The sequence below is a fragment of the Microchirus variegatus genome (assembly GCF_963457635.1).
Source record: "Microchirus variegatus genome assembly, chromosome: 3".
Taxonomy (NCBI): domain Eukaryota; kingdom Metazoa; phylum Chordata; class Actinopteri; order Pleuronectiformes; family Soleidae; genus Microchirus; species Microchirus variegatus.
In genome coordinates, this window is record NC_139804.1 from 32,885,710 (window position 1) to 32,957,798 (window position 72,089).

The following is a 72,089-nucleotide window of genomic DNA, read 5'->3' on the forward strand; positions in this document are numbered from 1 at the left end:
AATACTTTAGAGGAAGCTGAGCTTAGAGAAATCGCCACTGGTCAAAAACAAAAGACAAGAGCTCTCACTTCTCCTAACCGGGGTATGACTCATCTGGAGCATTCAGCAGCACTTTTGCTTCTCTATGTTTCTAAACCACTTCTCTGTGCCTCAGTTAAAATGTGTTATCTGAAACACAGACATGATCATAGAAAGAGATGTAACCAGAGCTTTAATGTGTAACATTTCATGAAGCCTGCATACTCCCTTTACCAGCTACAGCACAGGTGTGTGTGTGTGGACACTCACCTATCATGAGCGATCCGCCCAGTGCAGTATATCCAGGAGAGCCAACGAGGCCTGCAACTTTGTTGTACACCCAGCCCATAATGTTCATGTTCACTGTGCTGCCCTTGAGACGAATAAAGAGCAATACGTTTGCATTGGACATTTACGGTACACAGTGTACAGCGGCAGGATCATTCGCCATGATATTGTGTTGTCCTTACCAGTCGAGCCATGCTCAGCTGAAGCCCAAACACCAGATTCAGCTCCTTTCCTTTGAACCAGTTGACTGCGTATGTGTTCTGTGCCACAGCCAATGACTCTCCACCAATGCTACACAGAAAAGATGAAGCGCAATATGAGCCTCCGATTTTTATGAGCCTCCGTCAGTTTGCAGTTAAATATCTGTGACATTGAGGTTCAGATTAACAACATTTGTTTTTTTACCCAAATATAAAACGTCCAGCTTCCATCAACCAGAAATGATTTGTCAGAGCTCCGGTGGCAAATACTATCTGTGAAGTAGAGAAAATGACAAACACATTAAATCCCATTAATTTATGTCACGGTTTCAGGTTTTAACAAGTTCAGTTTTAGGCACTTTAAAACTACATTTAAAGCACTTTTGAAGCAGCCATCGTTTCTTTTTCCAAGCCAAAATCTATATCTAATCTGCACAACAACAGGGAACCAACATGCTGTAAAGTAGTATAATTAAATACATGAAGAGACATAAAAACAGAAAAGACATAAACCATGTGTATAGACAGTGACATCTGATCCACAACAGGGCTCCAGAGTCCAGACTAACATACTTATGTGAATGATTGCAAACAAGAATAAAGTCTAGGTCAATGTTTGTCACTATTTGCCGTGTAGGGTTTTTTAACCTGGACTGAAACGCGTCAGGAATCGCATGGTAAAATGTTAATTTCCCAATAACTTAAACTCAAACTAACATAATTTTTCTCACAAACAAATACAATACAAATAATTTTTATTTCATGTTCCCCTCATCATAAAATATATTTCTCATGAAGATATATGAGAGTAAACCCACCTGTCCCGCACAGACAAAGACAGAAAAGATGATGGTTCCAACTCTGTTTCAAAAAAATAAAATAACAATGACCAAGACTCAATTTCACTTTCACTTGTGATGATTATGAAACACAATGACATGTTATTTCTTTCTCTACCTGATGCCAAAAACCCTGTCCAGCAAGAAGCCTCCAAAGAAGCACAGCACCACGTTGGGCCAGGAGTACCAGGCGTAGAGCCGCATGAAGCTCTCAGTGTTCAAGTTCAGATCCTAGTTCAAGTCCAGTAGGAAACAACGCGTCAAGACTTAAAATGTACGATTTAAGATGCGATCTTCAGGAGTCAATTGACAGAGTCGCTGCAGTTGAAGAGGGTGAAATACCTGAAGGACTTGAGTTTGAAGAGAAGCGGGGTTGTCGTAACAGAAGTAGCTTCCTAAAACAAATGAACTACTATTAGCATGAGCAACAATAGCAACAATCCCTTTCCTTCCCTTACTTCCTCCCTAACAGTTATAAGTTATTAATTAGGGATGTCCAGTATTATCAGCATGATAACATTATCTCCAGATATTGGCTTTAAATTGTGTTATCAGATATTGGCAAACGTCAAGACCTGTCAATATCACTAACGACAACAACATTAGGCTAAATAAGCTGCTATCCCCTTGACTTCCATGCTAGCGCCCTTTACAACTATTGTTTTTTTTATGTTTACATATTTTACTCAGTGAATAAAAGTATATCTACATCTGCTGCAACATTAGTAAGCAAACTAGTACGTTAATTTCACTATAGAAGAGACAAAATGAGGTCATTTAGTCACAAAAACCCACATTTATCCACCTATAGTTGTGATTTGTGTATCAAAAGGCTGGTTTAGCTATCAAAGCTAATAAGAAGTGATAAACAATGGCAGTGTAACTCCGTGTAAGTCTCAGTATGTGGTTTCCTCAACATTTAGGGAACGTTAAGCTTCTGCTGCTTAACCCTGAGGGAACGTTCTCGAAACTTCAGCTTTTGTTTTGGTTGTTTCTAAATAAATAACCCCAGGAGAACCACGGGCTAACGTTCTTTAAACGTCTTGTTAATGTGAGTGAAGTCTGTGTGGCGTTGCCAGAAGAGAAGTGGAGACTTTAAAGCTTCTCACCGAATCCCAGGAAGCACATGAAGACGAGGACAACCACTCTGTGCAGGAGGCGGCGGGGGTCGCAGATGGCCGGCATCGGTCCCGGTCCTCCTGCCCCTGTCTGCGGCTCTCCGTCACCGCCAAGCCGCTCGTCCTCGTCTCCTAACAGACTCCGCCGCTCCTCGACGTCCGCCATGTTTGTTTGTTTTGGGATGTGAGGAGGGAAAAGTTGACGGCAACAGGGAAGACACGCGCATCAGATCACGTGACTACACTCGCCGCGTCACGTGGCGCCGGTCATGCTGCATTCACGCGACGTGTGCAGAGTGGGAAAGTTCGGCCTTTTCCGGAGCTGCTCGTGAGACGTTTTTGGTCACAATCGAACACTCCTTCCGACTCTGGAGTAGCATGTTTTTAAGTTGCTGCACATTAATTTAGTAACATTTTGCATCAACTGAATATTTTTTCTTAAATTATACGTTGTGTTATTTCCTTCTTGTCCATATAATAACACAAAGCATCAGTTTTCTGGTACAAAACACATTAAAAAAAAAAATCTGAGATTTGAACTGACTTGAATACTAATATTGCTCACATAAGAAATAAAATAAAATAAACAACAACATAGTAGAAATAGTCGACTATAAAAAATGTAATAACATACTAACATACATTACATAATATAATAAACTAAATATATAAAAAGAAAAAATATTAAGAACAACTAAATGATTAAAAAGGATGTAATTGACATAATTAATGAAATAATATACACATATCAGTATTCATACTGATAGTATTCAGACACCCTCACACATCCATCCATCCATATATTATTCATTCACCCACAGGCATGATGCCCACATGTACACAGTATACAGTACTTACAGACACACATATAATAAATCACTGGCGTCTTGAACTCACCACCGCAGCCCAATCTAAATGACCAGCCCCACCCCTTTGGGAACTTGCTCCTAGTATTTGAATCTGTTTATTCATTCTGTTTATTACTTGTTAGTCTCTGGAAAATGGGATAACCCATAAATAAAGGTTAAACAAAAGTGATGACAATTGTGCCCCAAAAGTCAAAGGTCAACTTCACTTTGACATAATGTTCTGCAAATGCACTTATCAGTCTGTATGTGGAATGAATAAATTTATATTTACTTGAATGAATTTCTTAAATATAAAATAGGCCGTATGGATGTAATGGCATACATTTAACCACAATGTGCTTACTCTAAAGCCAGCCTGCACTAATAGATGATTTGTCATGTAGCTTATAAATGTAAAGCTGTAACAAGATGGGATGTCATGGCTTAAAATACAGTCATAAAGCCACGTTTTGGCGTCAGTGACATGTTACTCTGACAGATAAACTGTACTTCTGTGTTTCACCGGGTTCTCTTGCCACATCTATAACTGTCATATACGTATGATATACCTATAACTGTATTCATACGCTCCCGTATTTTTCTGTCCCCAGCGTGTGTCTATGTACATCGTGCGAGGCAACACTATCTGCGGGGGGTTTGGTTTAATTCCCATGAATGTCATTTAGAATTTCTCATAATTCACTACTGCAGGGTCATCTGTCAGAGGATTTAATCTGAGGGTGACGAATGGTTCATCCCCTGGCTGCAGTCACTGCTCCGACTGCACTGCAGCTCATTAATTTCCCGCCCAAATATCAGCCTCTGTTGTAGCCGACAGTGGGTGGGATGGAGAGAGAGATCATATTTCATTATTACATTAATCAGACCCACATGCAGACATGATTATAAATCAGGTTGGAGGTGACATTAATCCAGTGCAACCAGTTGGTAAATGCCCTGAAAACCCATCTTTCCAGTGTTGGGGTGAAAAAAAATTTCAATTTAATTCACTTCTATATATTTTGTCTCGTCTTGTTTAATTCAAAACTCCATCAGACACCACTGCGATATTGTGAGCTATATAAATGATTTGGAAAAGCTTGCAGCCTTGTTAGATTCGGTTTAAATTCAGCATTATCGAACACAGCGATCTCCAGCAGAGGACGTCTATAATTCCTGTCGGTCAGTTGCTCAACACTTCGCTTCAAATGTGCCTCGGATACTGATCTGCTCGTGGCAAATAGAAGTATAATCAATAAGAAGTGAGTTACACAGGGGGAAGCCACCGAGCTGCACTTAATCAAAAACACATTATTGTGTGTTTTTATGAAGTGCAATACTGTCATTCTCTCTTCCCTATTTAAAAGGTTTAATGTTAAAAATACACCTTGAACCCTGAAATAGCCCTTGAAACCTGGTTTTAACACCTTTCAGTTCCTTACAGACGTTGTATTTTATACTCGCTGGAATTCATTCTGTGAACCATTAACCATACAATCAAACACTGCTGCGGCTAAACAGGTGGTTTTCTTTTCCGTTCTCATTGCCTGTCGCTCTTGCAGGGCCGCTTTAGTACGACTTATTAGACTGTCATATAAACATTAAAGGTGCCCTATGTAAGAATGTGGCCAAAAAACGGTTACTACATTCAAATTCAAAATACAGAGGTCTTTTAGGTTTCGTTTTCTGACGTAACTGGCAACCCGTGGTTGCTCGGCAGCTGAGACTCTACTGACTGCAATGATTGGTAGACGGCAGTAGGTGGCGCCACATGTCAAAACATGATTTCAAAACATAAACATGATTTGCAGTCTGCAAAATGTTTTTCTTAATGCAAATATTTTGGCTGTACTGTTGTTGTTGGTGAGTTCAGTTTGTTATATGAACATTATTCCTGAGTCTCTGTGACATATTAGGAGGATTTTATGGCCAGTTGCTTTAGATGTATTACATAATGCACCTTTAACTTATGTCAAACTAAAAAAAATGTTATTCTTATTTATTTAGCAAGTGACAAAATGAATTACCTGTTTTATACCCACATTTGAGCCAGCTCAGTGGGCTTCTTCTCTTTTCTGTTCAGGGATGAAAATAAACTATAATTGGACATCTTAAAGGTGCATTATGTAATAAATCTAAAGCAACTGGCCATAAAATCCTCCTAATATGTCACAGAGACTCAGGAATAATGTTCATATAACAAACTAAACTCACCAACAACAACAGTACAGACAAAATATTTCCATTAAAAAAATATTTTGCAGACTGCAAATCATGTTTATGTTTTGAAATCATGTTTTGGATATGTGGCGCCACCTACCGCCGTCTACCAATCATTGCAGTCAGTAGAGTCTCAGCTGCCGAGCAACCACGGGTTGCCAGTTACGTCAGAAAACGAAACCTAAAAGACCTCTGTATTTTGAATTTGAATGTAGTAACCGTTTTTGGCCACATTCTTACATATGGCGCCTTTAATCAAGAAATCACAATGTAATAATGTAAAAAGTACATTTGAAAACTGATGGATAACAATAATAATCATATTTTAGCCTTAGAAATATCATTTTTGTGAAAGAGCGTCTACATACTGGTGTATCAACCATTACAGAAACATATAAAACATGTTTTTGATATTTACCAATGCTGTTGATTTAGGGCAGCTGTGGCTTAATACATGTGTTATGTGCTGGGTGGCCTGATATATACTTATGAGAACAGAAACAGTATTTGGCTCAAAAGACACAGCTGTAATTAAGATGTTCTCGTATAAATCCTGGAGACAATGCAAAAAGTATGATTTTTATTCTTGTTATTTACAGTATATTGCACAGAGAGTGGCTGTAAGCAGTGTCAACAGCAGTCCTTTCTTCTTTTTCCTGCTTGTTTTTGTTATCACTCAGTCCCTGGTTACATTTTTTTTCCCCCCTCCGTGATAATATGTGCTGTCATGATATTTAGCCATTAGCCAAAAGGGAAAGTGCAGTTTGAGCGAGATTAGAGAAAAGGAAGTAGAAAAGGACATTAAGTACAGTTAAGCAAACACATCAGATGACTTAGCAAACAACAGGACAGCTTTCATAAAACACAAACAACCCCGAGTGTCATCATCATCATCGTCCATTTAACAGATGACCATCACCCTGCCTTAATTTTTACAACCTTTATCGACATAAAATGCTATTTACAAGTCAATGATCACAGTGTCCATTATCTTACAGTGGAATCCCAATGCCTGACAGTCTGTTAGTATCGGCAAACTGTGACTTTTCCATTTGCGTCGATGTCGCCGTGGGAGATTCTGTGCTCTGCTTGCGGCAGAACGTGGCTGTCAGTCTTCTCTGAAACACCTTGCACAGGAACACATAGATAAGTGGATCCAGGCACACGTTGGTGGCTGACAGCCACAAGGTGGTTTCCTTGGCGATGTAGAGTGCATTCTGTGCCTGGCAGTGACTCACCAAGCCGCGGGTTTGGGTCAAAGTGTAGGGAACGCGAGCGAAGTGGAACGGGGCGAAGCAGATGAAAAACACCCCCACCACCACAAAGACCTTTGACTTGGTCCTGCGAATCGTCGCCTGTGATCTGCTCTTTGAGGCTTTGTACGACTCGTACACCTTCTTGCTGATGAACGTGTAGCAAAACACCATCACAGCCAGCGTGCCCCAGAAAATCACCTGGAAAATACACGTCAACACGACATTTTAGCAAAACAGGAACCTCTCACAGCAACACCGGTCATTTCTGGAGTTCAAATTGTGTCGTAATACGTGACGCTGTGAAGTGGCAAGAGGTCACATGCAGCGCAAACACATTTCATGAAAAATGTGTTAATGAGGCTCTTTCTGAGTTATGACTCACACACAGTTTTAGGCTGGTCGGACTGGAAACCACTACAAATCAGTACCTCTACACCATTGGTTCTCAAAGTGCAGCCCGGGGGCCAATGGCGGCCCGCAGAAACATTTCTGCCGGCCCGCAATGAATTACAGTTGATAGTTTTAATCCAGGAGGGACTAAGCTTGTTAAATGTTTATTGGACATTACTGGATACAGACCAATAAGTGTAAACAAAAATACTGGGTATTTACCTGGTTTCTATATGGTGAATTTTAGTGTATTATTGTGTTATAAGCTGGTAATAAGCAGGTAGCTACAGCCCCCAATTACTAGCTATTTACTCAGTAAATATATGGTAACAGAAATGTGTTACTTGGTATTAACCTGTAATTAGAAGGTAAGAACAATGGCCAAAATACTGGGTAATTACCCAGTAAATTATAAAGCGTTATTGTATTAAGGCTTTTATCACATTATATTAACGCTTATATTACTTAACGCTAAACTGTAGAACTGCAATCTGGTCATTAAAATTATTACAAATGGGATTTCTTTCTGTTTTTTTTCCTTTGGCGGCCCTCAGACCAATGTTGGGTTCCTAAATTGGCCCTCAGGTATCAAAACTTTGAGAACCCCTGCTCTACACTCTTAGAAATAAGGGTTCCAAAAGGGTCCTTCTACAAGGGCTGAGGTTCTACCTGGAACCATTTGATTCTGGGTAAAGGGTTACCAAGGGTTCTTGGTGACACTAATGGTTCCAGTAAGAACCATTTTGATCCAGAGAACCCTTTAAAACCCCTTTCCTTAATAAAGGATTTAAAAAGGGTTCTTGGTGGAACCCTCAAAAAGGTTTCTCCTATGAGGACAAGCCGAAGAAGCTTATATGGTTCTACTTAGCACTTTTATTTCTAAGAGTGTATAGCTCACTTGAAATTAAACATGTTGAATTTTGTTAGATTAATTGTATGTAAAAAATAAAACAGATACAGTGTAATTCCCTGTAAAACCACATGGTGTCTTTTGACAAAACAACCCTGATACAAAGTGTTGATTTGTATCAGGCTGTTTCCACTTGTTTCCGGTCTTTAACTTTGCTGATAATATGGCGAGTCCTTCAAAATGAACAGACACACAGACATAAAAAAACCAGAAGATTATTTGCTGTACTAGCAGTTAATAGCTACCTGACAGAAGTAGTTCAATCCTTCATGCCACATCCGTCCGGCGTCGCTCTTCATGGACGTGCACTTCAGTCTGCCTCCAGACAGCCGCGGCGGCTGGTCACTTAAAATAACGTTGGGCAGTGCTAAAAAAAACATGACCACCCAGACAGCTGCACTCAGCGCCTGACCGACACAAACCCGCTGCAGGGCGCACTTTCCGAAGGGTTTGACGATCTTCAGGTATCGGTCCAGGCTGATCAGGCCCAGCAGCAGGATGCTCATGTACATCGTGAAGTAAAAGAGAACCGCAGAGTATCGGCAGTGGAAGGCACGTAGGTGCCAGGTACCCACGCCCGCGTCACTTAAGACTTTCAGAGGGATGGTCAGGGTCATCAGCAAGTCAGCTACCACCTGTTATTGAGGAATCATAACTTAGTTTTCTTCTCTGATTTTGACACAGCAACATTCATAAAGCCTTCATGCATAATGCCTTACCACGTTTTTTAAAAAGACCACAAATGTTGAGGTGCTGGGGATAGTGAAGAAGATCCACGCAGCCAGGGAGTTCAGCACCAAGGCGACTATGAAGAGGATGCTGTATAAACAGGGGAAAACCACAGCTGTGACGCTGGTGTCCCGGACACATTTGATGGACGTGTTGGACAAGGTGGTGTTCATCTTCTGATCTTCACTGGGCCTTTAGTGGAAAAACAAGATAAGGAGAGTGCTGTCAAAGTACAATCTTAGAAATAAGGGTTCCAAAAGGGTCCTTCTACGAGGGAGGAGGTTCTACCTGGAATCATTTGCTTCTGAAAAACCCTTTCCCGAAGAAAGGGTTTTTCAAGGGTTCTTGGTAACACTAATGGTTCCAGTAAGAACCATTTTGATCCACAGAACCCTTTAAAACCCCTTTCCGGAATAAAGGGTTTTAAAAGGGTTCTTGGTAACACTAAGGGTTCCAGGTGGAACCTTTATAAAAGGTTCCACCTGGAACCAAAAAGGACAAGCCGAAAAACCTTAAATGGGTCTTCTTATAGCACTTTTATTTCTAAGAGTGTATGTAAAGTATAATAAATACTTGTGTATCTTTCTGTTCATGCCACATTCAGGAGCAAACACATATTACAGAGTTTTATAAAATACCATTTGAGTTTTCCAATATTTACATGAGTGGTTTCTTGTCAGTGGTTTCTTATCAGTTAACCCTTAGTGCTCACACGGCACTGAACTTCCTTGGGTGTCTGTTTATAGGTCACATATTGAGGCTTTTTTTTTGTCTTATTATGTGTCGTTGAGTTAAAGTTATGATTCTTTATATATCGCATCTTTGGTAGTGATATAAAGTAGCAATAATTGTGCAGAAGTCACAAAATAGACCCTTTTTCTTCCATTTTGTTCATAAAAATGAGTGAACTCTGAATTATGACAAATTCAATCCCATTTTAAACATTTATACAATACTTTTTGCTCAGGTGTGATTATATAATTGGTGAAAATTAAAAAAAAATCATCAGATTGTTCATAGGTTGTGCTGAAAAAAGGGATATAAAACACTCTATAATGCACATTCTTGTAGCCTCTGTATTGAAAAAAGCAGCCGAAATGCTCCGTGTTCTAAGGGTTAATAATGGAATAAAACAGTAAAAGTTTATGAGTCTGATTTTCAGTCTTTACACCCAAAAAAACCTGAACAGCCCAGAATAACAGTGAGACCAGGAGCAGGTGCTATGGCAACCAAAAACATACACTACCCCAAGTTAATTAGCTGTGTTAAAACTATTGTTGCACGAGCTCCTGTCTTTAGTGTGCAAACATTAGAGTGTTTATCATGGGAGAAACCAATAATTGAGTCTTACCTTCTAGTTGTGTCCTTAATGTCTGTGACTTTGACTCATGTGAAGAAGAAGAAGAAGAAGAAGAATGAATAAAGCAATGAAACACTTCGCTGTTTCCAAAAAAGGAAGAAGGGAAATAACCAATTCCCCTTTCTCTACCTTACTCACAGAAAGAAAATTAAACTGAAGAAATAGTTTGGATCTTCTGTCCTTCTCAGTATCCCCCCCCCCCCCCCTCTTCTTTATGTGTGTGTGTGTTTGATGCTCTTACAATGGGTGGTCCCTGGAGCTACTGTGTGGCTGTCTTGTCACAATCCCAAAGAGTTTTCCAGTCTTCCTCTGAGTGAAAGAGCCTTTCCTTCCTTGCTTCCTGTTCCAATTGTCTCGCAGAGAGGCTTGTTCTGCACCGTGCCAGTCCCTCTGCCTCCGCTCTGCCCTCGGTCAGCCTCGGTGGCCGCTGACAACAAACGCTTAGAGCACTAGAACTGTGGACTCGCTTCATGACCTACATCTATAGAAGCATCCTGCCACAGCTCCTCCCTCCGCTCTGCTGCAAATGCGTGTATCTAGCACACATTGCACGCAACGACCAGACAAAAAATAAACAAGTAAGTAAGTAAAGGCAGTTGTGGTTTGGAGTTGGTGAGAAGGACTGTGGGCAGCTGCACTGCTTCGCATGAAATAGGTTTTAATGGTTTCGTATTGCTCATTTTCCGAAACAACAAACGAGTCGAGGACACAAACACAAGGTTATTGTGTCTCGTTTGTACTGTTGTGATGTTGTTATGTATAGAAAAAGCAACATCCCTCACTCTAAATCGCCAATTCGCTCACTTGGAAATAGCTTGCACTCACTTTAGATTAGAGAACACATATTCACCATTTACTAGGTGCTTACTAACATGCATACAAGTCGCATACTAGTCCTTTATTAGTGAATATTAAGCACGTATTAACACCATATGTAGGACAAATCTTAATTTATGTCATTATAGAGCTAGAATAAGGTAGAATCCGGTCTCAATACGTGCTTGATGATTACTAATAAAGGACTACTATGCTACTTATATATGTTAGAAAGCACCTAGTTAATGGTGAATATGTGTTTAATTTATTATTTTATTTAACCTTTATTTAACCAGATAAAAGACCCATTGAGATCAAGATCTCTTTCACAAGCGTGACCTGGTCAAGAAAGGCAGCAGCACACGTCATAGTTTATTAAGAAACAGGGAGATAACAGTTAAAAACAAACATTGAAATATAGAAGTTCAACTACACTCTTAGAAATAAGGGTTCCAAAAGGTTCCTTCTACAAGGGCTGAGGTTCTACCTGGAACCATTTGCTTCCCTAAGAAAGGGTTTTTCAAGGGTTCTTGGTAACACTAATGGTTCCAGTCAGAACCGTTTTGATCCAGAGAACCCTTTAAAACCCATTTCCTGAATAAAGGGTTTTAAAGGGGTTCTTGGTGGAACCCTCCAAAAGGGTTCCAGGTAGAACCTTTTTTTAAAGGTTCTACCTGGAGCCAAAAAGTACCTTATATGGTTCGACTTAGCACTTTTATTTCTAAGAGTGTAGTTAGTTTAGTAAAGTGCTGTAACATGAAACTCAAAACTGTACTAAACTAAAAGTTTTGAGCGCAAACTGTTTACCAACAAATTTCTAAGTTGAGTCAACGAATTGGGATTTCCTCGTCTCTCATATTTACACTCTACATATTTCCTGTTTTATATCCTTTATATCCTATGCCTTCTTTTACCCCCCTTGTTTTTCTTCTTGTTGGTACCTTCTTGCTAAAATTAGCACTCTCTGAGAACAACACCATTTCCTGTGCAAAGTTGCTCGGATCTGGGCCAAGGATTATGACATCTGGGGAAGAAATTAGTTGAGAAATTACCTGGATGTGCATCACTGCTTCTGTTGGGATTAGATTTGAAATGACAGAGAGTTATTCCGGGACCCACGGAGACTAAATAATCACAATCCAACCCAACAAGTGGTTTAAAAACACACGTATAGCCGACCTGTAAAGCTGTAGCAGAACAAGCAGTTAATTTACATAGAGGTGTGGGACAAAATTTGATTCATAAAAAGCAACAGAAATATATAGAAAATGCATTTTTCTTCAATAAAGGTTGCTCTGCTCCGCACACTGGCTGTATATGGTCAGTGTGAGCTAAATAAAGGTGTCGTTTAAGCTTTATGGCAACTGTCAAGACACAAAGATGAAGAATGTTTGTGCTTTTCAAGGTTCATTCATTCATTCATTCATTCATTCATTCATTCATTCATTCATTCATTCATTCATTCATCTTCTACTGCTTTATCCTCCACTGGTGCCAATCCCAGCTGACATAGGTCGGAAGGCGGGGTCACAGCCTGGACCGGTCAGCAGTCCATCACAGGGACACATACAGAGATAAACATTCACTCTCACACTCAGGGCCGGGCCTAAGCCTCCATGGGGCCCTAAGCAAAATGTGTTACTGCCAATAATAATGATTATTGATCATTCACACACCTCCTATACTAAAGGTATTCTACATATTCAGGCATAAGCGAACTAAGCCGCGGCTAGAGGGCACTAGAGAGCCCCCAAGAGCAATTAGCTTAAGGAGGAATATAGAGTAACATAAAAAATAAAAAAAAGTTTGGATCGCTGTAGTTTATTTTGAATTTTTCTCCCCATTTTTACCTAAGCTTTTTTACAGTTTTTACATAGTTGTCAGATGTGATTATTTAACTTTATATTTAATTTATAAACCATTTTTATTACCTTGTTTCCGGGTGCCTCTGTTGATTTACATTATTATTTAAGTATTTGTTTGATATTTATTTGTTTATTTTATTTAATGCTGTGTTTTTTACATATAAAAATCAAATCTTTGTATTACAGGAGTCTATTTTTGTGCACATTTCTAGATTTTCAGACCTTAATATCTCAATATTTTATTTATAAACTGTTTGTTTTTATGTATTGATTGTCTGTGTCGCCAGTAGGGGGAGGTGCTGACTTAGCCAAATATTAATTGAACGATCACAACAAAACTACAACAAAAAGTTTTCAGCTTTTAGTTTTAAAATTGGATTTGTGTTTGTGACAGAGTAGAATACCTTGAGTATAGTAGGTGTGTGAATGATCAATAATCATTATTATTGTCAGTAACAAGTTTTGCTTATAGGGCCCCACGGAGGCCCTGGTCTGCCGTCTGACACGAAACAGCTCCAGTCATTGCTTTAGAAAGGGTAAGTGTGATATAGAGTTAAATGTTCAGTAATAACAGTCAACATTGCCCTTGATGGGTACGACAAAGGGTTCCCACTGCTGTTGTTGAGATACAATCATTTGAGACAAAAGCATTTTGTGTTTAATTTTAGGGCATACTTTAATTTTTCAATTTAGTTTTACAGCTTTAAATGTCTTCTTTTACTCCCCGAGCTTCTGGCAGCATAATAATATCATGTTTATCTCATCTATCCATATTTTTGTCTCCTGTTTTAAGGCTATTTAGAGTCAGACACAAGAGAAAAGTTCAGTGTGGGTTTGAAAATCCAGTTTAATTCAAATAAACAGCGAGAATATTAAGCAATAATAAAGTCAGCCTACAATAACATCTGAGCCCGGTTCACATCAGCACATTTGGTTCATGACCTTTGTCGGAAACTATTGCGAAGTCGCTTCTGCTTTATCCGCCGCCGCCGCTTTCAACGAGTCGCAGACCTTTTTCACCATGGACGTCAGTTTCTCGTTGAACTCTCGACACAGGAAGACGTAGAGGAGCGGGTCCATGCAGATGTTGGCGTTGGCGAGCCAGAGGCTGAGATCTTTGGCGAACTTGCCCCTGAAGTAAGCGCAGCTGCTCTGGTCGGAAGTGTTGACTTGATGGAAAGTGTACGGGATCCTGACGAGGTGGTACGGCCCGAACGCCGCGAAGAACACGACGACGACGAGAAAAACGCGCAGCGTGGTCCGTTTCTGTCCCCGCGCGTTGCTGCTGCCCGAGTTCTGAAACGACTGGACGACCGTCTTCGTGATGCAAATGTAGCAGACGGCGACGACCGCGCTGACCAGCCAAAAATACATGTTGAGGAAAATCACCGCCCCTTCGTGGAATTCGAGGCCAGCTTTTCCTTTCAATGACATACAAGTGATGGCTGTCATGTTGGCGGTTGACCTGTTGCTCAAAATGATATTGGGTAAAGCCGTGCCTCCAAACAGAAGCAGCCAAACCGAGCCTGACACCACTTTGCTCAGGGTGAGATGTCGGCCAAAGAGCTTGTTGTGGGGAGTCACGATCTTGACGAAGCGGTCCAGACTTATGAGGCCCAAAAAAGTGATGCACGTGTACAGCGTGCTGTAGGAGATCGCACTGAAAAAGCGACAGGAAAGAGCGTATACGTGAACCGGCGTCTGGGGCAATTTGCTCGCGACTCGCATCGGGCAGATCAAGGTGATGATGAGATCGGCGACGACGAGATTTTTCAGGTACACCACGAACGAGCTGGTGGACTCGAGGTGCAGAGACACCCAGGCCGTGACGCCGTTCAGCAGCAGAGAGAGCGGGAACATCAGGAAGTAGAGCGCCGGGATGATGTACGGGCTGTAAACGTCGTCACAGGAGGAATCGTCACGAGACGTCTGGTTCAACAGCATCACGGCACCTGAGGAGAATTAAAAAAAAAAATAATAATAATTTAAAACACAAAGAAGTGTTTTATGTCTTGTGACTACATTTATAATAGAATATTCTCCATACCTCTTGCAAAATCGTCTGTGTACATTACACAAATTAAAGCTAATAATGGAAGCTTATGAGCGCTGTTATCCTCGTCCCACTCTATTTTCTTCTAGTTAATGACAAGTTTACCGATTCAACTCATGAAACACATATTAGACTGTGAATATAGTGCAAAACAAGATCTCCCGTACGATTGCGTTTCTCAATAAACGACATCAAATCAAATCCATGGCACGTTTATATGATATTAATGCAGTTACTTACAGCGGATGACTTGAATCCCTCTGTCTTGTTGTTTGAGGCGGACGGCGGACCTGTGTGACAGTAGTATACTGACGAGGACGGCGTCTGAAGACAGACAGAACGTTTATTTTCCCTAACAAACAAATTCATGTTTCTGCCGTGATGAGAAGCGCAATTAACCACAGCGTATGCAAAAAATAGGGAAAACTTAATAATGGTTTTTCAGGCAGATGGAGAGGGAGGGGGGAAAAAAAAGGGCCATTTACTCCTGCTTCACCTGACCCTGAACTTTAATCACCATATCCCACATCAGATGTGACTGAATTTAGATTGTTTGAGCGAAAAACTGACGCAGTGGCAACATCTGACCACAAGGTGGACTCAGCTGTTTAAAGGTGAAGTAAAAAAAAAAAATAAGGCCCACATGCAGCTTATTGGCCCCTTTAAGATAAGAAAAGCTGCCAAAGTGTGTGTATTTTGTTTTTACTGATGAAGTTCATGATCAAATCAAATCATCCCCACTGTGGTGGAGCATTCAGTGCATTCAAAGGCAAAGAAATGTGTTTCTGGTTTAACTTGCAGGAAAACATTTGGACACACGGTTGTTTTGGAAATGTTTATTTATTTATTCCCATCTAACTATAAGGCAGTGGAATAAGATATATATATATATATATATATATAGAGAGAGAGATAGATAACTTTCTATTGTTTAACAATATAATATAACAGATAAATATGTGGTACTTTATTATTATTATTATTATTATTATCATTATTATTCATCATCATACAGAAATAGAAGAATACAGCTGATTACATCACATCACAGCATACAACATAATAAACAACAAAAGCAAGGCAAGTACAGTGTATGTTTATATATATATATATATATATATATACACTGTATATATTATACATATACATATAGTATGTATATATATATATATATATAAATGTATACATAATGAGGCTCAAAAGTTACTAGTGGGCTCCTCTCTCTTGGTTTTTGAAGTCATTCATGTGTCTTACCATAAAATAATAATAATGATAACAATATATATATACAGTATATATATATCATTTGAAACTATATTGTAACTATAGTCATTTAACTATGTTTTTAAATGACTAAGAACTGGCGTCCTCCTCTTTCTCACTTGAATATAAGCCGACACAGATCCCCGCACCTTCTATCATCTCGACCAGCTTGTTTCTGTACTCCTGACACAGGGAGATGTAGAGAAGAGGATCCAGGCAGACGTTGGTGGTCGACATCCACATGAACAAGTTACGCACCACCACCACCGACTCCTCGGGGGAGCTCTCGTCTGACTGAAAGTGTCTTATTAATATGAGGGGAATGCGGATCAAGTGGAGAGGCAGAAAACACAGGAAAAACTCGAGGAGGATCAGGAAGACCCGCAGTTTGGTTTTTCTCCTCCCTTGGCTGTTGCTGCTCCCAGAGTTTCTGAACGACTGCAGGACTTTCAGGGTGATGCAGATGTAGCAGAACACAATCACCACGGTGACTAACCAGAAAAGGACGCTCGTAAACAGAACCACAAACATCTGAAGCGAGTGACCACTTGTAGTAAGTATGGACGTACAGAGTTCATCCGTATCATTGCCTGGAGCCTGGCTGGCTAGAACGAAGGTCGGAATCGCTGTGCCGCCAAATAACACAACCCAGACCAAGGTGGACGACACGAGACTGAACGTCACACTTTGCGCTAGCAGCCTTCCGCGTGGTCGGACAACTTTAAAGTATCGATCCAGGCTGATGAGTCCCATCAAGGAGATGCTTATGTACAAACAGGAGAATAAAACTACGAAGGTGACGCGGCACGTGAAAAGCATAAACCGGGCCGAGGCTCCTGGAAGCTTGCTAGCTGCTATCAGCGGGAGACACAGAGTCACGAGCAGGTCAGCGGCCACCAGGTTTTTAAGGTAGACAATGAAGGTGGAGGTGGAGCGGAGGTGCAGGGACACCCACGCGGAGACACTGTTGAACAGCAACGCGATGAAGAACAGGAGGAAATAGAGGCAAGCGAAGGCCATGCTACTGGTCGACTCGCTGTAAGTGAGGCTCAGTTGGTGGTCGACCGCCATCATGAAATCTGGAAAGAAGCACATTTAAAAAAAAAAAATAATAATAATAGTATTTTTTTTTTTTTTTTTAAACACCACACACAAGCTGTAGGCTGAACCAGAATTTATTATCTTTTGTTTTTCCTAAAACTGCAGTGCATAACTTTTAAATGTCTGTTATATATGAACTAGTGCTTGGCACGTTAACGGCGTCAAAGTTAGCGATCCATGGCGATTGACCGGAAAAAGACGTGCGTGATGTCATGTTTATGTGACTCCAGATTGTTAAAATGAATCTCTAATGGAGCTAACAGTTTACCAGTTAGCTCCGTTAGCTGCGTTAGCTCCTTTTAGCGCCGGTTAGCGCGCCTACAGTCGAACTGGAGCGGTCTGTTTATTAAACGAAAAGAGCAGCGCTACAAATAACCAGCGTACCTGTGTACTGCGTATGTGTGCCCCTTTTTTTAAAGTTAAGTGTTACTTTACAAACTCATTCTGCCACTGTATGCACACAAACGCTCCCACACTCAGGTCTGATAGTATAGCCTGACAGAACCCCTAGGGCACACCATAGAAAAACTGCTCATTTTTTTCTGTGCATGGAAACAAAGTGAAGCTTTAACTTTTATTTTAAAATTAAACAAGCAGTCTTGATGACTTGCTGCAAGAGTAGCTCCGTCTTTTTAAGAGTTAGATTGAAGAACAAATCAAGGTTTTTTTCATCTCTGGATGTCTCACTTGGCCGTTTCACATACTCCAAAATTAAATGTAGATCATGAAAATAGGACTTTTCTTCTTAATATTCTTCTTTATAAGATTTTATGTGACACGTCATCTATGCTCCATTGTTTCTGTTCATTAAAAAAAAGATGCAGAGACAGAATAAGATTAACAAATAAATCGGTCAGTGTTACGTACTGAAGCTTTAACTCTGGAATTCAAACAAGCTGATTTGGTGAATTTGCTGAACTCCTCAAAGGTTTCAGGGCTTTAAAAGTAAACGGATGGATGATGAAGTCTGAAGTCCAGAGGGCAGAGGTGGTTTATGCCTAAAGGGAATTTGAGACAAAAAGATATTGCTGCTTAGAATTTCCCTGGCTGATTTGCATGTGTCATTCATTTAAATGACACATGGAATTTGGTTTTCACTGCTTATCTTATTTGAATGCACCCTGGTCGCTGAACTCGACACCTCCATTTGACATTGAATACTGGGAGTTATGCAACTGTTGGGTTCGTTTTTCGCCACAGCGAACAACAACAAAAACAACAACAATGGTCATATTGTACAACACTGTATAGAAATATCTGTAATCCATAATATGTCTACGATATAACGATAGATCTACATTTCTGCCTCAGTCATTTTGTTGTTATACATTTGTGGACAGTAAATGTAAAGGATGGAAAGTAGGATATCATTATTTTACGCCAAATAAAAAACAACAAACCTTTAAATAGACCCCGCTTGGTAGCAATTAGATAAACCACCCGTCTATTAGTCTGATTCATTTTAATTTAGATCTATTTTCAGAAAGTTGTGGAAAAAAAATAATACTCACAGAAGAATTGTTGTCTCCTTGTACTTCACCTTCACAGGAGGAATATGAGTCGACCTTTTCCACCAGATGGATTCAAATCTATGAGCAGTGAGGGGCAAAGAACTATTCAAATAACATTCACAATGGCCAGCACATTATTTTCCGTCCTTTCAAGGCTTACGGAGCAATTTATTACTTTGAATAACAAATCGAGTTTGTTTTATCTCTGGAGGTCACACTTTTGGAGGTCACCATTTTACATAGAAAACAAAACCATCATTTATGCTGAAAATACATTTCTTACAATGTGGATTCCCTCTGTTTTTTATAACTGCAGTAGGTTCCTTGACTACGTTCTAATATTTCAGTGCTTAACCTCATCTCAATGGAGTGGACTCAATGGAAAAAGTAATTTTTTCGCACACCAACCACCAGCTTCTGGAGAAGGCATTCACTGTGAACACAAGGCATGAGCTTAAATGCACAGGCACATGCATCACTAGTATGAAAGTGATATTTATTAGTAACACTTTATGTTATAACATGTATCATTTATGTATTCACATGTCAAAAAAAACAGACAAGACTACATCATTTTGTGCTGTGTATTTACAGTACGTCACACTAGCAGAGTAGAGTACTTACATTAGCAAAAATGTTTCCAGCACTATTTAAATCAATGGGAATCCATATTTCTATTCAATGTACTGGTCACCTTTTAATGGTGTCATCTGTGTCCTGGGGTAAACCACCTATGACCAGCCTTCTAATAATGTCTCCAAGATCATTTTGATGGTACATTAAAGGTGCATCATGTAATAAATCTAAAGCAACTGGCCATAAAATCTAGTCTCAGGAATAATGTTCATATAACAAACTGAACTCACCAACAACAACAGTACAGAAAAAATATTTGCATTTAAAAAAATATTTTGCAGACTGCAAATCATGTTTACGTTTTGAAAAATCATGTTTTGGCATATGGCGCCACCTACCGCCGCCTACCAATCATTGCAGTCAGTAGAGTCTCAGCTGCCGAGCAACCACGGGTTTGCCAGTTACGTCTGAGCTAAAATGGCGGAGAAAAACAAAACCTAACACACCTCTGTATTTTGAATTTGAGCGTAGTAACCGTTTTTGGCCACATTCTTACATATGGCGCCTTTAACTAACAAGTGTGAGCAGGTCTTTATTGGCCGTATGGAACTTGTGGTTGTACCGTTCTACTTTCTCATGTTAAGAAGGCGCAAATAAGTTTTTCTCTTACGCGGTTTTGCTTCTTGTTCTGTCACCGAAGCTCAAAACACAGAGGAAACAAATGAGAACACAAGACAACTACTCCCACGATACCTTGCTCTTTTTTTTTTAATCATATTTTTTACTCCTAACAGTAAAAAAAAAAAAAACTATTTAAAAGTAACAGCTTATGAAACTTAGTTTCAGCTTTTAAAAAACAAATGAAAAACAAAACAGAAAGGAAAGTTAAAATCAGTTTTTCTGTTTTACTAGGTAATAAAACACTTTCTGTTTGTTTCTGTTATGGTGAGTGTCAACAGCAGGAGTCAGGACATCGTACACTGCAAAAGTCTTAATTGTGTGCGGCGTCCCGGGGGTTTTATGTACACGCAGAGGAGTCTCTTAAAGGAGTGCTTCCTGTCTCCGCGTCTGATCCTCTCCCCGTTAAACAGCCACAGGTGGCAGCAGGGAGCCGCAGGGTCTTGAACAGCGTGGTCCTGAAGGACTTGCAGAGGAAGAAGTAAATGAGCGGGTCGAGGATGGCGTTTAGGGAGGACAGGAAGAGCGTGCTCTCCTTCAGCTGGAAGAAGAAGAGCTTGAGCCGACAGTTGAAGAGAACGCCGCGGGTCTGGCTCATCGTGTACGGCACGCGGGCGAAGTGAAACGGCACAAAGCACACGAAGAACACAGCCAGCACCAGGAAGACGTTTGCGTTCATTTTCTTCTTGGGACTCGTCGTCCCTCCTCCAGCACTGTGAGACTTAGTGCGGGAGTAAGACCTGTACAGCTCTTTGGTGATGAGAGTGTAGCACACGATCACCGTCACCAGGTTCCCCCAGAAAATCACTTGACACACGTGATTTACCACCTCGTGCCAAAACAGACCCCCCTGGGTCTTCAGGTCACTGCATTTGAAATATTTGGACGTGGGCGTTTTACAGGTCAGGATCACGTTGGGTAGACAGAGGACGAGCAGGAAGGTCCAGATGAACCCGGAGAGGAGCTTACGGCGGGTCAGGCGAGCCGCGTTGGTCCCTCTGAAAGGCCTGAGGGTTTTCCTGCAACGGTCGACGCTGATGAGTCCGAAGAAGAGGATGCTGATGTACATGGTGAGGTAGAAGAGCACGGAGGAAGCTCGACATACAAACACACGCAGACCAGTGGAAGCCATGTTGGAGTCTGACAGTACCTGGAAAAAAACAAATCAACCATGTCATGGTTTAGACCTTGTCATTGTTATTAGATCTTTAACAAATAAGAAAAAGAAGACAATATTTACTTACATGGATTGTCGTAAAATTACTATTGACATATTATCTCTTATGTCTGCTGTTACGACGGAGTATCAGGGCCAATCTGAAGACATTCTTTTAATTTCTCAAGAATAAAGTCCTAATGTTATGAGAATAAAGTTGTAATATTAAAAGAATAAAGTCTCTTCTTTTGAGAATAAAGACGCAATATTATGAAAATAAAATCGTAATATTTCGAGAATAAAGCAGTAATCTTTTAAATAAAATTGTAATCTTCAGAGAATAAAGTCGTAATATCATTGGGATAAAGTCGTAATCTTTCGAGAATAATACCGTAATCTTTCAAGAATAAAGTCGCAATATTTCGAGAATAAAATTGTAATCTTTTTGGAATAAAGTCGCAATTTTATAAGAATAAAGTTGTTATCTTTCGAGCATATTCACAATATTTCAAGAATAAAATCGTAATCTTTTGAGAATAAAGTTGTAATTGTTTGACAATAAAGTCATAACTTAACGAGAAAAAAGTAGTAATATTACGGGAATAAAGTCGCAATCTTTTGAGCATAAAGTAGCAATATTTCAAGAATAAAATCATAATCTTTTGAGAATAAAGTCGCAATTTTATGAGAATAAAGTCGTAATCTTTCGAGAATAAAGTCATAACATAACGAGAAAAAAGTTGTAATATTATGAGAATAAAGTTGTAATAGAATTTACAATTTGATTTGTGCTTTACAAATAAAGAAAGACTTAATATTTTTTGTCACATCAGCACCACATTTTCATCAGCATCAGTTCACTTTCAAGTGCAAACCAAAATGATGAATGCCTGAGGATTTATTTTGAATTCTTCAAGTCAGATTTGGCCAAGGTTTTTATACCAGATGCTTTTCCTGACGCTACCCGTCCATTTATCTGTGCTCAGGACCAGCACTAAGCACTGTTAATGTACTCATCAGCAAGAAAACATTACTATAAATCTACTAAAGTCCGATGCAACCAGTTAGAAACAACGATAATCAATATGTATTTCAGTAAAAATCAGTTTGATCAAACCTTGAAGGGGAAGGTGAAGGTCATGACGACATCTGCCACCACGATGTTCTTCAGGTAAATAATGAAGTGAGATCGCGACGGGATGCGAAAGAACACCCACGCGGCCACGGCGTTGAGCGACAGCCCGACCACGAACAGGACGGAGTAGAGCGCGGGAAAAAGCACGGTCTTTAAAACGTTGTCCCGGGAACAGGTGACGTTGACGTTGGCGTGACTGTGATTGGCAGGAAACTCGGGCAAAGACGCGTTGCTCTCCATGAGTGTTGTGTCTAAAAAAACAACAACATTTGTATGTTTTAGTTTATGTTAATATGTGTGAGAGTAAACAAAAGTTCTTTCAACAAGCATTAGCTGCTTGATACTGACATTAAATCTGTTTTTTATGCCTTTAGTTAATAAATCCCAGTTAAGTTTGATAACTGACCTGTTGAATACGCTGAATATGAAGAAACACTTTAAGGTCCCACTGGGTTTTTTTTTCCTATTATCTTCTTCTTTCTCCTGTATCCTGTGCTGTAACGAGCTCCGCTTTCTGCTCATTCGACTGCGTGTGAGTGTGCGGTTTTTATGGGCATCACAAAGACTTTCTCTTCGTCTTCTCCTTTCTGTTTCCTGTCATGTGGAAAGGCTGCAGACTCCATTTCTGAATCCTGCTGAAGACACACACGGCGATATCGGCTCATTGTTTTTTTTGTTTTTTTAATAATCGCTCCTCCTAATGGTCATCGATCTGGTGCAGCATAATAAGAAATGAGTTTTACACGTGCAATAAAAGCAGCCAATAGTGCGATAAAATATGCACATTTCACCAAATTAAACTTGTGAGCGGTCGTTATCGTCTCCGAAGCGATTGATGTCGGTGTGTGGTCTCACATATTGACAACTTTGGCAGCTGTACTTATTCTCAAATATTGACAACTTCTGATTTAAGCGTTTGGAAGCTATAAATAAGTGTGTTCATCGAGGAGGACACAAGCTCGTGCGCTTCCCCTTCTTTTCTTCTTTCACTACTGGCAACAAACTGTTGGGTAGTTTCCACTGCATTGTTTTCATACAGTGTAATAAAAAACACGGTGATGTGTGTTACAGTCAGGGTCATTCAGGGCTAAAAGGATTCAGTCGATACACACTGAATCATTCACTGTATTCTCTGGATCCGTCACGCCCCCAGAGTTATGATATATTATTATTAAACAGCAACAGAACACAGATGTATCCAGCGATAGCCTGCAGTCGGTCCACCGCTATCCTCCATTTCCTCCTCCATTCCGCAAAAGAGACGATTTTCTCCGACTCTGTGTGATTCCTTTCTTCCAAACAGACTCCGTTTCTTGCACAATCTTCCAGATTCCCTGAAGGACAAATCAAAAATGTAACTTTATGAATCTCATCCCCTGATCATCTGAGATTTCGCTTGAATAATAACCGCCACTTTATTCTCCTAATATTACGACTCTATTCTCAAAAGATTAAAAAAAAAAGAAAAAAAAGAAAAGAAATGTTTTCCTGCAGCCTGGAAGCTTTTTTATTTCCATGGTGAATAAATATGTGTTTCTGGCCGACGTGTCAATGACATAAAACCTTCCCGGCTCACAGGGACTCATTCAGATTTTGAACTCGGTGTCTTTCCGAGGTCTCTCTGGCTGCAGCGTCTCACGGCTAAATCACTTTATTATAAGTCGTTGTTGTGGAGATAAATGAAAATAAAGCATGAAGAAACTTTACAGCTTTAATAGTTGATATGTGCCGTCAGAATAACACTAGATGTGATTTCCTCGTGAGTGTGAATGGTTGTTTGTCTGTCTATGTGTCCCTGCGATGGACTGATGACCTGTCCAGGGTGACCCCACCTCAGTTGGGATTGGCACCAGGGCACCCCCCCCCCCCCCGTGACCCTCCTGTGGAGGATAAAGCAGCAGAAGATGGATGGATGTTTAAAATCCTTGCAAAGGGCACCGGCATTTCAATTTTACGAGTTTTGTCTCAATCAAAAACGAACGATTAAACGCATCATTTTAAGAGCCGCAGGACTGAAAGAAGGAAAAACAGATTTTTTTAGCCACTTAATAAGAAGTGGCTAAAAATCACTCTCCCTGCAGGTCTGCTGCTGCTGCTGCCTCACTTAAGAAGGTTGTGCCACTTAGGTTTACCTGAACAAATGATTCAGAACAACGAATATGACATTATATAGACTCGCTGATGAAGGCAGCGGTGCATTCATGTAAATAACAACACAGTGTTAAAATGATGAAACTCTAATAACTCATCTAAAAACTGACTCACTGTTAGAGATCAGGCTTCTCTGATCAACACTATTGCACTGGGTGTTGTTGTTCACTGTCAAACTACCTGTTTTTTTTTGTTTTTTTTAATGTCACCACTGGTTGTTGTTTCATTTCCCGGTGTAGGTTTCACACTTCTTTTTTTTAATTATTATTTCAGGAATTGAAGAGTAGATTCTGTTATTTGCAGTTATCTTCATACATGCACGCCGATCACACCATTCTTCCCCCTGCCCTCGTTTTTTTCTGGAGTGCCAACAGTTTGCATGGCAGTGCTGCAAGTTCCTGTGTCTGGGGCAAGACTGGCATGTCAGCAGCATTCATTTCCTAAATACATGCTCAGTACGTGTGTGTGTGTGCGTGTGTGCATGTGTAATCTCTTCGTGACCTTTTTCTAGCATAAACACTGACAGACAGAAAATTGTGGTTAGGTTAAGGTTAGGATTAGGTGTTACATTATTATGTTTATGTAAGGTAAGGGATAACGTTTGGTTTAGTCGGTCTAGAAGTTAACCCTTAGAACACAGAGCATTTTGGCTGCTTTTTTTTTTTCCATCACTGTGTTTAAAACGTCCAGTGTATACAGAGCCTATAAGAATGTGCAATATAGAGTGTCATTTTCACCAACTGTATAAACACACCTGAGCAAAAAGTACTTGAAATGTTAAAAATTGGATTGAATTTGTGAAATTTGTGACTTCTGTGACACGGATCAGAGGCTGGGACTGAAAGGCCCGACTCAACACACAGAGAAATAGTCAGTAAACTCACATTTAACGCATGAGGGCAAAGTAAAAACAGGATGAGAACAAAAACTAAACTAGAACTGAGAACTACTGGCTTGAACTGGCAAAGACAAACACCAAGCACACAAAGACTTAAATACACACAGAGACACAGGTGAAAACAATCAGGGCGGGGCTGCCCTGCCAATCAGCGCACAGGAGAACATGAGGGCAGGAAGTCAAGACACCTGAAAGGAGAGGAAAGGGGTAAGGTATTACAAAATAAAACAGGAAACACAAACACAAACACAAAAACACATATCCTTAACCAGTCTCCACATTCTGCACAATTATGACTTTTAAATCACTACTAAATGAATCAAATGACTCAACAACACATAAGAAGAGGAAAGAAAATAAGTGACCTATAAACACACACACTCCCAGGATGTCCATATAAGGAGTTGTGTATTATTTCCATGGCAATTTACCTGAGTGAGCACTAAGGGTTAATGCAGGGTCCTAAGAAAAATAGCCGTGATAGCAAATCTGTGTGTGTTTCTCTTAGTGTGTGTGTAAAAAAACATATTCTTCATATATTCTCTTATGGCAGTGAACTTTGCACATCTGGGTCTGATAAGGGCATAACATACACACACACATACACACACATTTCCCTGTGATGAATCAACAGTTACACACAGTTACATTCTACACTCTGTCTTTCTCATTACCTTTTCCATTGCGTCTACTCGGCTTCCTTCCGTTCTGCGTAAACCTTTTGCTGAACGTCTGTGGTTTATAGACTCGGGTCAGACGCGGTCAAACTGTTGTTTGCGTAATTCTCCCCACGTGAATCGCTTCTTACACAATCTGCGCGGCGTACGCGGCTACACACAGTGACCCTTCACTTCAGACAGGCGGCGGGAGAGGGATCGAGAAAAGGAAATGACAAGTGTGACGCCTTAGCGCTGCTTTAGTGCTGAAGCCTCATTTTTGTCCCTCTGATCCTCTTTAGCCTCAATCTCAAGCACAGACACATGTATACATGTGTCGCCTCCTGACATTTAATTCACTGTTATACCTCTACAAGGCCTCTGCTTTCCAGCTTCCATCAAGCGACAAGAAAACCACCCTGTGGTTATAGTGAAAGCTGGATCGTGGAAGGAGAAAAACAACTTTATTTCCTCTCCCTGTAGAGGAGCTGACATTTTCCTGAGGCCTGAGGTTTGGTTTGATCGGCAGTGACCAAACAGGGATTAGCTAAATGACCTCTTAGAATCATCAAATCAGGGATGACTCTCGCTGGAGTGACAAAAAAAAGAAGTCCAGACAGACATTTTAAGGCTTAGGTGTTAAAGGGTTAAATGACGCAGCTGCTGTTGCCCACATATCTTTGTATCTTTAACATAAGTATGATGTTAAATGATGCATTCACTCGTAGGTAATGCAGAGTCAGTGCAATAATAAACGTGGCAATGTACACAAAGCAAAAGTGTCCATTTTGCCTCATCTCGTCATCTTTACCAGTATTGTATTTTCTACTTGAGCAACACTGCCCCCCTAAGGTTACCAGTAGTAGTGCTAATTTGTTTTGTCTGTTTCATCTAAGAGAACTATGAATAAAAACAAATGGACAAATGGATTTTTCCATATTTAAAATTGACCATAGATGACCTATATCCTACTTAGCCCTCGAAGTGACATGAGAAAAAAAAAGTCGAATAAAAACAACTCAAAATCTCAGGGTTGAAAAACCTTTTTTTGAAAAAACTTTCAAAATAAAATATGTAAAAAAAAATTGTCCATTTGTTTTTCATAATTTTTTCAAAGTCAAGCTCTCGAGTTTCCAAAATATGACAACTTTTTTCGTAAAGTTTTTTCCAAAAAAAGTTTTTCAACCTCGAGATTTTGAGTTGTTTTTTTTCCGCCTTTTTTTTCATAATTTTTTTTGGAAAGTCGAGATCTCGAGTTTTCAAAAAATGACGGGAAAAAAAATTGCCAATTATTTTTTCTGAATTTTTTTTTGAAAGAAAAATGACAAAAAAAAACAGATCTCAAGGTTTTTTTTCATTTTTTTTTCTCATGTCACTTCGGGGGCTCTATATTATCCTACAAAAATACAATTTTCCTATAATTTTTTCCCCATCTGCCTCATGTTTTTGCACAAAACATACTTTAAAACACCTTATGCTAATATCATTATATATATATATATTGTGTATGTGTATGTGTATATCTTTAATTTTGAAGTATGAGGAACAGTGATGAAGAACAGAAGGTGTTTGGACGTTAATAATGGACACAGGGCTGAAACAACTGTGGTCTCAAGTAACCAGCCTGATCTATAAAGGCAGGATACGGTTGAACTGTGACCCTTGACCTTTAGAAACAGTCAGCGGTTGATGAACTTGTCGTCGTGCCGGGAGAAAGACAGAAAGAAACAACTTTCAGGGTGGTCTTTGTTGCTCGTGGTTTGTTTGTTTGTGGCTGCCTTTATCTTTATTGACGCTTATTTATGTGTATACATTTTCTTTGACAGGCTTTCATCCCATAGCTTCTTGTCGCATAGTTGAAATGTGTGAGGCGCTCTCTGTTTGGACAGTGTAAGGTTTCTGCTGCTGTTCATTGCAGGTTCCAGAGGGTCTGTCGCCCATATATATTTATCCAACCTGACAAATGTGCAGCGGCTCCTGTGAAGGCGAAGAAAGACATGTATAGCTAAAAACAGAAACCGTGACAGCTACGGTGTATTTACTTTTTATTTTATTGGCGATGAAATGATATTTGTTGTCATACAGCGTTCGGGTGTAAAGCAACACTACTCGTGTAAACATTTTGCTGGAGTGGTTTATTTGTCCTCGTGTACCTGCCACTTTTATGTCTTTGGCAGTTTTGTAAGAACTCTACATTAGTAACTGCTGACTTAGACACATTCTTTAATTTCCCATGAGCCCCACTATCAACCCTGACAGTAGTGGATCCAAGTGGCTCCCGGGCTTTTATTTTCTCCCGCTGATGTTTTTCCTAGCAACTTCTTTCGTTGGTGTGTTTTCGCCGTAAATCACGGCTCATCTCTTGGGTCTGGCATATGCATCAGCGAATGACGCAGTAACAATACCCGGCGCACACATGTGATCCTTTCACAAATCATCTGCACTCTCCTGGAAGAGTGTTTCATGATTTAGGTGAAGGTTTTGTGTTCTGTTGAAGAAAAGAAGAAAAGTTTGCACTTAACTTAGGCATCCATCCACTTCATACATACATGGCCCGGCACTGAAACGGTCCCTAAAACTGTACCTAAACAGATTTAAAGGTGACATATTATGCAAAATCAACCTTTTAATCAATTAAATGCTTATATTTGGGACTCTGTATTGAATAGCTGGAGTATTTGGAGTCCTTTAAGATGTAAATAGTGCATCAATGTACTGTAACAAAGAGTGAACCTCAATGGAGAAATGATAGAAACTACAAAACCTCATTTTGATTGCTGATAATTATTACTATAATAATAATAATAATACCTTTATTTGTATAGCACCTTTAAAAACAACAATACATACATAAGTGCTTTTACATACAATACATGCAAACGTATAAACAGTATAAAAAAAAAACAAATATTAAATTGATTTACGGTGCTTACGAAGAATAAAAATAAAATGATAAAAAGACAGCATCACATAAAGGCCAGTCTATAAAAACACGCTTTAAGAAGTGATTTAAAAGAAGACACTGATTCAGCGAGCTTTATCACCTCTGATGGCCTTTGTTTGGTGAGTTTTAAATCTTTTTAAAGAATTTAATCTCCGATTTTCACCCAGCATCACATGTTGGTATAAGGCAGAGGTGTTAAACTGGCGGCCTGTGGGCCATATGTGGCCCCCCCAATTGAATACATGCGGCCCGTCACTTAATAGTGAGTAGTAATGGCCTATACATATATAAAAAAACATGGCCTATACATATATGAAAACATGGCCTATACATATATTAGCTTTTCTGGTGTCATTATAGACAGTTTGCCGTGTTATTATTTGCTTAATTTGAGATTTATTCATTTATTTTGCATCATAAATATCTTTTTGTATCAAAACAAGAACTTTTACTTTGAAATTCTGTGAAATATCATCATGATGGAATATTGTTTAATCATTTTAAGCTCATATTGCCCAACCACTACTGAACAGTTGTTTTTTTTCCTCTTGACCAGCCCCCACGCTAGATGTTCATTGGCCCCCTGGTTATTTGAGTTTGACACCCCTGGTAAGGCGATGACCTAAGCCTAGTAATGGGGGTTAAAAAAAAGAAAAAGCTGCAATAAAACCAAAAGTGACATGTTATAAATACACCTGACACCCACTGTTGTTCCCATTCCCCCTTCAAATTCTCACCCCCTCAGTGTTTGTCCGATAAGCCCTTGACCCACGCCTGTGAAAACAGAACGCAGAGCGTCGGGCTCGCGAGCCGGGAAGACGAAAGGACAACGGGCTCCTTTGAGAGGCCGTCCACTCTGAGATGCCGCGCATATTTGCCAGAGTGTCTCTGTCTCCTCACCAGAGCTCTGTGTCCACACAGTGGTAGCAGCTAGGCCTCAGTCGTTAACCACACTAATGGGGACTAATGTGCAAAAAAAGGTCAAAAAGTTGCAAATAGTTTTAAACGGCAACATGTTGTTGTTTTTTCCCTGTAATAAAGCTGCACCAGCAGATTCCCTGACTGTCTGAGGGAACGCTGACAACATTTTTATGACCCAGGTAGCAAAGCGGTGAGCTCACAGCTATAATGAGCATCTGCTAGAAACGCAGCAGCAGCAGCAGCAGCAGCAGCAGCAGCAGCAGCAGCAGCAGCAGCAGCAGCAGCAGGTGGTCAGGATGATCTCATGGAAAATGACTCAGCTGGAGCATTTGGTGCAAAACTGTCACACTGTATACAAGTTCAACACCCCTGTATGCCTGTCTGTTTTAGTTTTAGTTTAGTGTGCTAGAGCCTTTTTGATTGGTTTATGTTTAAATCTTAAAGGTGCCATATGTAAGAAGGTGGCCAAAAACGGTTACTACATTCAAATTCAAAATACCGAGGTCTTTAAGGTTTTGTTTTCTGACGTAAACTGGCAACCCCGTGGTTGCTCGGCAGCTGAGACTCTACTGACTGCAATGATTGGTAGACGGCGGTAGGTGGCGCCACATGACGCCAAAACATGATTTCAAAACATAAACATGATTTGCAGTCTGCAAAATATATTTTTAATGCAAATATTTTGGCTGTACTGTTGTTGTTGTTGGTGAGTTCAGTTTGTTATATGAACATTATTCCTGAGTCTCTGTGACATATTAGGAGGATTTTATGCACCTTTAAGTACATATTATCAACATTAAAGAATATGAATATGGGTAATAATTTAAATCAACAGAGCTAGGTAAAACAGTGATGTTTTTTTTTCAATAGCTGAGCGACATGGGACATCACATTTGAAAGCAGTTGAACACGCTTGATTCTTAATATTTCCGCATTTTGTTTTTATTTCTTCAGATTAGATTGATGTCAAATTACCCTTAAAGTGCTACTGACTCACCTTAACCACTTCATCACTGAACTATAAAAGGGTCCTCACACCTAAACCTGTCAAACACAAGTGGTGGTGCAGCCTAATTAGCTGATCTGTATCTTGAGATGGAATCACTTAGAAGTACTTTGATGTGTTTTCGTCTTGATTTCTGTGTGAGTAAAGCACAGTGGGGTCCACCAGTCCACCTGGTTACTCTCAAGAGACCACATCTGTACCCACTCAAAGTGTAGGAAACCCCCTCTAAACTACTTTCACTGCTCTTGAGGACTGAAACATAAGGGATTTAGCCCCATTAAAATGTGTGTACCACAATAAATACGTGAACTGTGTGGACCTTGTCGGGCCCTTATTTAATTTATTAGTCCTGAGAGCTGTGGCTGATTTATGGCTCATGAAAAGCACTTTTGCCCTTGGTCGTATGACTTGCTTTGTTGTTACTTTTAAATGATTTAAAACAGTAGGCGCAAAGGCTTTACTTTAGCATACTTTGCCTTCCCCTTACTGTAATAGCCAACCTATGAGTTCCAAGTAAGAAGACGATCAAATACAGTTCTGAGAAGTGTGGGCTTGAGAATGGCTTGGAACCAGCATCACAGTTGGGCAGATCCCACCTGAAAGGAAGGTGCAAAGGTGGATCTGTCTTACTTGTTGGCCATGAGGTGGAGGTGTGGATTCTACGATGCCGGTGTGAGATTCCAGCATCGACCACAGGTACCGACAGAGAGATGATGGTCTACTGTACGAGCGGAAGAAAGAAAGAAAGAAAGCTAACAGAAGAGCAGTGTGTGGATCTGTTACTGGTCGAGTTTTCCATGTTCAGACGTTTTAGTTTTATAGTTAAACTATGGATTTCACACCACAGACTAAAACTATGTCTCACCATGGCCTGGTTTCCATCATCTATTCACAATGTGGACTTTATCCTTCCTGTCTAGTCAACATTTAAAAGGACTATTGAGGGCCGATTGAGAGTTACTTGTTTCAAATAAATGATTATTTTATTGGCAAGAGAGTTCATGTTATATATATATATAATATAATCCATTATGCTACAATGATAAATTATACTAGACTGATATGCAGAGCAACATTACCATTCAATTTGAAATGACGTAGCAACAAATGGACCTAGAGCATGAGGACACACACCAAGGTTATATAGTATATATATATCATATAATATTATGTCATATGAACCACTATGTTGTTAATATTCATTTTTATTTTTTTATTTTTTTTGTCCTATACTTGTCAGGCAATAGTTAGCTCAGTGGGGGACATTGCTATAAAATAATAGAATAGCAATAAAAAACAAAAATAGTCCTGGCTCATCAAAAACATTAATTCCATTTCGATGGATATCTTGAATCACTGACTTATTGAGTAGAGACTGGGATCTGCTCTTACATCGGTGTCTGGAGGAGAGATCAACTGCCCTGCTGACAGATGGAAATATGAGGTTGAACAAAACATCTATTGTTAAACGTTCCCCACAGTCTGAGTACAGTTTTTTAGACTACAGTGTGGTGTGGGAAAAGACTATTTTGGCAACCTCATATTGAGCAGGATGTTAGAAAACTGAATCCAAATAATTGCAAATAATCAACAATCAAGCTGCTTCTGGGACAAATAACTTGGGGTAAAGAGTGATTAGATTCTGTGCAGATTAGCTCTGGGGCCATGTTTTCACCTTCCTCGTCTAATGTAGAAACAGGATTTGTAATAGTGTAATAGTGCGTCTGCATATCTATATGTCTCGCTTTAACAGCTGAGACCAGAAACTGGGTTCAATGGGTCAAGTATATTTGACAGAGTGAACGTGACGTTGACACAGACACGGGAACACGCACCGCTCTTTTCAGTAGCTGCTCGTAAAGTCGTACCCTTCGGCGGTTTGCGTTTGACTTCCCAACTCTTTTCTTCCAAACGCTCCCACGAGAAATGGAGCAAAATGGGAAAATCACATGTTTGAAAATCCTCATAAATATCCAAGTCACTGGAAGGTAAATTCCCCCCCCCAAAACACAAACCAATGCACAACCAGAACTGAGCAAATAATCTCCTCAGCATCTACAGAGGCCACATAGGGTAAATGACGAACTCTCTTTCACACTGCAGAGCCAGATGTTAAGAGGTGCTTTTTTTAACCACTTTAGTTTGACTTTTTCACCTGGCTCACATATGAAAGCACTTTTATCCTAAATCACGGAGCCAGTTGCCTGTATTCCAAATTGATTTCCTGCTTGCCATTATATCAAGTGAACATTTGATTTACTAGAGCATACACATTTGAGGACCAATCACGGACCTTCTCTTTAAGTCTCCACTAAAAATGTAGCTGTTGTATCGGAAGCAGTAAGAAGCTGTCGTTTATACTTAAACATCAGTGTGTGACACTAGGATAGAATCTCTTCATCCTCGTCGTTGTTTAACGTAACAAAACTGCACCTTATCAATAACAGTAACATACAATCAAAGAATCTACTTTTACCTCAACTCCCTCTTTTTCTTGAATGTCACAGATCACATATTTTTATGAGCCATTAAATGTGATCATCATTATTCACAATTAGTACAAATTACTTAGAAATTGTTTCCAGTTGTTTGAGGCGACGGTATCGGTCTTACAAGTGCCATAGACGTCCTGGTCAGAAAGCAAACATCAACATATTGCACATCTCTGGTAGACATTACTGTCAAATTAAACATGCATGCTGCAAGCCAGGGTTCGATTCCTGGCTCCGCTAGTCTACAAGCCGATGTGTCCTTGGGCAAGACACTTAGACACTTAACCGCTCCTGACGGTTGTGCCACCAGCGTGTGTGAATGTAGGTATGAAAGATGAGTGATAGAAAAACGTATGAAAGTGTGAGTGAATGGGTGAATGGGAACTGTAGTGTAAAGCAGCTTTGAGTGGTCATCAAGACTGGAAAAGCGCTATATAAATACAACACCATTTACCATGTACCATTCTAACAACGTATTTCTCAATTTCCCTTTCTGCTCCAACCTCTCTGGGTTAAATTTGCAGGAGAGCAGCAAATCAGCACCTAATCACAAAGAACTGTTTTCACAGCTGGAAAGTGAATGTGAAAGTGGTGTGTGATGATTTGCGGTTGCAAAGAAAAGGCCCAACCTCCACGTATATGTCCTGGATGTGACCTTTACTTCATTATTACAACAGCGTTACAGTAACCTGTGATGATAGCCCGATTTTGTCACATATTTGTCAATTTAAGAATTTATACACACAATGTTGGTATTAGATCAAACAACATCAATCATTTAAAAGGCTTGCACCATGCTTACTTTTTACTTTTATTTCAATTTCTTCTCCCTTTAATAAAGTACATACCATAAACACACACATATATAAGCTATTTTTTATCATAATGTATAACATTATTTTAGGTTCTTGTGTACAACACAATAGACTGGTAATGTGTTAATCGAGTCTTCAAATGCTTCGAATAGAATAAGGAAATACAAAAATATAATGATGAAACTGAACGTCTTCGGCTCTGGTATGAAAACACTGTACTGTCAATGCAGAGCTATAATCCAGTGTAAAACAAGCTCTCTCCACTAAAGATTTCAACAAAGTCCCCTTGAAATACTTCACTATTTTTCCCTTGTCTTTTTATTTGCAGTTGAAGCATAAAGCATGACAAGACATGACATCAGCAACTTCTATCTAAAGGGTATTAAAATGTGTTGTTTTTTTTTTGTTGCACTGCTGCGACAAATTCCCCCTCCCCCCTGTCTATGCTGTAATAGTATCTGTATGTGCAGCTAGCCAAAGAAATCACTTTAAATTTGACTCCACGCACTGGCACTTTCCTCTCCCATGAGAACTTCCCCAGATGAGAACCACCAATGAATTTGCAGGCCCGCACTCCGAAAGATACAATAACAACGTTGTGCTCCCAGACAGGGGTTTCCATTAAAAATGTCTGTTTCCTCTGTCTTCTGTTTCTGTTAATGTTATTTAAAAAAAAAAAAAAAAATCACGTCTGTCATTTTAAAAGTAAAAAATATTCCACAAGCTGTGATCCTCATCGATCCACACGTGGGAAACCATGTACCGCACATTGCCAGTGCAAGTGTCCGTGTGTCTGTTAATGTTTACATTCAGAATAACCAACCGTCCTCTCTCAGGTCTCTTCACTTCCCCCCTCACAGAACACGTAAGTATGTGGTCTTTGAGTCTGTGCCTAAGTGGTTCTTAGCTAAGCACTTGTATGTACCAGAGTCTGCGACCGTGGGCCTCTGGATGGTGAGCGTGCCCTGAGGATGGAGCAGCTCACTGCCCAGAGGACGGCCCTTTTCTGCCGTCGACAGAACAGAACGATCGGGCAGCTCCCAGATTATCTCTGGTTTGGGGATTCCAGTGGCAACACAGTTGAGCCGGATAGGTGTCCCAGCTATTGCCCTCACACTAGGAGGTGGCGCTGTTGTAATCCGTGGAGGAAGAGCAATAATAAGAACGGGCACAGTGAGCACAGCCTCTCCAGCGTCATTCTGAGCTCTGCAAATGTAGTTTCCTCGGTCATGGGCAGTAGCGTCGTGAACAATTAAAGTACCATTCTCCAACACCTGATAGCGACCAAGGACTTGAGGAAGGGTAAGTGTGTGTCCACTGGGAATTGTCCAGTAGGTCCTGGGTTTGGGACTTCCATCAGATAGACAGTGAAGGAAAAGATGTTCTCCAGACATACTGCGCACAATGCCTCTAGGCCTGCTGAGGATGTAAGGCTTCTGTCCAATGTCTAAAATGATAAGCTTCTCTATGTAACCTATGAAGTTCTTGGCACCACAGCGGTACTTCCCAGCATCCTCTTTGATAGGGTTATAGATGATCAAAGTCCCATCATTGCCAAAATGGTGGCGTGAGCCACGGTCAGGTTCACCGGTGAACCGTGTTCCATTAGGCAAAGTCCAGAAGATCTCCGGCATTGGGTTACCAACAGCAGAGCAGTTCAGGACTACAGTTTTCCCACTGCGAGACACAACCCGTTCATTATAGGGGTTCTTGAAGAGTGGCCTTCGTAGCATACTGGTCACCTCCAGCTGCACCACCATGACGGCTTCCCCTCCGTCATTTCTCGCTATGCACATGAACTCTCCGATATCGGTTGGCCGCACGTTGCGAATCTCTAATGTCCCATTATGGTGGACATTGATCCTGCTGCCAAAGTATGGTGCTGTCAAGAAAATGTTATCAGGCATAAGCCAAGTGATACTCGGTGTGGGGTCACCTTCAGCGTTACAATCTATTAGTTTCCTGGAATATTTAGGTGCCACGTCTTTGATGACAGTTCTGTTTCGATGATAGCCGTTGATCACTGGTGGATTCCCATCTATGTCAAGCGTGTAGACTTTTCTATCTTCACCAGCAGGGTTGCGAGCCATACAAACATAGTCCCCAGCATCGATAGCTTTCACATCCCTGATGTTCAGCGATCCGTTGACATGCATTAGATAACGTTCATTTGATGCAGCAATCACATCATTTGTGGGTAGCAACCACAGGATTTTGGGTTTGGGTTCCCCGTGTGCTTCACAGTCAAAGCGGACGTGGCTGCTGGGCGTCACCCTGGCTGAAGTCTGGCTGGGGGGTCGTATCCTGGGTGCAGTGGCCACCACAGTGATATGCACATGCATCTCATCCTTGCCCACTTGGTTCTCAGCATAACAAGTATAGTCGCCTTCCTCTGACATACCAACCTGTAGAAACATGACAATTATGTGTATGATGTAAAAAAGTTTGTGGCATTTATAGCTAATAAAATAGCATACCTGGTTTAGGTAAAGAGTTCCGTTGTCAAACAGAGTGTAGCGTCGTGCTCGTCCACCTCCACTGCTTGCATCAGACTGCAGAGCACTGTTGACCAGCGTTCCATCTGGTAAACCCCAGGAGATCTCTGGTTTTGGATCTCCAGACGCTTTACAGTCAACCTTTAAGTCGTTACCATAGGCAACCTGTTTCTTGTTGTGGTTTTTTGGCTCGATTTTGGCTGGCTTCATTGACACACTGACCCTCATGAGTTGGAGATCCTCACCAACCTCGTTCCGTGCCACACAGAGATAGTCACCGGCATCTTTATTACTCATAATATTAATAATAAGAGTGCCGTTATCCAAAACTTGGATTCTCCTGCCCATTCTGTAGAAATGTGTGACAGAAAAAGTGTTAGCTGACCATGAGTGGCGCACAGAACATGTACTTTTCATAAAGGGGCATGAACAGTGGGAATTAATATCTATAAAAACGTGTTTAAAAATGTCCTGCAGAACAGGCTAAGTATTTTAGAATCTAACTAAACTGACCCTCTGCAATGGAAAGGAATTAAGCTACAGGATTTGAAAAATAGCAATAAATAACAATCTTCCTTCCTAAGCCTTTTTTCCTCATCGTAAATAGACCCAGCAGTATTAGAACATCATCTGTAAGGTAATATTCTCATTACACGCTCATGCTTCTTTTCTGGTGTTTACATCGAACACATAAAGCCTGTTATTGGCTCATATATTTAACTTCTTTTTTTAAGCTGTTGAGAAAATAAAGTATAAATAATATTTATTGAGACTGTACTTAGGTCAGCTGTTACAATTTGGCAATGGTCCAGCAAAAATAGCATGATTTGTCTACTGCTAGACAAATCATGCTATTTTTACTGCTATACATCTCAAGTCTACAGCACTAATCCCCCAAAGATAACATAATTTATGCCAATATATTGGCCTTCAAATGTAGTACTGGGTGTATTTTGTGTTAATTTTAATTCTATTACTTAATTTTCTATTTACTATTTAACTTTGCTGTTTTTGCTTTAATACAGCTTTAATACATATATACATACATACATTGTTTACACTAAATAGGATAATTATACATATTACTTGTGATGCTGCATTTTCATGAGACCAAAATACATTACATTATATCCACTGCAATCATTATATCACTTATTATTTGTGAATATAAAGCAGCGTGTACATGAACTAAATTCATGGCTTTCGACCACACAACCTTTCAAAAACATTTAATTCAGTTAGAGCTTTCAAATCGTTTATGTGCTGTGTTTTTGTTTGAAAATGTTTCCTATTTTTTCTTGGCTTTTACTGGGACATCTTACTTGTGCCACTGGTCCACCACAGATTTAGAAGGTAGCCTCCACATGATCGTCGGTTTGGGGTCTCCTTTTGCTGAACAGTTAAGTCTCAGCTGATCCCCAAAGGACATCTCCGTCATGTACTGGGAAGTCTCCACTATCTGAGGTGCAGACTCTCGCCTCTCGACCGCTACAGTCACCACCCTTCGCTCTGAGCCAGTGGAGCTGGTCGCAATACATTCATAGATCCCACTGTCTGCTGGTGTCACGTCCTTAATATGGAGTGTCCCATTCTCATACACTGATACCCTTGTTTCTCTCGCAGGTTTGTTAGATCGTACCAACGTCCCATCGTGGAGGACCCAGTGAATAGCAGGCTGAGGGCTGCCTTTGCCAGAGCATGGTAGCCACAAGTTCTGGCCTGCACTGGCTTTGAGCTGCTGTCGTTTCTCCTCCACGATGCCTGGTGGCGCTGCGACCACCTGCAGTCGGACTGTAGCAGTATCCGCTCCAGCTGGATTACTGGCGATGCATTTGTAATTACCTCTGTCGTAAATAGTCACATGCTTTATGACCAGAGTCCCCTCAGCGGATACTGCTACCCGTTCGGATGGTGCGTTTTGACCTCTAACTTGGGTCCGGTTTCCCAGGATCCAGGATATCATGGGCGTGGGTCGACCCTCTGCTTTACATTTCATCTCTACTGTACTTCCTGCGCGAAATTTCATCTCACGCATCTTTGGCTCTAGTATACGTGATGGATAGGCCACCACAGACAGAGTGACAAGAAGTTTGTCTGATCCATGATCGTTCTCGGCTAGACAGAGGTACTGCCCACGATCTGCAATGCTGGCATTGTGTATGAACAATGTCCCATTGCTCAACACCTTAAACTTGTCCATCGTCCCCTTAATTGGAAAACTGTTTCCTGCAGGACAGAGAAATACACATTTTTGAAAGAAACATTCTACAAAAATCACTCAAAAGAATCAAGTAATAAACAACACATCCCTCGTCACAACCAATTACTATCTAAATACAAATCATGTATTTCTCATGCACCTTTTAAAATAAATGAACATGCATCTTTTCTAGATAATACTGTGTTCGCACACATCTGTGTTTGTACCTGTTCTTGTGGAGAAGCGTTTCCAGGTGATGTCTGGCAGTGGGTTTCCAACAGCCTCACACGGCAGGAAAGCATCAGAGTTGGACAAAATGGTAAAACTGGCAGCATTACCACCAACTATCTTTGGTTTACTTGTCAAGACTTTTGTTGTGGATTCAAAAGCAGCAATATTAGCACGTGTAGCTTCATTGTTAGCAACATGATTAGGGATGGCATTGCGTGTGCCTATGTTGTTGGACGTGGCAGGAGTGTTGATGTGTCCTTGCTCGACTGTGCGAACAGTCACTGTGTCAGAGCTAAGGTCTTTCTCTGTAACGGCTCTGGCAGCATTGCTTTGCACAGTAGGTCTTCTCACCTGTGGCTTGCGAGCGTTGAGATCATTATTTCTCCGTGTTGGTGGTCTGATGTTGCTTTGAACTCTGGTCTGAACTGTTGTCTCTGACCCCTTTGTGGTAGGTGGCAGTGATGTGGTAGTAGGGTTATATGTTGTGGTGATTAAAGGTGTCTTGTTTGTAGTATATGCAGGTAAAATGCCAGATGCAAATTCATCATACAATTTGGTCTCTGTCGTTGATGTTTGGTCAGTGGCAACAGTTACTGTGGTTGTGTCCACTTCCCTAGATTGTGTATATAGGGGCTTGTAAAGTGAAATGGTCTGTTGTGGTGTCGTCTCTGTTGTAGTTTCCATAGAAGTTACCGCTGTAGTTGAAGCCTCAGTTGTGGTAGCAGGATGTAGTTTACTGATTGCGGGTCTTTTGAAGGGTCTCCTGCCCCTGAATGGTCTTCTTCTCTGCCCTTGCCTTCCTCTTGTCCCACCAGGCCTTGGTCTTATTACAACCAAATTATCCGATAGTCCGCCAGACCCAGATAATGAAGATTCATCAAGATGTTTTACTGAAGGTGGTTTGATAGTGGGTGGGGATGGTAGAGTCTGTAATTCCGGTGGTGTCCCTGTAGTGGTGGAATACCTGGAGAAATAGGGAGAACTTGTAGAGGTTATAAGTTGAAAGTTGGGTCTTAGTGTGGTCACCTCAAAATCTGCAGACGATAAATCTTCATTGTCATCATCTATTGAGCTCTCTCTGCCCGCTGTACGTCTGGTTGGGGATAGAGTCTCGGGTTCAGCCATTGAGTTTGTGGGGGCGGTGGGCATAGTAGCAGAGGTTGTGGTTCGGGCCGTTGTTGTAGTCTGTGCTGTAGTTGAGGTTTCTTGAGTGATAAATGGCCTGTTGAGTCTGGTCATGTCACCGCTGGAGACATAATCCTCTGATTTAGACTCTGTACGAGTGATAGGGGTATTAAATGCCATAACATTTTTTCTGGGGGAAGCTGTTGGTTTTCGTGTGGTGGTAGGACTCTTCGTTTGATGTAAAGATGAACTCGAGGGAGCTTCAATGAGCACCCTTGTGGCCACTGTCTTCTTTCTGTCTTCCTCACAGTCACAGGCTGAGGGGGAAAAAATAATACATTACTTTTGAGTTAAACTAGTAAACATTGAATAATGAAGCAAAAACATGAATATTGCAAATATGGCAATATACCTGTGGTGAGTTCAACTCGATATGGCACTGAAGCGTTCCTGTCTTTAATCACTGAAGACTGTTTAAGCTTATTGATGAATGACTGTATGTCAGTGATCCTGTTAGGTTTTAGAAACCTCCTACGGCCTTGGAAGGTCCTCCTTCGTTCCCCATCCCTGCCGTTCTTATGCGGTATGATATGGATCTGCTGCTGGGAGATGATGGTGGATCCTGCAGGCAAGTGCGGGGATTTGATTGTTTGGGTGGTGTGGAAGGTGATTTCGTCTTGCTTTCTGTCCGTGGTGGTGATAGCTGTGAATGTGGTCTGACCTTCTGGGTCCGTGTGAACGACAAGCCCCACTTTGCCGGGGCCGTCCTTCATCGGTGAAATGTTCGAGTCAGTAGTAAAGGAGAGTGCTGGGTCTGTGGAGGTCTCTGGCTCTGTGGGTTGTCCTCCAGAGAACTGGAGCTGAGTTTCTTGCGAAGTGTCTTCCAAAATAAGTTGGAGATTGACTGGATGCACGCTTGACGGTGAATTACTCAAACGGGTATAAAAGTCAGTTTTCTTGACAAAACTCGGATATTCTGTGAATGTCGACTTGAGTGGTGTAGAGTCCGACTGCATGTTTGATTCTGTTGTTAGTGTGTTTGTTTTTTCTGTTGTTTCACTGTAATCTATGTAATTTGTATCTGTGGTTTCCATAACCCTTTTTTGAGCTTCTGTTGTTGCTAAAATATGATTCTGCCCTAGTTTAACTGTCCCTGGAGAAACACTGAGAAACCTTTCGTCAAAACCTAGACCTGAACCAGTTTCCCCATCACCAAAATAACCAGGGTGTGACTCTTCATGTATTACCCTCTCTTTCTCATTTTCAGTCTTCTTTTTTAAACCATCTTGAGCCTTCTTCATGAACTCAGCAAATTTCTCTGGGTTAACTTTTCTGGACGCTTTATCAAAAACCTTTCTGCTCCAGGTGCGCCTGTTGCTGACTGGCATCTTCCTTCTCTGTCCCAGTCTACTCCCAGAGCCCCCTCTGCCCTGTGACCTATGTCGGGGATACGGTCGATTGTCTGTAATGGTCGTGGATTCCTGGCTATTTCTGTCAGAAGGAATTGAAGAGGGCATCTCATCTTCTATCAAGCTATCCATCCCTGATCCCTCTCCGTCTAAAATTGTTACCTGCTCTGCTGTTTGTCCAGTTACTGTTACCTGAGACACTAGCAGGTCAGCTCCAAGGTGATTAGCAACCAAACATCTATAAAACCCTCGGTCCCGCTGTGTGAGGCCCTGAATCAGCAGAGTCCCATTCTTAAGCACCTCTCTGTTCCCATGAGACGCGTCTACTACTGAGTGATCGGGGAGGATCCACTGGACCGAAACTTTGGGACTCCCTGAGGAGCTGCAGTCAAATGCCAGATTTCCACCCAATGGTCTTGAGACATGGACCCCATTGACATCAGTTTCTTCCACATCAGGCGACAGAACTGTCAACCGAAACACAAGGATATCTGCATCCAGGTAGTTTGTGACAATGCACCGGTAGAGGCCTGTATCGGAGGAATCTGCACCTCTTATAATGAGCTTCCCTTCAGCAGTGATTGTGATCCTCCTGTCCTCACCAGTGTAAGGAGCTCTGACCTTACTTCCATCAGGTAAAATCCACTCCAACAAAGGCTTTGGCTCACCCTGGATTTGACAGATCAACTCTGCCACACCACCTATGTTAAAAAAATAAAAAAAATACTTTAATAAATTACCTTTACATGTTTTGGCTCAATTGAATTCTCATTCAGTTTTTATACATTTGATAAGAATAAACTGAAGGTAATTTCTATGCATCTCTAGCTCCCACCTGTAAGTACTGTGTGCTCAGTCTTGGTTTGATTATCTCTCTTGATCATGGTCCAGGAATAGTGGCCCCTCTTTTTCGATGTACTTTCCACACGCATGTTGACCACAGACTGGTATTTGATGTGCAGCGTCGAGAAAGTGGTAGTCGTGCGATCAAGCTGGAAGCTCACCTCTCCCTGCATCAACCATGAAGGAGAGGCTTTAATCTCGGCCTCGATGTTTGTGTGAATTCTCTCGTCTTCCTCTTCTGTTTTTATCTGGCTGTACCTGTACACCATTTCTGGGCTTCTGGTCAGCATTAAGTCTCTCTGGAGCCTCAGGGGAGAGTCACTGTAGGCGGCCAGGATCTGCCACAGCTGCTGGATGTGTTCATAGTCAATGTTACACACCAGGTAAGTAGTTATGCCAGCGGTAAGCGCAGTGACATTGTTTCCCTCCTCCTGCTCGAGGGTTTGCGTGAGATTCTCAAAAGCACTTGGCCTCTGGACAGTGCAGGATAAACTGGCATCGCTGTGAAACGAGTCAGTTAGGTTCATTTGTATGGAGCCTAAAGGGGCAACAAAGTCCTTGGGGGAAACTGGTGTAAAGTCCCCTTCTTCCACGCTGATATTTTTCTGCTTTAGATGTGCATGGATCCAGGGTTTTGTACAAGTGAAGGCATCGTCTGATAGAAGGGACAGTGGTCTTCTGTAGTAGGGAGCAGGATTTTCACAAACAGGACACAGCTGTCCGTTCAGATATCTCCGGTCTCGCTTACATTTCAGTACACCTGGAAACATTTAAATGAAGTGGTGTAGATTATAGTTAGCTGCATGTAAGGCAAGAACACTTGTGCTTTCAACATTATGGGTTAGTCAAATAAAAATATGATGATTGACTCTCCAAAGGATTTATATATTTCCATGAAATTTTAATTTGGAGGAGAGAAAACAGACCATTTTAAAAGTCTGATCAAAACAACCCATCAAGGATTTTTTTTAGCAACTTCCCCAGATGTTTTTATACCAACTTGTAAAAGTGAGCTAACAACGTTTCAGTGTTTCTGTAATTAGAAAAGGAGGGGTGCCCTGTAAACATTACAACCTTACACCTCTCTAAATGCTTTTCAACTGCTCCAAAACATTTCTCACCTGCGTTCTTCTTTGCCCACATGGGGAACCACTTCATACGGCAGTCACATGTCCAGGGGTTTCCATGGAGGAAAACATTCTCTAACTGACTACAGCCGGCAAAAACGTCTGCAGGCAGCGTGGTGAGGAGGTTTTCCGATAGGTGGATGTTTTTCACTGAAGACACCTTGAACACTTGGCTGTGTCTCAGTGTGATGAATGTGTCTGGGTGGAGCTGCTGGAGATGGTTACTCTCCAGATGAAGAAACTGTAGGTTGGTTAGGCCGTAGAAAGCCTCTGGGCTGATGAAGTCAATGTGGTTGTGGTCCATTTGGAGTCTCACCAGACCGTCCAGGCCCTTGAACGTCTCTTTGTTGATTTGTTTCACTTTATTGTAGGACATCTTGAGGACCTGCAACAGCGTAGAGATGTAGGAATGTTTGTAAAAAAACAATGTTGTCACAAAGATCAGAGCTCTCGGGTCTCAAGCATCCAGCAGGAGACACACAAAAACATTTCAATAAATTCACACATGACATTTCTCACACTGATAAGTGATAAAAGTCACAGCACATAAATTAGTCATCTATGAATCGAAGATCCCCGATTCCGCACGGCTGGACAACTGGAGTCACAAGACTTGCTTTGTATCGCGTTGTAAATGTGTCAACACGGGATATTTTATTCTGAAATGTAAACCAGATTTTTTATTTTCCTACTTCCTGTCAGTTAAAAATTCTTAAATCCAATAATTTTAATTTAAGGCCTTAAAAATTCTCCTAGAATCTCATAAAAGGTCTTTCAATACAATTTTGAAAGGTCTTAAAAATCTATTAATGTGACTTTTATTTCAAACGTGCATAAACTTCTCGTCTCGCTTTGAAATGCTAGTGTGCTGTGCGCGCGCCGCGGTGTGTCACCGATTAGCATAGCAGCGTAGAAAACTTAGCGAAAGCCCACAGCTAAGCCGAATTGTTTGCATAAGATGGGTAAGTGCAAGTTCAAACGATTTGTGGCTCCAATTTTCCTTCATGTCTTTTGTTCTTTTTTGGCAGTATGGATGTGAAATGGGTCTTAAATTGTATTCATTTTTTGTCTTTAAAAAAGTCTTGAAAAGTCTTAAATTTGACTTGTTGAAACCTGCAGAGACCCTGCCTGTGCAGTTGGATTAAGACCAAACTGGATGCTACTGGGACTAGCAAGCTAACTTCAGTACAGGGAAAGATTTGTTAACTTTCCCTGTACTGACGTTAGCTTGCAGCACTGGGAACATAACATTAGCATTGCTGCAAGCTAACTTCAGTACAGGGGAAGTTAACAAACCTTTTCCTGTACTGAAGTTAGCTTGCAGCACTGGGAACATAATATTAGCATTGCTGCAAGCTAACTTCAGTACAGGGGAAGATAAAAAGAGTTAACTTAACATTAGCATTGCTGCTGTACTGTAGACTGTGCTTTTCATCTAGACTGGTAAGTTAACTGCCGATGATGCCAATGTTAGCCGTGTGTGTATTCATGAAACACTAGTAGGCTTATACATGTTTAGAGGATTATCAAAATAGCAATGTAACTGAAAATAATTTATATTTTACTTGAAAAGTGTTAGCATTCAGTTTTATGACATAAATGCCTGTAACGAATACATTTGTAACATTTCAAGATATTCATTACAAATACTTTAAGTATTACTGCAGTGTTTCTCACTGCTGTGCCTTGGGCATTTTAATGATGTATGTGCTTGTAAACACAGCATAGGACTAGTGAGGACAACTGTTTTTAATCAATATTAGGATATATTAGGATTACTTATGATGATTCATCGGTAATAGAGACAAAATATTTTTGGATTGTACATTTTTGCTAACTGACTGACACACACACACGTGATTTTTACCTGCAAAGACTTGAGGTCTTGAAAGGTTCTGTCTTCAATACTCTCGATAGTGTTGCTATGTAGCATCAACAGCACCGCATTCTCCAGTCCTGGAAGATCATTTTCTCTCAGGACAGTTATACTGTTGTACCTAAAAGAAATTAAGAGGGAAAAAAAAATCTTCAGTTTATGAACTAAAGTAGCGGCAGTCGTCTCACTTTAATACTATCTTCAAAATATATGCCTTTACAGGAAAGAAGTTCCCGCCCTGCTGATATGAGGGTGAAATATTAGCACAAGAAATGAGCACAAGTGTTACTGATCACATTAACAAACTCAGTCATCATCAATTTGATTATTTACACTTGTGGTTTTCTTACTAGGACTGACAGTTGCTAGTTCTTGCAGCTATAGCTTGACTTGCATATCCCCATAACTCATGTCAACCGTAGGTTAATTTCCTTCTCCGTGTTAGCTTTTGAAACTCTCACATTCAGAAATGTGGGGGGTGTAAATTTATATGATCCATTTTACTAGTCAGTGACCATGAGTCGCTTCCAATATAATTCCTGTTCCAGCGTTATGACGGTGCAGTAAAACATCCAAAAAAGGCAGTAGCCAACATGTGTTTCTCGGTTATAATGTTATTTCTGCGTATAGAGTCTGCGGTTCAACGCAATCAAATGAAATGATTCCCACTCTAGTTTTCCAGTCCTGCGCAAAGTTGGAGGCAAAGTGAAAAAGCTCACCCGAGGTTAATTCTTTCCACAGCCGGCTGGATGTGGTCAGGTATCGCTGTCAGGTATCTGAAGGTGCAGTGCACTTCGGTCGCTACGCTACAGGCGCATGACGTGGGGCAGCCGGCGCTGGTCTGCAGCACCGCGGCCAAGAACAACACGACTTTGAGCAGCCACCGCCGAAGGTATGAAGCAGCATTGCAGGCACACACACTCATTGTGCTCAGAGATGGGGGGGGGGCTCCAGCTGGGGGAGCAAGAGGTGCTACACGGTGTCCTGAACCATTAATGAAACCCACCTGGAGGGACAGCGAGAGCACGTTCAAACATCATTTTTCTGATAGATAGATAGATAGATAGATAGATAGATAGATAGATAGATAGATAGATAGATAGATAGATAGATAGATAGATAGATTTTTCAAGGGTTCTTGGTAACACTAATGGTTCCAGTAAGAATCCAGAGAACCCTTTCCTGAATAAAGGGTTTTAAAAGAGTTCTTGGTGGAACCCTCCAAAAGAGTTCCAGGTGGAACCTTTACAAAAAGGGTTCTCCTGTGAGGACAAGCCAAAGAACCTTATATGGTTCTACTTAGCACTTTCATTTCTAAGAGTGTAGATAGATAGACAGACAGACAGACAGACAGACAGATAGATAGATAGATAGATAGATAGATAGATAGATAGATAGATAGATAGATAGATAGATAGATAGATAGATAGATAGATAGATAGATAGATAGATAGATAGATAGATAGATAGATAGATTTTTCAAGGGTTCTTGGTAACACTAATGGTTCCAGTAAAAACCATTTTGATCCAGAGAACCCTTTCCTGAATAAAGGGTTTTAAAAGAGTTCTTGGTGGAACCCTCCAAAATAGTTCCAGGTGGAACCTTTACAAAAAGGGTTCTCCTGTGAGGACAAGCCAAAGAACCTTATATGGTTCTACTTAGCACTTTTATTTCTAAGAGTGTAGATCGATAGACAGACAGACAGACAGACAGACAGATAGATAGATAGATAGATAGATAGATAGATAGATAGATAGATAGATAGATAGATAGATAGATAGATAGATAGATAGATAGATAGATAGATAGATTTCCCTGTTTTACAATTGATAAAAATGTAAACTTTGCACATTATAAACAATATTTAAAAATGAGAAAGTAATGTGTACTTACTTGGAGAGCTGAGAAAAATATTCCATGCAAACGTAAATGCCAAACTAATAAATATAAACAACTAATATAAAATAGTAATAACTTACTAACCGACTTACTTAGGTATTCATCGTAAGACTGGAAAAACTATGCATCAAACACAGTTTCTCTCACCAAACTCCAGCACCCGTAGAAGACAAACCTGTCACACTTATTTAAAAATAAAAATCCACACGAAAGAATAAAAGGTTCACGATTCCTCAGATGAGTCCACTGTGTCTTGAGGTGCAGAGGGACTGGAGTCATTTCTGTGTGAGCGTCTGCAGCTGAGCGCAAGTTTTGGTCTCCTCCGCCCCCCCCCCCCCCCCCCCTGTAATCTGCTGAAATGTAATCCTGGACCAACTGCAGCTATGAAAAACTGTTGGTCCTGGTGCTCAGGAAGTGGTCTGCTTTCACAATTCTGACAGACTGTTGCACGTCAACTGACACAAAAACCTCATTAACTTGAATGACAGAGGACAAAAGTGGACATTTAAATCGCTGCCAAGACAATAATTTATCTCATGTGATTAACTAGGTCACAAATATTTCAGCACAGGATCACTGCTCAGTTGGAAAAGCTTCCCTGATGGAAGATGTTGGATATGGCTTCCAAATAACTTCCAAATTACTGCATAATCTTGCCCCATGTTTGTAAACAGTTTAAAACTTGGTATTCCATCTGCCTCAAGTTCATCTACACCACAGACTCTTTGTGGAACTCTTTGTATCAGATGAAAGCGCTTTTTAATCACAATGGTCACGCGTTAATGTGCGACAGATGAGCTTAACAAGCATTTTACTTTATTCGCTTTGTTTTTATTTGTGTGATCCCATGCGTTTGGAGTCGGTGTCTTTTTCCATGTTTTGAATTCCACGACCCTAGATCAGCTTTGTTGTACGTCTTGTTTAGATTTTTTTACCAAAGATTAAGATAGTAGTATTCACAGGATGGACCACAATAATTCACCGTATGGTTTCTTTTATTGTTCAATATCGGATATTGAACCTCGGAACGGCGCGGAGTAAAAGAGAGAATGGCTGTGACTTGTGGCAGCCTGAAGCAAAAACCATGCACCAATTTGAATGGTTTGCCGGTGACTCATTGTGACTGTCGTCAGACGTCGCCCCCCTTGTAAACAGCTTTTTATGAAAAGTATATACATCAAACCGCGGCTCACGTTGAATTTAAATCACCCCCACGTGTTCTGGCTGACCTGTGCTCCCTCACACAAGAGCAAACATACACACACACACACACACACACACACACACACACGTACGCATGGACTCACAACCACTTACACTCACATCTGTTGTTGGTACCACAACAACAGATAATTAACGACTACACTGTTACTTTTGCCGCTGCATTTAAAAACCACAAAGGAAGAAGAAGAAGAAGAGGCGAGTATAGGTCAGGTCACGTTTGTGGACACGTACTTTGCATGAGAGGACCGTTTGTTGAGATTCCTTTCATCAGTTACTTCAGGTCACAGCTGAGGTTGGCATGTTCCACTGCTTGCATTGTTTACTTGAACATCTGGATGACACACCGACACATGCTCAGCAATTCTCTTCTCTTCTCTTCTCTTCTCTTCACTGATGACTGCATTTTTTCATGTCTCTTCACCCAGAAAGCAATAATAATTATGATTGCTTTGCTCCAGCTGTTCCTGTAAACGGAGAGAGCAATTCAGCGGCGCCTCTGTGTGGTTAAGAGCGTCCATATGTTTTATGTGATCGACCCACATTGACGAGGACCGAGTGCTACTGTATACTGTTACGACCATCGCCCGGCCGTATATGTGATTTACTTACTTAGCGTCTGCGACTGTTGGTGTTTGCGAGGCTCATGTTCTTATGTATTACGAATAATCTTGATATACACAGCACTTAATTCAAGTACGCAGAGTTTCGCTCGTGTGTGTATGTGTGTGTACTTAAAGGGACACTGTGTAGTATTTATGGGTTTATATAAACCAAAATCCACTTTTTTATACATATTATGTGCTCCTGAATTGTCTAGTCGCTGTATAATCGTCTTTGTTTCATTTTCGTAGTGTTTCAAAAAGTCATGTAAAATAACACGGTCGTGGACCGCGGTTGCATAGCCACTGTTAGCAGCGAGACGCCATGTTTCTACCGGAGCCTGTAAGGACAAACGCGAGAGAACAAATCAATCGTCTCTTTACTTGTAGCAGAAGTCCCGCCTCCTCTCTCTCCGCTTCGTCTGCTACGGCCGCAGTAGCTCGCCCTCTCCCTCGCCTCACGAACCTCATCTGCTGACACGGAGAAAGACGACGAGGACGACATTTGACCGGCTGAGGATACCGTAGCGCTCAGGGAAGGGAGGGGGTGAGCAGAGCAGCAGGTCTTTGTTGTAAATGTCATCCTCTCCTCTAGATGGCACTCTAAACTACTTATTTCCCCTTTAAGTACACGGAAAGATTTATTATATTAACTTTCCCTGTAGTGAAGTTAGCTTGCAGCAATGCGAACATCACATTAGCATTGCTGCAAGCTAACTTCAGTACATGGAATAGTTAACAAGAGGTAATTAGCACATCAGCAACCTCAGCATTGCTACACACACTTTAGTTTAGGCTTTCAATAGAGGCCATTGCTGTGGAGTTTAGTACTTTAGAGTCTTCTTGGAGACTAAAACCTGGTCCTAATGAGGCAGAACCTCATCTCTGAGGAAATGGTCACGTTTACGGCTAGGATTTAGCTTTGGAATTAGTTGGTTGTGTGTGTGTGTTTTGTTTGTTTGCGATGTTGCCAAGTTGAATCGGGTCCATCAATTTTCCGAACAAGGAAACTGTTTCCCTTTGGGTTTTATTTACTCCAGATGATGGAGTTCTTCAAAACAGCTGTATTATTCTTTAAGCTACAAAACCTAAAATGTTGTAGCGGTTGAATTTTATTTTATTTTTTTTGATAGTGGAAAATGCTAACCTGATATTGCCGTCTTCTTCATTCTGAACTCGGAGCCGAAGAAAGTCGGCTGTTAAAAAGTCACAGTGAGCTGGTATAGGAATGTGTGGACACATACACTCGCCGCTCCGTCATGAGTGGGGGCCCACCTAGTGACGGGAATAGTGTCGATCGGAAAGTATGTTGCCTTCCGTGAAAAGCTCTCGCCACATCCTCTGCATGTTTTTCCTCACGCGTGGAATACTCTCACAATACCTTCAGCACTCATTTATGTTTAAGACAACACACACACACACACACACACACAGATACACAGAGTTTAGTTTACGTGCATGTGAGCGGGCATTTCAATTAACTCGAGTTTGTACTGTGTGTGTGTACTCTAAACTGCTGTCACTGATTTATGTTTATGCATCGGTTTGCAGGTGTGCTGTCTCGGGCATCATGTTTTATTGAGCAGTAAACAAGCCTCTAACAGATTGGATGTGGAAAAATAAGTGACTTTTTATATATATATATATATATACATATATATATATATATATGCATATAAATATGTATATATATATATATACATATAGCACATAAAAGGAAGCAGAAGTGATTAATTGGTGTGTATAAGCCCACATTTGGGTACAGTCAGAAAGATTGAAAATACAAGATGCAAAATTTCACTTGCATGTCTTGGGATTTATCACCATATCCACATTTAAAATGTTAACTTGTATTTATTTCCCTAAATTACAGCTAAATTAATTAATAAGTTAATCTGATGATTTCATGAGGTTTTCTAAACATTTCATTGTGCTGCATATTTCTATATAATTTTACGTTTTGTGTGTGTGTGTGTGTGTGTGTGCGTGCGTGCGTGCGTGCGTGCGTGTGTGTGTGTGTGTGTGTGTGTGTGTGTGTGTGTGTGTGTGTGTGTGTCCCTGTCTGTCAGCTGTCTGTCGTGAGCCTGATGACCTTTGACCTTTGAAAGGTCAGGATTTCAGTTCAACAGGTTTGGTTTGGTCAAATAAATGCTTGAAAATAAATAGTTTTTTTTGTTTTGTTTTAAATCAACAGCAGTTTATCTTAAAGATTATTTTATACACACACACACATATATATATATATATATATAAGTATATATATGCATATACATACATATCATTATTTAATTAGTACTCATTTAAAAAAAAAGGTCATCACAGTTTGCATACATGCGTGCTAATGCGTTTGCATTTATTTTATTTGGCCCAAATAGATATATTTGGGGTTAGGGTTAGGGTTTCTACATGTATACATTGATTGATATAGGCAAAAGAAACAGAAAAAACTCTATTAAGTATACATTGTGTGATAAACCGTTTACGGAAGAGGATTAGCGGCAAACTATTTGGAAAAACAGCCTGACTTCTGTTTCCAAAAAAGAAAAAATCACCTATGGCCCCATCTCTCTCTTTTATGTGAAATGTATATTAGTGGCTGTTTTTAACATCATACACAACTTATTCAGATTGACAACGATCTCACAATATTGTTGAAATCTCACTGTCCTGTTGGAGGCTTTAACCGTGTCTTCTGCTTTTGGGTTTTTGCGCCACACGCTCCTCTTAAACAAAAAGCCTGTTTGCATAATATGTGGCCGGGGTCTGACATGCACAACCATGTTAGCGCACGCATGTGTGTTTCTGACCTGATTGCGGTATGAATAAACATGTCAGGAATACACATTTGTCATTTGAGAGTTCATGTGTGTTTGTTTACCGCTCTGTTTACCCCTCTGGTCGCGCTGATCGTGTTACCACAGTCAAAATGAGAGCAAACATTCTCTCCAAGGCTCTCAGCCGGCCGAGCGTTTTAGATAATTGACAATCACACAGATGAGGACGTAGATTGTTTGTGCAAAGAAAACCAAAACCAACGTCAGTAAAAAAAAAGATGCATTGAATTAAAGCGGAACTAGACCGGAAGTTCCTATTATCGCTGTTTTTTTTGGTGTGTATCTGCGTCATTACCTTGTTTATGAAGCCCTGACGGTTCGAAACAAACAGTTCAGCCATTGCTGAGAACGTTGTGTTTTATTGTAATCTCAGGGCTCAACGAGATCACTGAAAATCCCGTAATAGTTACGTAAGCAGCAGTTCTCCTGAACAACCGATCGTCCTGCTCCGGGCGGTAGTCCGGGCACATCCGGTTACGTACATTGAACCGCAGAAGAAGAATAACGTCCGTTGTGGAGGTGTTTCACGAGCAACAGTGTCTTCTGACTCTGGGTCTGACTCCGGTTTAAAGTCATAAAAGGGACTGCGGCGGGGAGTCGTGACAAAGCTATTTTTAAACACTGTTAAAACAATGTTTTGATAATGAGAAGCAGTGCATCCGCCGTTCCAGAGGGGGGCGCTGCGCTTCTGAGAACGGATGTGCTGGATAGTACTGGCCACTCACAAGACTCTGTCTTCTGGGGATGAAAGTTCACTCTGAAATCTTGCAGCAGAAAAACACTGTCAGAAAAGAGGATTTCTATCGGCTAGTTCACAGCAACTAGGAGGTTTTTGACCATAAAAACAAGTTAATATATGTAAGTAGACCTCCATAACTAACTTATATGTGCAACAGGACCACTCGATGTGACCTTTAAGTGCGAGCACGTGGCTAGCACTGTTGCCTACTTTCCAAATACATGCCAACGTTAATTGGACACTTGACACTGAGCATAGATGTATGAATGGTTTTTTATCTCTTTGTGTTGTCTGTGCAATGGACTGCCGACCTGTCCGGGGTTTACCCCGCTTTTTCCCCGACGTCAGGTGGTATTGTTTCCAGCCCAATCACATCTTAGAACGCGCTCAATCCAATAAAAACCTAGCGCAAACCACAAAGTTGCCAGACACCCATGTAAACCCGTAAAATCATTGCACATGCAATAGGAAAAACACATCCAGAGCTTCATATCTGTATCACACATATAATAAATATGTTTTTGCAAATTGCAACCAACAAGAGTGCAGTAAATCAATCATAGGCTACACAAATTACAAAATGAACCTCTGGCATCCTACTGCCCGTCCCAGATAAGTAATAATGCCAGCTGCACATAAAAATTTGCACTTTTAAGCCGTTTAGGTCTAATACATTTCATTATGGTCACAAATGACCTGTATGAGGACTACAAAAACTTTTTTTTTTTTCCTGCCTAACGTAAAAAAAAGTAGCCCAATCTGGCAACACTGTCTACAGCTCCCAGCAACCCTCATAAATAGATAGTGATCAATGAATTAATAACATTGTCATAAGAATGAAGTATCTTTCAAGGCTAGCATTACACTGCAAAAGATGAAAAACAAAATCAAGTCAAAAAGGGATAAAAAATTATCCCATAAAAAGATAATCACTATAAAGCATTATAACATCATTAACTCAAGTCAAGCTATGAAGTTTATGAAGAAACAATGCAATTATGTTTTACTCCAGTCAGTGTGATTTTGCATATTTGGACACAAAAGAGCAAACAATGCAGGACAGATGTGCTGAGCTTGTGAAGTGGCTGCTGTGAGGAAAAGACACAGCGGCTGCACATTACCTGAGCTGAGTGATTCTGACACGCAGAAAACTCCAGTCCACTCTCGAGCTCTCTAAAATAAAATCCCTCTGGTTCAACAGGTTAAAGCCACACATCGCTTTGACTCAACACGAAAAAAAAGAGAACATGATGATACAAGATTGTGGTCTCAGAAATGTGGAAACTATAACGTCCTATTTAATGTCAGTTCCTTTCCCAATGTTTTGCCGTCCTTAAGGCCCAAACAGCCTGAGAGAGCGGTGCGTTTGCCTGTGAAGCCACTAGAGGAGGTCAAGGTCCTGCTGGTAGTCCTGTAACACCTCCCTCTCTTATTTAGCATCGTTGTTTTTCATCCGCGCTCACATCAGCACCAAATCAAACGCACATGTGAGTTCATGAAAACCAGCGCTCGCTTTCTCAGTTGCATAACGTTAGAAGAGCCTGTGTACGATTTTTTAAAAACACAAATAAGAGCCTGTGACACTAAAGTAACTAATGGAGAACGATCATGGGCTGAATCACACTGAAAACACGTTTGCAAGCAATTTTATGACTCTAATTGTTTTATTGCTAAGAAAGAGCCTGACCCCCATAAACTGTGCACTTTGATGACATAAGTTATGTGACTGATGTGTTTTGAGTACATAGAACAGATTCCAGGAATTAAATGAAATCCAGTCCAGTGCACAATGCAAACACGATGTTCATAAAATGGCGCACCTTCTCTCATTAGAACGACAGAATTCCATTTAAATGAGCTACGTCGTGATGTTTTGATGGCTATTTATTACCATTTGTGGATATGAGAGGAATTTCTTCTCACATTTTTCTCTTGCTGTTGGATTGGACACTCAATGTAGAGTGTCCAATTGACCTAATCCCCATATTGCATGTTTTTGGACTGTGGAAAGAACCCAGAGAACCTGGAAAAACACCATATGCACGGGGAGGACATGCAAACGCCATGCAGAACAAGGACCTTTCTGTACAGCAAGGTCACAAATCCAGGTTTTCTTGCAGCAAAGGCAAAAGTGCTAACCACTACACCAACCGTGTGGCCGTCACCAATTAATCAACACTAGTTTTCTGTAATTGCTGATTCTGCACGTGACCACTTTGGAACAAGGAAACTGCAGATGAAATATGGGATTAATATAACAATCCACTGATTTTATAGCAACAGTTAAAGACAGAAACACACAAGATTAAAAACACAAGAGCGTAAACAGGACCATAACCAAAATTAAACTATTCCTTCCTTAGGACATTACATCAACAAACATTTTCATCAAAATCTGTCCTTTACAATTTGAGTTATGCTGCTCAAGTTCTTTTTATTGAAATTAAATATGTAGTGTGTAGCTTTTAAAATGTATCATATTGTTTTATGTTCCAACACAGGAAGTGATTAATTTTTACCTCAAGATAAAAGATGAAAAATCTTCTGCTCAAAGAACAAAGTTGTTCATGACCTGTTGAAAATATTTGAAAAACTTTTATGGAATAATTTTAATGAATTTTTGAAATTCCGGAAATGATCCATTTGCCCTGATGCACTTTGACAGTGAGCTGACTTTCTTCACAAAAACAAAAAGTATCTCGGAATGACTTGAAATTTACCACCATAATAGTCGTTATCGTCCTGAACAAGGATCCGTTGAAAATATTTGAAAAACTTTTATGGAATAATTTTAATGAATTTTTGAAATTCATGAAATTAGCCATTTGCCCTGATGCACTTCGACAGTGAGCTGACTTTCTTCACAAAAACAAAAAGTATCTCGGAATTACTTGAAATTTACCATCATAATAGTCGGCATCAGCCTGAACAAGGATCCGTTGAAAATATTTGAAAAACTTTTAAGGAATATTTTTAATGAATTTTTTTAAAAGTCAGGAAATGATCCATTTGCCTTGATGCACTTTGACAGTGAGCTGACTTTCTTCGATAAAACAAAAAGTATCTCGGAATGACTTGAAATTTACCATCATAATAGTCGGCATCAGCCTGAACAAGGATCCGTTGAAAATATATCCAAAACTTTTGAGTAATATTTTTAATGAATTTTTGAAAATTAGGAAATTAGCCATTTGCCCTGCTGCACTTTGACAGTGAGCTGACTTTCTTCACAAAAACAAAAAGTATCTCAGAATGATTTGAAATCTATAGTCATAATAGCTGGCATTTCCCTGAACAAGGATCCATTGAAAATATTTCCAAAACTTTTAAGGAATATTTTTAATGAATTTTTGAAATTCAGGAAATTATCTATTTGCCCTGATGCACTTTGACAGTGAGCTGACTTTCTTCACAAAAACAAAAAGTATCTCGGAATGACTTGAAATTTACCATCATAATAGTCGGCATTAGCCTGAACAAGGATCCGTTGAAAATATTTGAAAAACTTTTAAGGAATATTTTTAATGAATTTTTTTAAAATTCAGGAAAGGATCCATTTGCCCTGATGCACTTTGACAGTGAGCTGACTTTCTTCACTAAAACAAAAAGTGTCTCGGAATGACTTGAAATTTACCATCATAATAGTCGGCATTAGCCTGAACAAGGATCCGTTGAAAATATTTGAAAAACTTTTAAGGAATATTTTTAATGAATTTTTTTAAAATTCAGGAAATGATCCATTTGCCCTGATGCACTTTGACAGTGAGCTGACTTTCTTCACAAAAACAAAAAGTATCTCGGAATGACTTGAAATCTAAAGTCATAATAGTCGGCATCAGCCTGAACAAGGATCCATTGAAAATATTTGAAAAACTTTTAAGGAATATTTTTAATGAATTTTTTTAAAATTCAGGAAATGATCCATTTGCCTTGATGCACTTTGACAGTGAGCTGACTTTCTTCACTAAAACAAAAAGTATCTCGGAATGACTTGAAATTTACCATCATAATAGTCGGCATCAGCCTGAACAAGGATCCGTTGAAAATATTTGAAAAACTTTTAAGGAATATTTTTAATGAATTTTTTAAAAATTCAGGAAATGATCCATTTGCCTTGATGCACTTTGACAGTGAGCTGACTTTCTTCACAAAAACAAAAAGTATCTCAGAATTACTTGAAATTTACCACCATAATAGTCGGCATTAGCCTGAACAAGGATCCGTTGAAAATATTTGAAAAACTTTTAAGAAATATTTTTAATGAATTTTTTTAAAATTCAGGAAATGATCCATTTGCCCTGATGCACTTTGACAGTGAGCTGACTTTCTTCACAAAAACAAAAAGTATCTCGGAATGACTTGAAATCTAAAGTCATAATAGTCGGCATCAGCCTGAACAAGGATCCATTGAAAATATTTCCAAAACTTTTAAGGAATATTTTTAATGAATTTTTTAAAAATTCAGGAAATGATCCATTTGCCCTGATGCACTTTGACAGTGAGCTGACTTTCTTCACTAAAACAAAAAGTATCTCGGAATGACTTGAAATTTACCATCATAATAGTTGTTATCGTCCTGAACAAGGATCCGTTGAAAATATTTGAAAAACTTTTATGGAATAATTTTAATGAATTTTTGAAATTCATGAAATAAGCCATTTGCCCTGATGCACTTTGACAGTGAGCTGACTTTCTTCACAAAAACAAAAAGTATCTCGGAATGACTTGAAATTTACCATCATAATAGTCGGCATCAGCCTGAACAAGGATCCGTTGAAAATATTTGAAAAACTTTTAAGGAATATTTTTAATGAATTTTTAAAAAATTCAGGAAATGATCCATTTGCCCTGATGCACTTTGACAGTGAGCTGACTTTCTTCACAAAAACAAAAAGTATCTCGGAATGACTTGAAATCTAAAGTCATAATAGTCGGCATCAGCCTGAACAAGGATCCATTGAAAATATTTCCAAAACTTTTAAGGAATATTTTTAATGAATTTTTTTAAAATTCAGGAAATGACCCATTTGCCCTGATGCACTTTGACAGTGAGCTGACTTTCTTCACTAAAACAAAAAGTATCTCGGAATGACTTGAAATTTACCATCATAATAGTCGGCATTAGCCTGAACAAGGATCCGTTGAAAATATTTGAAAAACTTTTAAGGAATATTTTTAATGAATTTTTTTAAAATTCAGGAAATGATCCATTTGCCCTGATGCACTTTGACAGTGAGCTGACTTTCTTCACAAAAACAAAAAGTATCTCGGAATGACTTGAAATCTAAAGTCATAATAGTCGGCATCAGCCTGAACAAGGATCCATTGAAAATATTTCCAAAACTTTTAAGGAATATTTTTAATGAATTTTTTTAAAATTCAGGAAATGACCCATTTGCCCTGATGCACTTTGACAGTGAGCTGACTTTCTTCACTAAAACAAAAAGTATCTCGGAATGACTTGAAATTTACCATCATAATAGTCGGCATCAGCCTGAACAAGGATCCGTTGAAAATATTTGAAAAACTTTTAAGAAATATTTTTAATGAATTTTTTTAAAATTCAGGAAATGATCCATTTGCCCTGATGCACTTTGACAGTGAGCTGACTTTCTTCACAAAAACAAAAAGTATCTCGGAATGACTTGAAATCTAAAGTCATAATAGTCGGCATCAGCCTGAACAAGGATCCGTTGAAAATATTTGAAAAACTTTTAAGGAATATTTTTAATGAATTTTTTAAAAATTCAGGAAATGATCCATTTGCCTTGATGCACTTTGACAGTGAGCTGACTTTCTTCACAAAAACAAAAAGTATCTCAGAATTACTTGAAATTTACCACCATAATAGTAGTTATCGTCCTGAACAAGGATCCGTTTAAAATATTTGAAAAACTTTTAAGGAATATTTTTAATGAATTTTTTTAAAATTCAGGAAATGATCCATTTGCCCTGATGCACTTTGACAGTGAGCTGACTTTCTTCACAAAAACAAAAAGTATCTCGGAATGACTTGAAATATAAAGTCATAATAGTCGGCATCAGCCTGAACAAGGATCCATTGAAAATATTTCCAAAACTTTTAAGGAATATTTTTAATGAATTTTTTTAAAATTCAGGAAATGATCCATTTGCCCTGATGCACTTTGACAGTGAGCTGACTTTCTTCACTAAAACAAAAAGTATCTCGGAATGACTTGAAATTTACCATCATAATAGTTGTTATCGTCCTGAACAAGGATCCGTTGAAAATATTTGAAAAACTTTTATGGAATAATTTTAATGAATTTTTGAAATTCATGAAATAAGCCATTTGCCCTGATGCACTTTGACAGTGAGCTGACTTTCTTCACTAAAACAAAAAGTATCTCGGAATGACTTGAAATTTACCATCATAATAGTCGGCATCAGCCTGAACAAGGATCCGTTGAAAATATTTCCAAAACTTTTAAGGAATATTTTTAATGAATTTTTTTAAAATTTAGGAAATGATCCATTTGCCCTGATGCACTTTGACAGTGAGCTGACTTTCTTCACAAAAACAAAAAGTATCTCGGACTGACTTGAAATTTACCATCATAATAGTCGGCATCAGCCTGAACAAGGATCCGTTGAAAATATTTGAAAAACTTCTAAGGAATATTTTTAATGAATTTTTTTAAAATTCAGGAAATGATCAATTTGCCTTGATGCACTTTGACAGTGAGCTGACTTTCTTCACAAAAACAAAAAGTATCTCAGAATGATTTGAAATCTATAGTCATAATAGCTGGCATCGCCCTGAACAAGGATACATTGAAAATATTTCCAAAACTTTTTAGGAATATTTTTAATTAATTTTTGAAATTCAGGAAATTATCTATTTGCCCTGATGCACTTTGACAGTGAGCTGACTTTCTTCACAAAAACAAAAAGTATCTCGGAATGACTTGAAATTTACCATCATAATAGTCGACATCGCCCTGAACAAGGATCCGTTAAAAATATTTGCAAAACTTTTGAGGAATAATTTGAATGAATTTTTGAAATTCAGGAAATGATCCATTAGCCCTGATGCACTTTGACAGTGAGCTGACTTTCTTCTCCAAAACAAAAAGTATCTCGGAATGACTTGAAATTTACCATCATAATAGTCGGCATCAGCCTGAACAAGGATCCGTTGAAAATATTTGAAAAACTTTTAAGGAATATTTTTAATGAATTTTTTTAAAATTCAGGAAATGATCCATTTGCCTTGATGCACTTTGACAGTGAGCTGACTTTCTTCACTAAAACAAAAAGTATCTCGGAATGACTTGAAATTTACCATCATAATAGTCGGCATCAGCCTGAACAAGGATCCGTTGAAAATATTTCAAAAACTTTTGAGTAATATTTTTAATGAATTTTTGAAAATTAGGAAATTAGCCATTTGCCCTGCTGCACTTTGACAGTGAGCTGACTTTCTTCACAAAAACAAAAAGTATCTCAGAATGATTTGAAATCTATAGTCATAATAACTGGCATCGCCCTGAACAAGGATACATTGAAAATATTTCCAAAACTTTTAAGGAATATTTTTAATGAATTTTTGAAATTCAGGAAATTATCTATTTGCCCTGATGCACTTTGACAGTGAGCTGACTTTCTTCACAAAAACAAAAAGTATCTCGGAATGACTTGAAATTTACCATCATAATAGTCGGCATCAGCCTGAACAAGGATCCGTTGAAAATATTTTAAAAACTTTTAAGGAATATTTTTAATGAATTTTTGAAATTCAGGAAATGATCCATTTGCCCTGATGCACTTTGACAGTGAGCTGACTTTCTTCACAAAAACAAAAAGTATCTCGGTATGACTTGAAATTTACCATCATAATAGTCGTTATTGCCCTGAACAAGGATCCGTTGAAAATATTTGAAAAACTTTTAAGGAATATTTTTAATGAATTTTTTGAAATTCAGGAAATGATCCATTTGCCCTGCTGCACTTTGACAGTGAGCTGACTTTCTTCACAAAAACAAAAAGTATCTCAGAATGATTTGAAATCTGTAGTCATAATAGCTGGCATCGCCCTGAACAAGGATCCATTGAAAATATTTCCAAAACTTTTAAGGAATATTTTTAATGAATTTTTGAAATTCAGGAAATTATCTATTTGCCCTGATGCACTTTGACAGTGAGCTGACTTTCTTCACAAAAACAAAAAGTATCTCGGAATGACTTGAAATTTACCATCATAATAGTCGGCATCAGCCTGAACAAGGATCCGTTGAAAATATTTGAAAAACTTTTAAGAAATATTTTTAATGAATTTTTTTAAAATTCAGGAAATGATCCATTTGCCCTGATGCACTTTGACAGTGAGCTGACTTTCTTCACAAAAACAAAAAGTATCTCGGAATGACTTGAAATCTAAAGTCATAATAGTCGGCATCAGCCTGAACAAGGATCCATTGAAAATATTTCCAAAACTTTTAAGGAATATTTTTAATGAATTTTTTTAAAATTCAGGAAATGACCCATTTGCCCTGATGCACTTTGACAGTGAGCTGACTTTCTTCACTAAAACAAAAAGTATCTCGGAATGACTTGAAATTTACCATCATAATAGTCGGCATCAGCCTGAACAAGGATCCGTTGAAAATATTTGAAAAACTTTTAAGGAATATTTTTAATGAATTTTTTAAAAATTCAGGAAATGATCCATTTGCCTTGATGCACTTTGACAGTGAGCTGACTTTCTTCACAAAAACAAAAAGTATCTCAGAATTACTTGAAATTTACCACCATAATAGTCGTTATCGTCCTGAACAAGGATCCGTTGAAAATATTTGAAAAACTTCTGAGGAATATTTTTAATGAATTTTTGAAATTCATGAAATTAGCCACTTGCCTTGATGCACTTTGACAGTGAGCTGACTTTCTTCACAAAAACAAAAAGTATCTCGGAATGACTTGAAATCTAAAGTCATAATAGTCGGCATCAGCCTGAACAAGGATCCATTGAAAATATTTCCAAAACTTTTAAGGAATATTTTTAATGAATTTTTTTAAAATTCAGGAAATGACCCATTTGCCCTGATGCACTTTGACAGTGAGCTGACTTTCTTCACTAAAACAAAAAGTATCTCGGAATGACTTGAAATTTACCATCATAATAGTCGGCATCAGCCTGAACAAGGATCCGTTGAAAATATTTGAAAAACTTTTAAGGAATATTTTTAATGAATTTTTTAAAAATTCAGGAAATGATCCATTTGCCTTGATGCACTTTGACAGTGAGCTGACTTTCTTCACAAAAACAAAAAGTATCTCAGAATTACTTGAAATTTACCACCATAATAGTCGTTATCGTCCTGAACAAGGATCCGTTGAAAATATTTGAAAAACTTTTGAGGAATATTTTTAATGAATTTTTGAAATTCATGAAATTAGCCACTTGCCTTGATGCACTTTGACAGTGAGCTGACTTTCTTCACAAAAACAAAAAGTATCTCGGAATGACTTGAAATTTACCATCATAATAGTCGGCATCAGCCTGAACAAGGATCCGTTGAAAATATTTGAAAAACTTTTAAGTAATATTTTTAATGAATTTTTGAAATTCAGGAAATGATCCATTTGCCCTGATGCACTTTGACAGTGAGCTGACTTTCTTCACAAAAACAAAAAGTATCTCGGTATGACTTGAAATTTACCATCATAATAGTCGTTATTGCCCTGAACAAGGATCCGTTGAAAATATTTGAAAAACTTTTAAGGAATATTTTTAATGAATTTTTTGAAATTCAGGAAATGAGCTTTTTGCCCTGCTGCACTTTGACAGTGAGCTGACTTTCTTCACAAAAACAAAAAGTATCTCAGAATGATTTGAAATCTGTAGTCATAATAGCTGGCATCGCCCTGAACAAGGATCCATTGAAAATATTTCCAAAACTTTTAAGGAATATTTTTAATGAATTTTTGAAATTCAGGAAATTATCTATTTGCCCTGATGCACTTTGACAGTGAGCTGACTTTCTTCACAAAAACAAAAAGTATCTCGGTATGACTTGAAATTTACCATCATAATAGTCGTTATTGCCCTGAACAAGGATCCGTTGAAAATATTTCCAAAACTTTTAAGGAATATTTTTAATGAATTTTTTGAAATTCAGGAAATGATCCATTTGCCCTGATGCACTTTGACAGTGAGCTGACTTTCTTCACAAAAACAAAAAGTATCTCGGTATGACTTGAAATTTACCATCATAATAGCTGGCATCGCCCTGAACAAGGATCCATTGAAAATATTTCCAAAACTTTTAAGGAATATTTTTAATGAATTTTTGAAATTCAGGAAATTATCTATTTGCCCTGATGCACTTTGACAGTGAGCTGACTTTCTTCACAAAAACAAAAAGTATCTCGGAATGACTTGAAATTTACCATCATAATAGTCGGCATCAGCCTGAACAAGGATCCGTTGAAAATATTTGAAAAACTTTTAAGAAATATTTTTAATGAATTTTTTTAAAATTCAGGAAATGATCCATTTGCCCTGATGCACTTTGACAGTGAGCTGACTTTCTTCACAAAAACAAAAAGTATCTCGGAATGACTTGAAATCTAAAGTCATAATAGTCGGCATCAGCCTGAACAAGGATCCATTGAAAATATTTCCAAAACTTTTAAGGAATATTTTTAATGAATTTTTTTAAAATTCAGGAAATGACCCATTTGCCCTGATGCACTTTGACAGTGAGCTGACTTTCTTCACTAAAACAAAAAGTATCTCGGAATGACTTGAAATTTACCATCATAATAGTCGGCATCAGCCTGAACAAGGATCCGTTGAAAATATTTGAAAAACTTTTAAGGAATATTTTTAATGAATTTTTTAAAAATTCAGGAAATGATCCATTTGCCTTGATGCACTTTGACAGTGAGCTGACTTTCTTCACAAAAACAAAAAGTATCTCAGAATTACTTGAAATTTACCACCATAATAGTCGTTATCGTCCTGAACAAGGATCCGTTGAAAATATTTGAAAAACTTTTGAGGAATATTTTTAATGAATTTTTGAAATTCATGAAATTAGCCACTTGCCTTGATGCACTTTGACAGTGAGCTGACTTTCTTCACAAAAACAAAAAGTATCTCGGAATGACTTGAAATTTACCATCATAATAGTCGGCATCAGCCTGAACAAGGATCCGTTGAAAATATTTGAAAAACTTTTAAGTAATATTTTTAATGAATTTTTGAAATTCAGGAAATTATCCATTTGCCCTGATGCACTTTGACAGTGAGCTGACTTTCTTCACAAAAACAAAAAGTATCTCGGTATGACTTGAAATTTACCATCATAATAGTCGTTATTGCCCTGAACAAGGATCCGTTTGAAAATATTTGAAAAACTTTTAAGGAATATTTTTAATGAATTTTTTGAAATTCAGGAAATGAGCCATTTGCCCTGCTGCACTTTGACAGTGAGCTGACTTTCTTCACAAAAACAAAAAGTATCTCAGAATGATTTGAAATCTGTAGTCATAATAGCTGGCATCGCCCTGAACAAGGATCCATTGAAAATATTTCCAAAACTTTTAAGGAATATTTTTAATGAATTTTTGAAATTCAGGAAATTATCTATTTGCCCTGATGCACTTTGACAGTGAGCTGACTTTCTTCACTAAAACAAAAAGTGTCTCGGAATGACTTGAAATTTACCATCATAATATTCGGCATCAGCCTGAACAAGGATCCGTTGAAAATATTTGAAAAACTTTAAAGGAATATTTTTAATGAATTTTTTTAAAATTCAGGAAATGATCCATTTGCCCTGATGCACTTTGACAGTGAGCTGACTTTCTTCACAAAAACAAAAAGTATCTCGGAATGACTTGAAATCTAAAGTCATAATAGTCGGCATCAGCCTGAACAAGGATCCATTGAAAATATTTCCAAAACTTTTAAGGAATATTTTTAATGAATTTTTTTAAAATTCAGGAAATGACCCATTTGCCCTGATGCACTTTGACAGTGAGCTGACTTTCTTCACTAAAACAAAAAGTATCTCGGAATGACTTGAAATTTACCATCATAATAGTCGGCATCAGCCTGAACAAGGATCCGTTGAAAATATTTGAAAAACTTTTAAGAAATATTTTTAATGAATTTTTTTAAAATTCAGGAAATGATCCATTTGCCCTGATGCACTTTGACAGTGAGCTGACTTTCTTCACTAAAACAAAAAGTGTCTCGGAATGACTTGAAATTTACCATCATAATAGTCGGCATCAGCCTGAACAAGGATCCGTTGAAAATATTTGAAAAACTTTTAAGGAATATTTTTAATGAATTTTTTAAAAATTCAGGAAATGATCCATTTGCCTTGATGCACTTTGACAGTGAGCTGACTTTCTTCACAAAAACAAAAAGTATCTCAGAATTACTTGAAATTTACCACCATAATAGTCGTTATCGTCCTGAACAAGGATCCGTTGAAAATATTTGAAAAACTTTTGAGGAATATTTTTAATGAATTTTTGAAATTCATGAAATTAGCCACTTGCCTTGATGCACTTTGACAGTGAGCTGACTTTCTTCACAAAAACAAAAAGTATCTCGGAATGACTTGAAATTTACCATCATAATAGTCGGCATCAGCCTGAACAAGGATCCGTTGAAAATATTTCAAAAACTTTTGAGTAATATTTTTAATGAATTTTTGAAAATTAGGAAATTAGCCATTTGCCCTGCTGCACTTTGACAGTGAGCTGACTTTCTTCACAAAAACAAAAATTATCTCGGAATGATTTGAAATCTATAGTCATAATAGCTGGCATCGCCCTGAACAAGGATCCATTGAAAATATTTCCAAATCTTTTAAGGAATATTTTTAATGAATTTTTGAAATTCAGGAAATTATCTATTTGCCCTGATGCACTTTGACAGTGAGCTGACTTTCTTCACAAAAACAAAAAGTATCTCGGAATGACTTGAAATTTACCATCATAATAGTCGGCATTAGCCTGAACAAGGATCCGTTGAAAATATTTGAAAAACTTTTAAGGAATATTTTTAATGAATTTTTTTAAAATTCAGGAAATGATCCATTTGCCCTGCTGCACTTTGACAGTGAGCTGACTTTCTTCACTAAAACAAAAAGTGTCTCGGAATGACTTGAAATTTACCATCATAATAGTCGGCATTAGCCTGAACAAGGATCCGTTGAAAATATTTGAAAAACTTTTAAGGAATATTTTTAATGAATTTTTAAAATTCAGGAAATGATCCATTTGCCCTGATGCACTTTGACAGTGAGCTGACTTTCTTCACAAAAACAAAAAGTATCTCAGAATGATTTGAAATCTGTAGTCATAATAGCTGGCATCGCCCTGAACAAGGATCCATTGAAAATATTTCCAAAACTTTTAAGGAATATTTTTAATGAATTTTTGAAATTCAGGAAATTATCTATTTGCCCTGATGCACTTTGACAGTGAGCTGACTTTCTTCACAAAAACAAAAAGTATCTCGGAATGACTTGAAATTTACCATCATAATAGTCGGCATCAGCCTGAACAAGGATCCGTTGAAAATATTTGAAAAACTTTTATGGAATAATTTTAATGAATTTTTGAAATTCATGAAATAAGCCACTTGCCCTGATGCACTTTGACAGTGAGCTGACTTTCTTCACAAAAACAAAAAGTATCTCGGAATGACTTGAAATTTACCATCATAATAGTCGGCATTAGCCTGAACAAGGATCCGTTGAAAATATTTGAAAGACTTTTAAGGAATATTTTTAATGAATTTTTTTAAAATTCAGGAAATGATCCATTTGCCCTGATGCACTTTGACAGTGAGCTGACTTTCTTCACTAAAACAAAAAGTGTCTCGGAATGACTTGAAATTTACCATCATAATAGTCGGCATTAGCCTGAACAAGGATCCGTTGAAAATATTTGAAAAACTTTTAAGGAATATTTTTAATGAATTTTTAAAATTCAGGAAATGATCCATTTGCCCTGATGCACTTTGACAGTGAGCTGACTTTCTTCACAAAAACAAAAAGTATCTCGGTATGACTTGAAATTTACCATCATAATAGTCGTTATTGCCCTGAACAAGGATCCGTTGAAAATATTTGAAAAACTTTTAAGGAATATTTTTAATGAATTTTTGAAATCCATGAAATTTGCCATTTGCCCTGATGCACTTTGAGAGCTGACTTTCTTCACAAAAACAAAAAGTATCTCGGAATGACTTGAAATTTACCATCATAATAGTCGGCATCAGCCTGAACAAGGATCCGTTGAAAATACTTGAAAAACTTTTAAAGAATATTTTCAATGAATTTTTGAAATTCAGGAAATTATCTATTTGCCCTGATGCACGTTGACAGTGAGCTGACTTTCTTCACAAAAACAAAAAGTATCTCGGAATGACTTGAAATTTACCATCATAATAGTCGGCATCAGCCTGAACAAGGATCCGTTGAAAATATTTGAAAAACTTTTAAGGAATATTTTTAATGAATTTTTTTAAAATTCAGGAAATGATCCATTTGCCTTGATGCACTTTGACAGTGAGCTGACTTTCTTCACTAAAACAAAAAGTATCTCGGAATGACTTGAAATTTACCATCATAATAGTCGGCATCAGCCTGAACAAGGATCCGTTGAAAATATTTGAAAAACTTTTAAGGAATATTTTTAATGAATTTTTTTAAAATTCAGGAAATGATCTATTTGCCTTGATGCACTTTGACAGTGAGCTGACTTTCTTCACAAAAACAAAAAGTATCTCGGAATGACTTGAAATTTACCATCATAATAGTCGGCATCAGTCTGAACAAGGATCCGTTGAAAATATTTCCAAAACTTTTGAGTAATATTTTTAATGAATTTTTGAAAATTAGGAAATTAGCCATTTGCCCTGCTGCACTTTGACAGTGAGCTGACTTTCTTCACAAAAACAAAAATTATCTCGGAATGACTTGCAATTTACCATCATAATAGTCGGCATCAGCCTGAACAAGGATCCGTTGAAAATATTTGAAAAGCTTTTAAGGAATATTTTTAATGAATTTTTGAAATTCAGGAAATTATCTATTTGCCCTGATGCACTTTGACAGTGAGCTGACTTTCTTCACAAAAACAAAAAGTAGCTCGGAATGACTTGAAATCTAAAGTCATAATAGTCGGCATCAGCCTGAACAAGGATCCATTGAAAATATTTCCAAAACTTTTAAGGAATATTTTTAATGAATTTTTTTAAAATTCAGGAAATGATCCATTTGCCCTGATTTTTTTAAAATTCATGAAATGATCCATTTGCCCTGATGCACTTTGACAGTGAGCTGACTTTCTTCACAAAAACAAAAAGTATCTCGGAATGACTTGAAATTTACCATCATAATAGTCGGCATCAGCCTGAACAAGGATCCATTGAAAATATTTGAAAAGCTTTTAAGGAATATTTTTAATGAATTTTTGAATTTCAGGATATTATCTATTTGCCCTGATGCACTTTGACAGTGAGCTGACTTTCTTCACAAAAACAAAAAGTATCTCAGAATGATTTGAAATCTGTAGTCATAATAGCTGGCATCGCCCTGAACAAGGATCCATTGAAAATATTTCCAAAACTTTTAAGGAATATTTTTAATGAATTTTTGAAATTCAGGAAATTATCTATTTGCCCTGATGCACTTTGACAGTGAGCTGACTTTCTTCACAAAAACAAAAAGTATCTCGGTATGACTTGAAATTTACCATCATAATAGTCGTTATTGCCCTGAACAAGGATCCGTTGAAAATATTTCCAAAACTTTTAAGGAATATTTTTAATGAATTTTTTGAAATTCAGGAAATGATCCATTTGCCCTGATGCACTTTGACAGTGAGCTGACTTTCTTCACAAAAACAAAAAGTATCTCGGTATGACTTGAAATTTACCATCATAATAGCTGGCATCGCCCTGAACAAGGATCCATTGAAAATATTTCCAAAACTTTTAAGGAATATTTTTAATGAATTTTTGAAATTCAGGAAATTATCTATTTGCCCTGATGCACTTTGACAGTGAGCTGACTTTCTTCACAAAAACAAAAAGTATCTCGGAATGACTTGAAATTTACCATCATAATAGTCGGCATCAGCCTGAACAAGGATCCGTTGAAAATATTTGAAAAACTTTTAAGAAATATTTTTAATGAATTTTTTTAAAATTCAGGAAATGATCCATTTGCCCTGATGCACTTTGACAGTGAGCTGACTTTCTTCACAAAAACAAAAAGTATCTCGGAATGACTTGAAATCTAAAGTCATAATAGTCGGCATCAGCCTGAACAAGGATCCATTGAAAATATTTCCAAAACTTTTAAGGAATATTTTTAATGAATTTTTTTAAAATTCAGGAAATGACCCATTTGCCCTGATGCACTTTGACAGTGAGCTGACTTTCTTCACTAAAACAAAAAGTATCTCGGAATGACTTGAAATTTACCATCATAATAGTCGGCATCAGCCTGAACAAGGATCCGTTGAAAATATTTGAAAAACTTTTAAGGAATATTTTTAATGAATTTTTTAAAAATTCAGGAAATGATCCATTTGCCTTGATGCACTTTGACAGTGAGCTGACTTTCTTCACAAAAACAAAAAGTATCTCAGAATTACTTGAAATTTACCACCATAATAGTCGTTATCGTCCTGAACAAGGATCCGTTGAAAATATTTGAAAAACTTTTGAGGAATATTTTTAATGAATTTTTGAAATTCATGAAATTAGCCACTTGCCTTGATGCACTTTGACAGTGAGCTGACTTTCTTCACAAAAACAAAAAGTATCTCGGAATGACTTGAAATTTACCATCATAATAGTCGGCATCAGCCTGAACAAGGATCCGTTGAAAATATTTGAAAAACTTTTAAGTAATATTTTTAATGAATTTTTGAAATTCAGGAAATTATCCATTTGCCCTGATGCACTTTGACAGTGAGCTGACTTTCTTCACAAAAACAAAAAGTATCTCGGTATGACTTGAAATTTACCATCATAATAGTCGTTATTGCCCTGAACAAGGATCCGTTTGAAAATATTTGAAAAACTTTTAAGGAATATTTTTAATGAATTTTTTGAAATTCAGGAAATGAGCCATTTGCCCTGCTGCACTTTGACAGTGAGCTGACTTTCTTCACAAAAACAAAAAGTATCTCAGAATGATTTGAAATCTGTAGTCATAATAGCTGGCATCGCCCTGAACAAGGATCCATTGAAAATATTTCCAAAACTTTTAAGGAATATTTTTAATGAATTTTTGAAATTCAGGAAATTATCTATTTGCCCTGATGCACTTTGACAGTGAGCTGACTTTCTTCACTAAAACAAAAAGTGTCTCGGAATGACTTGAAATTTACCATCATAATATTCGGCATCAGCCTGAACAAGGATCCGTTGAAAATATTTGAAAAACTTTAAAGGAATATTTTTAATGAATTTTTTTAAAATTCAGGAAATGATCCATTTGCCCTGATGCACTTTGACAGTGAGCTGACTTTCTTCACAAAAACAAAAAGTATCTCGGAATGACTTGAAATCTAAAGTCATAATAGTCGGCATCAGCCTGAACAAGGATCCATTGAAAATATTTCCAAAACTTTTAAGGAATATTTTTAATGAATTTTTTTAAAATTCAGGAAATGATCCATTTGCCCTGATGCACTTTGACAGTGAGCTGACTTTCTTCACTAAAACAAAAAGTGTCTCGGAATGACTTGAAATTTACCATCATAATAGTCGGCATCAGCCTGAACAAGGATCCGTTGAAAATATTTGAAAAACTTTTAAGGAATATTTTTAATGAATTTTTTAAAAATTCAGGAAATGATCCATTTGCCTTGATGCACTTTGACAGTGAGCTGACTTTCTTCACAAAAACAAAAAGTATCTCAGAATTACTTGAAATTTACCACCATAATAGTCGTTATCGTCCTGAACAAGGATCCGTTGAAAATATTTGAAAAACTTTTGAGGAATATTTTTAATGAATTTTTGAAATTCATGAAATTAGCCACTTGCCTTGATGCACTTTGACAGTGAGCTGACTTTCTTCACAAAAACAAAAAGTATCTCGGAATGACTTGAAATTTACCATCATAATAGTCGGCATCAGCCTGAACAAGGATCCGTTGAAAATATTTCAAAAACTTTTGAGTAATATTTTTAATGAATTTTTGAAAATTAGGAAATTAGCCATTTGCCCTGCTGCACTTTGACAGTGAGCTGACTTTCTTCACAAAAACAAAAATTATCTCGGAATGATTTGAAATCTATAGTCATAATAGCTGGCATCGCCCTGAACAAGGATCCATTGAAAATATTTCCAAATCTTTTAAGGAATATTTTTAATGAATTTTTGAAATTCAGGAAATTATCTATTTGCCCTGATGCACTTTGACAGTGAGCTGACTTTCTTCACAAAAACAAAAAGTATCTCGGAATGACTTGAAATTTACCATCATAATAGTCGGCATTAGCCTGAACAAGGATCCGTTGAAAATATTTGAAAAACTTTTAAGGAATATTTTTAATGAATTTTTTTAAAATTCAGGAAATGATCCATTTGCCCTGCTGCACTTTGACAGTGAGCTGACTTTCTTCACTAAAACAAAAAGTGTCTCGGAATGACTTGAAATTTACCATCATAATAGTCGGCATTAGCCTGAACAAGGATCCGTTGAAAATATTTGAAAAACTTTTAAGGAATATTTTTAATGAATTTTTAAAATTCAGGAAATGATCCATTTGCCCTGATGCACTTTGACAGTGAGCTGACTTTCTTCACAAAAACAAAAAGTATCTCAGAATGATTTGAAATCTGTAGTCATAATAGCTGGCATCGCCCTGAACAAGGATCCATTGAAAATATTTCCAAAACTTTTAAGGAATATTTTTAATGAATTTTTGAAATTCAGGAAATTATCTATTTGCCCTGATGCACTTTGACAGTGAGCTGACTTTCTTCACAAAAACAAAAAGTATCTCGGAATGACTTGAAATTTACCATCATAATAGTCGGCATCAGCCTGAACAAGGATCCGTTGAAAATATTTGAAAAACTTTTATGGAATAATTTTAATGAATTTTTGAAATTCATGAAATAAGCCACTTGCCCTGATGCACTTTGACAGTGAGCTGACTTTCTTCACAAAAACAAAAAGTATCTCGGAATGACTTGAAATTTACCATCATAATAGTCGGCATTAGCCTGAACAAGGATCCGTTGAAAATATTT

The 72,089-nt window shown here is 38.6% G+C and overlaps 4 protein-coding genes across 6 annotated transcripts in view; all 4 read right to left on the reverse strand.

The window, feature by feature from the left end:
- Positions 1–2,629, reverse strand: part of mfsd1 (major facilitator superfamily domain containing 1) — a gene marked incomplete at both ends in the record, with an annotated part of 13,747 nt that extends 11,118 nt beyond the window's left edge. For 2 of the 3 annotated variants that reach the window (XM_083886526.1, XM_083886527.1), the window contains 7 exons: positions 289–391; positions 489–597; positions 712–779; positions 1,325–1,367; positions 1,464–1,576; positions 1,688–1,740; positions 2,455–2,629. In XM_083886526.1, coding sequence (XP_083742652.1) covers positions 289–391; positions 489–597; positions 712–779; positions 1,325–1,367; positions 1,464–1,576; positions 1,688–1,740; positions 2,455–2,629 — 664 coding nt within the window. The remainder of the gene's footprint in view (positions 1–288; positions 392–488; positions 598–711; positions 780–1,324; positions 1,368–1,463; positions 1,577–1,687; positions 1,741–2,454) is intronic. The other variant, XM_083886528.1, reaches the window with a different exon arrangement.
- Positions 2,630–6,436: 3,807 nt separating this feature from the next.
- On the reverse strand, positions 6,437–9,004 carry LOC310924734 (P2Y purinoceptor 13-like). The gene is made up of 3 exons (XM_083886552.1): positions 8,807–9,004; positions 8,333–8,722; positions 6,437–6,985 (listed from the first exon to the last, which is right to left on the reverse strand). The coding sequence occupies exons 1-3, from the start codon at positions 8,987–8,989 to the stop codon at positions 6,524–6,526; spliced, it is 1,035 nt and encodes a 344-aa protein (XP_083742678.1). The 5' UTR covers positions 8,990–9,004; the 3' UTR covers positions 6,437–6,523.
- A 4,807-nt stretch (positions 9,005–13,811) lies between these two features.
- Positions 13,812–22,570, reverse strand: LOC310925105 (uncharacterized protein; the record flags this gene model as incomplete). Its single annotated transcript, XM_083886975.1, has 4 exons — positions 13,812–14,809; positions 16,293–17,252; positions 20,388–21,189; positions 22,313–22,570. The coding sequence occupies 4 exons, from the start codon at positions 22,568–22,570 to the stop codon at positions 13,812–13,814; spliced, it is 3,018 nt and encodes a 1,005-aa protein (XP_083743101.1).
- Positions 22,571–34,114: 11,544 nt separating this feature from the next.
- Positions 34,115–46,444, reverse strand: igsf10 (immunoglobulin superfamily, member 10; the record flags this gene model as incomplete). The annotated part of the gene is made up of 9 exons (XM_083886649.1): positions 34,115–36,618; positions 36,691–37,057; positions 38,031–38,934; positions 39,136–40,581; positions 40,677–42,374; positions 42,509–43,276; positions 43,638–44,028; positions 45,511–45,640; positions 46,239–46,444. 9 exons carry the CDS (start codon positions 46,442–46,444, stop codon positions 35,068–35,070), a joined length of 7,461 nt encoding a protein of 2,486 aa, XP_083742775.1. The 3' UTR covers positions 34,115–35,067.
- Between the last annotated feature and the right edge of the window lie 25,645 nt (positions 46,445–72,089).

Coding starts and splice junctions, on each gene's coding strand:
- LOC310924734 (XM_083886552.1), bottom strand. CDS start 8,989: ATGAACACCACCTTGTCCAACACGTCCATCAAATGTGTCCGGGACACC. Junction 8,723..8,806: donor TGGTCTTTTTAAAAAACGTG/GTAAGGCATTAT, acceptor CCTCAATAACAG/GTGGTAGCTGACTTGCTGAT. Junction 6,986..8,332: donor GATTGAACTACTTCTGTCAG/GTAGCTATTAAC, acceptor TGTATTTTCCAG/GTGATTTTCTGGGGCACGCT.